Consider the following 72,089-nt stretch of genomic DNA (forward strand, 5'->3'; position numbering starts at 1 on the left):
AAGTTAAAAACGTTCCTTGGAAGGGTATGTGATGTGTGTTGTGTTGGCACGGCTGGCCAAGGGCCAACGAGCGGTCGCTTGAGCGTCGTATCGCGCGGGTGTGGACGGCTTCAGGCGTCTTAGCGGCGCGACGACAGTGTCGTGTTGCGGTCTCTCCAGGAGGAGATTGCTCTGGGACCCGCGGCTTGGATGACGGCTGGAGCCGCGAGCTGGGCCCTTCGCAGTCCACCCAGGGGCGGAGCCAGAGTGATTGCCAGGGGAGAAACATTTACAACCGAAATATTTAGTGCTTTTCTATTTGAGGTTCAAAAACCTCCTGTTACCTATAGCCCTGCAGTAAATTAAGGTGACGTCCATTAATTACGCGAGACGATGCTGGCGATATTTCAAACCCCTTCCCCCCTTGTTGAGATATCGTAAGATTTGGCTCTCTTTCCCTTATCTCACGTGATGTTTTTCATAATGCGTATTTTTTAGTGTAAATACGTTAATCTGTACTTAATTACATTAGTTTAACCATATATATATATATATATAAATTTCCTTCAATTTTTTTTATATAAGACTAGTTAAGACAAGTATTTAATATAGAACGTATAATGGAATCACAGAGAGAAAATATAAAAATAAAATACTTAGATAGAAACTACTAAAATTCGTAAAAGAATATTCATTATAATTCAGTCCACGAGGACTCATGTGTGATATAAAAAGTGACTTTGTGGTGTTCGCATAACAGAGATAAATGTTACTGTGTAGGATTCAGACATATTTTAGTGGAGAAACATGTTTTACTTAATTTGCCCAATTTTTCACTCAATTTTACACAATTTATTCGAGAAAAAAAATGTTATACTTGCCGAGACCCCCTCTACCCCACGTGAGGCTGGGTGAGATTCGGCTCGACCACCCTCCCCCCTCCTCCATCCTCCTAAACACCAAAAGTAATTAAAGGACTCTCCCTAAGATTGGTAAACTATGATAAGGAATCAGGAGAAAATATAAAATTATTCCACAATTGCTATTCCCCCCCTCCCCTACTTACTGGTTCCGCCAGTCAGCCAAACCCTTTGGAAAACACATGCGGACCCGGGCTCTGGGATAGAACATGACGGAATGTTCTTAACCCAAATACTGGCAAACTATATTTTGAAGAGAGATACATGCTTATTAAATTTCTTTGATTTCTGTATTTGTATGAGGCGAGTGAGTGTGTGTCACCAATATTAACTCCCATTTTTTCTAGCCGGTTCTGATTAATATGATCAATATGGATATCTACGAATTGTTTCGAAATCAGTTTTGACTGTTATGTTAATCATTATAATGTATTTATTTTCTATAACAAGAACATAAATTTGCCCATATTATATTAACAAAGAAGATACGCGCCGAATAAAATATTTTAAAAAAATATACGAATTTAAAATAAGTATAGAGGATTCAATATATTTTTGAATGTAAAATATAAATTTTAAATTAAAATAAAATTTTATTGTCGGGTCAATAGATACTTTTAAAATAATGCTCATTAAAAATGTTTTTTTTTTTTTAAATTTAATTGACTTATACCTGCATTTAAATAAGCCATTAATTACTCACAAATTTTATAGTTTATTTTAGTATAAAATTTAAAACAATTGCATCTTATTATAAAAGTTGTTGATTCCAAAATAACAAAAAGTTTTGCAATTTTACAATATTTTCGCTACTTTATTAATGCAGGTTTTTTTTATCTATTTATAATAACCAATTTATATGATTTTTAATTGTAATTTTCTTATTTTTTAAGTGAAATAATGGTTAATAAAATACTATGGATACCAACGATTACTTTTCTATAGGTACCTATCAATTATACTTCAGCTAAATCTCTAAAATATACAATGCTTCAAACTGTATTATTTCCTTCTAGTTTACATGTCACCCACACAATGTTTAACCATTTGTTTGATATATAAACATATCATATAAAAAATTTACAAATTGAAAATAATTAAAATATGTTTAATTATTTATTCGCTAAAAACTTTTAACAATTGTATATTTTGACGTGTAACTTTAAAAATATCATCATCTCCTATCAAAGAAAAAAAGTGAAAGTTATTTACAAAGAAAAATATTATTTTATATTCCATTATAAGATTGTGTAAAGCTTTTAAATATTTTACAACCTATTTTCATAAACTAGGTAAAAATTTTACAAAACACTTCTTAGTGTATAGCATACAGTTTCTATAGAAAAAAATATAATTTTTGTGTATTTTTTAATGGGTCAAGATTAATTATTATTGTTTTACAAACACTTCCACTCTACTTAATTTTAATACTTACTTTTCTAGAGAAACTTAGTTCATATTTGTTTATTCAAATCTTTATTTAAAATTTTTTGGCTATAATGTTCCTCATATTAGTTATTGGTTTCAACTATTTCCAAATAAATTATTTTCTAAATATAATTATACTTGCGCAGCAAAATTCCATTATTATTTAATTTCAAATAAAATATTATTAGTGCCCAAAATTGCGAATTGTAAAAATAGGCTTCCTTTTAATACAAACGAATTTAAGCATTGACAGTTTGATGAAAATTTTATAAACTAGTAACTCATAAAAAAATTACCAAATAATATTCAGTTAATATCAAATAAAAACTTATCCACTCATAAGTGAGAAGAAACGAAATAAAACAAGGCTTACACGAAACATGTAATCTTCCTAAAAAAAGTTTTACTAGTTACAGTAATAACTATTTTATTCTTATAACGCCAGCCATAAAAATATATTTTATTAACATTAAAAAGTAACTTATGTAAATAGAAACATTTTGGCTTAGAAAATTCATATTCAGAAGATTTATTTAATAATTCAAAATAAAAAAATATGTAAATTAAAAACAAATAAGATATAAAAAATTTATAACAATTGTCTCATAATGAATACATGTGAGTTATATTCCCAAAAAGAAGATATAATATCAATGTATAAATTTTAAAAAAAATTTGATTAAATTATTTGACGTATCTAAGAAATTGATTTAATGTATGCGTTTTTATTCAGATGCTGATGTGACCATTGTTTGCAAGAAAAAAACACCATTGTGTGCTCTAAATATGCTGCCGGGGTAAGAAATGTAGTTTCGGGATACGTTGTAGGGGCTAAATACGCTCAGTTCTTAAAATTAGTACCAATGGCCGGCGTATCCTTTTTTCCTGTAGTTCTATAAACCGTGTTTGTAAACGACTCCATAGGGTTGTATATGTTCGTATTAAAATATGATGTGAAATTTAAAGTTATATTTCGAAAATGAAATATCATATCTGAGACAAGTTATAAGACACATGCATGTCTTTAACTCTGGCACGATATGGTCATTTTCAAAAACTTCGAAACCCACTGCTATAATTTCAAGCAACATATAAAGTTACAAAATAAGTTTATTCCAGAAATTTTACACTTGAGCCATAGGCAATAATACACTTTTATTATAAATCACATGAATATAGCTTTACAACATTTTTGAGAGTAAAATAGATACAAAAATATTTTTTTAAATAAAATATTAAATTTGAGTGAATATAGAAGTATCTAAACACTATTTGCAATAATTTCGAGAAGTTTTTATTTTTATTTTATAGCAAAATTCAAACAACGTAACTGAAGTTGATTTCATTTAAGCACATAAATGTGTCGGTACATTCTTTTCCAAAGAAGCCTACAAGAGTTATGCTTACTGTCGTAAACATTATGAGTCATGGGATAAATCTTAAACCATAAATTCAAAACAATATTGGGGAAAGGTTTTATTCTGGCATGACAACGAAATAATCACGAGTAAAAACTCACACGTTTAAAATAATGGCTGGTACAAAACACCCCAGGTGAGATAAGAGCAACAGGTCTTGGTACGGAAAATCTCTCTAATTGAAAACCAAACAGAATTCAAATATGGGAAAGATCAGAGAACTGATGTATAAGAGAATATAACATTGATAATGCCAAGCTGACAATTACATTACCAATCACAACTGTTGCATCAATGCATTATCACTGTTCTCCTTGCACAATCGATTCTAGCATTAACGCTATACGAAAATCTACAACTGGAATAAAAGAGCGAAGAGTTTGGCCCGCCAGAAGGGAATAAAAACACACATGAATGTGAAGCCCATGCAGAACGTAATCAAAACACACCTGAAGTGGAGCGCATGCAGAAGGAAATCAAAGCACACCTGAAGTGGAGCGCATGCAGAAGGAAATCAAAGCACACCTGACTGTGGAGCGCATGCAGAAGGAAATCAAAGCACACCTGACTGTGGAGCGCATGCAGAAGGGAATCAAAGCACACCTGACTGTGGAGCGCATGCAGAAGGAAATCAAAGCACACCTGACTGTGGAGCGCATGCAGAAGGAAATCAAAGCACACCTGACTGTGGAGCGCATGCAGAAGGAAATCAAAGCACACCTGACTGTGGAGCGCATGCAGAAGGAAATCAAAGCACACCTGACTGTGGAGCGCATGCAGAAGGGAATCAAAGCACACCTGAAGTGGAGCGCATGCAGAAGGAAATCAAAGCACACCTGAAGTGGAGCGCATGCAGAAGGAAATCAAAGCACACCTGACTGTGGAGCGCATGCAGAAGGAAATCAAAGCACACCTGACTGTGGAGCGCATGCAGAAGGAAATCAAAGCACACCTGACTGTGGAGCGCATGCAGAAGGAAATCAAAGCACACCTGACTGTGGAGCGCATGCAGAAGGGAATCAAAAAGCACCTGACTGTGGAGCGCATGCAGAAGGGAATTAAAACACACATGAATATGAAGCCCATGCAGAAGGGAATCAAAACACACCTGACTGTGGAGTGCATTGAGAAATGAATCAAAACACACCTGAAGTGGACCGCATGCAAAAGGAAATAAAAACGCACCTGACTGGAGCACATGTAGAAGGGAATCAAAACACACCTGAAGTGGAGCGCATGCAGAAGGAAATCAAAGCACACCTGAAGTGGAGCGCATGCAGAAGAAAATCAAAGCACACCTGACTGTGGAGCGCATGCAGAAGGAAATCAAAGCACACCTGACTGTGGAGCGCATGCAGAAGGAAATCAAAGCACACCTGACTGTGGAGCGCATGCAGAAGGGAATCAAAACGTACCTACTGTAGAGCGCATGCAGAAGGGAATCAAAACAACACCTGACTGTGGAGTACATTGAGAAGGGAATCAAAACACACCTGAATTGGAACGCCTGCAGAAGGGAATCAAAACAAAGCGTGGAAAATCATATAAAAATGAAACCTTTCGCGCCCTATAGAGTGGCGACGATATCTTCAAGACTTGATGCATATTCACTTTTGACTAATTCGCGCAGCTTCTAGATTTTTGCGGAAATCTTTGCGATATTTTATGAAGAAAAAAAATCAGGAATTATAAGGTTAAGCGTAATAAATCAGTTCTCTTCGATTTTTTTTTTAAATAGACTCTTTATAAACAATGCTTTTAAACTTAAAATGTTTAAGTTATTTAATATGTTTTATTCTTCTTATTGGTACTTTAAAAATGTGATATGATAGGTAAATTTTAGAAAAGAAACTATGTGCACAATGTAACTTAAATATCATATTGTAAAAGTAAATCCACTTAATAACAAAATATAACATGTGTAACGTTTATATAAAAATACTAGGCGATAACCTACGACTTTTCTCGCGCAAATTCAGGGCATTGCTAATATTTTAATTTTCCTTTTTAAGGAAGGTACTTGATTTAGTACTAAAATTATTACAAATAAACACACCCAAAAAAATTTTTAAATGAAAATAATATTTTTTTATGGAAAAACCGTTTAAAATTGATATTTTCTACAGTGGTAATTGTTAAATCTGTTAATTTTTTTATAGAATATGTACCTAGGTTTATAGGGAATTCGAGGATATATTTAACCTTGATGAAACCACACCTAACTATTTTACTTTTTATGAGGTAGGTTAAGAATAATTAAACATTTTCACCTGAGTACAAATACGCACATTTTTTAAATATTCTGTAACATTTATAATTTGTGTGACCTATTAATTGATAATTAGTTATACTTAATATTAATGACACAGAATTTCCATAACTTTCGTCTCGTCTCTATTTCCACACGGATTAATATGTGAAAGTTTTGAACTATATATTTAATTAATAAAATGATATCTGTTATATAAATGATATCGTTTTAAGTACCACGGTTGTGAAGTCAAAAAGATTTAAAATTAACTTAAAGTTATATTAAATGTTAATTTATCTTACAACATTTACTATGGAGTGATTTCTTTAATTTTAAAATTATGTTAAACTTTGCTATAACTGAGTTTAAGGTGTGTTTATTAAGTGTTGCCTATATATTAGTACTAGTTAAACCCATCCACGTTTCGCTGTGGCTCAGTCTGAAATAAAATGAATAGGAAAGTAAATCGAAGTATTCTAGCGAACTTAGATTTACCGAGTAAACACATCATTCAATTTAATAAACTGTTTTGCGTTGCTGTGGCTATGCTGTGGAATGAAATGAGAATAAATTTTGTTTTCACATAAAATAAGTTTTTGTTGTAAAGCTAGAGGATAGACTACATTTTCTGTTTTCCCGTTTTATGCATTAACATAAATATCAGATGGTTTACCGACTCTTGAGCATGCGACGTATAATTTCCCATGAGAGAAGCTTTCGTTTTAAAAATTAAATCCGCACACTTGAAAAGATTGCCCTTACTCTTTATGGATAGTCATAGCGAACGCAAGGCGTATTGGATATTGAAGCCGTTTGAACTCGAACGCTATGTCGGCCGGAATGAGTGGTATTCGTGGAAGAAGTAGTACATCTTCACCTTTATGAGATACAATCAGAATTTTTGTTTCAATTAGATTGTTCATCTTTTTTTAACTATCAATCGTATGTCATTGCATAACTTTGGCTGATTGATGTTTCGGAGTAATATAATTGGGACCGCAAATTTTCAAATCCAGAATGTGTAACGTTAATCCGATAACATCGAGTAAATTAGGAAATTCCGTTAGAAAATTGATTACTTCAATTTGGTTTATGACGGAGTCAGTGGATTTGTATATCACTGTTTCACCTGCGATTCTGTTTAGAATATCGTTTACGTCGACATTTTTAACAGCTAGAATGACTCTTCCACTTAACCATGCGTGATTTTGATAATCTGTTACGATGCTATGGAAAACCTTGTCTACTAATTTTTCTTTAAATTCACGATTTTGAAAAAAATAAAATGGAAGAGTGTGTTTTCCTGTTACTGGATTTGTATGTACAGTGCCGTTACCAACTTCAAGCGATTGTCTTGATAAAATGTCAGTTGTTGGATCGGTTTGAAGCTGAACTTTCATATTTGTTGTTAAATGCATTTTTTGACTGTGCTCCAAGTAGTTCAATATTTCAATCTAGCATTCGATTCATCATCTGGTGTTGAGGGAGTTCTAACTGGAAGCGTTTGCCTGAGGGGATAGTAACACCAATGCTCAACCAAATTAAACCTGATTATTTCTCTAGTCTTTTAATGTATCGTCTAATGCTTCCAATGACTTATTGTGAGCCAAATAGTAAAACGCATACTATGGCAAGCGAAAACTAAAGACGGTAGAAAAAATTATTATTTATTCTCCCGTGTATTCAAAAGAGAATATATTAATTCCGTGAAGAGTCTAATATCCTTTCTCTCTATATTTTTCAGAGATCATTAGGTTCTAAACTTCATATTAGTAGAATGTGAATAAAACCTATATAAATTCTACTAAAAATATATTTTCTTTTTTCCAAAAACACTCAGACATTTATATGTTTAAATCTAACCGAACACCATAAAATCAAAATTCATGCATCTTACTTTGAAAATGACTTCCCGGAATATTTCTGAAATTAATATATATTTTTAAAAATTTTACCATAAAAACACTTGCGTATTTAAATGCAACGGTGTGTCAAAATTTCGAGTCAATAGATCGACTACTTTTCGAGTTTTGCGAACACAAACATATGAAGAATGACTATATATATATATATATATAAATATATATATATGTGTGTGTGTGTGTGTGTGTGTGATATCATAACCTCTCTTGTATAATTACATTTGAAAAAATACTTTAACGCAACTTGATAATTAAATTTCAGAGGACTCCCTGCGGCTGGTGCACGCAGTGAGCTGCAGTGAGGGTAACAGTAGCGGCACATACCTCCAACTGCGCATGCGCTTGAATTATGTTGCAACACGTGCGTCCGTTCGAGGTATGTACTGCTATGGTTACGCACTCGCTGCAGCTCACCACGTGCACCAACCATGTTCAAGCATTTTTTTTTTTTCAAATAAAAATATAAATGTGAGGTTCTGTTATACTTTTTTAGACACGTTATGAAAAAAAGAGAGATAATTTTTACGATGCGTGCCCAGCATACAACCAATATTTACAAGATAAAAATTGGCTACTTACAAATAATAGGTACATATGTGAAGTTATGTTATGCTTCGTTAAGCACATTATGGAAAAATTATGAGAGTGAATTTATAAGATGCGTGGGCAGCGAAATATTCATACGATGAAAAATAGGCTACATACCAATATATATATATATATGAATATATATATATATACTATATATATAGTTTTTTGTTTGTGTGTGCTCTTTAAAATCATATACTTTATTGATTGATATTGAATGCACAAATTTTTGAACGCCGGCTGCACGCTCGAAAAAGTGTCCCGTTACACACATTGTACCGTTAGGCTGTGTCCCTTTACACTTATTGTACGCTTGCGCCGCATCTATCTCTCTTCCACTCCATTGAAACAACCATCGATTTGACTTTTTCGAGGCACATTAAACTTGAAACACTCCCATTCGTTTCCAACTTTTCCTATCATCGTCCTATCCTTAACAGAATAACACAGATTGGAAGAAGTTAAATAGCAAACATGTATAAAAGTTATAGTTAAAATAGTCTCTTCGTTAAATTAATAAACATATTTGAATTAATTAGTGCAAATAAAAGTAAATTTATCAATTAAATTGTGGGTTTCATTTCATTCCTTCTTTGTATCCATACAAAATAGTGATAATTCATTAAAAATGATTCAATTTTATTCATAAAAGTATGCAATAATTTCATCAATGTTTTGTTATGACGTTGTCACGTTAAACTATCGTCCGTAAACCGACTTTACAGACAACACATTTTTGACGTGACTACGTTTAATAAATCGATGAACGCCGGCTGCACGCACGAAAAGGTTTTCCGTAACGCACATTGTCCCACTACGATGTGTCCCGTTACTCTCATTGTACGCTTGCGCTGCATCTTTCTTCCACTCGATTGGAACAACCATCGATTTGACTTTTCAATCATGTTTTCGTCGTTTGAATTATTAATATTATGTAATTCAACGATCGTCCACCGATTTTCAGCACAATCGGTACGGTTATGAAAAAGTAATGTTGAATTTTCAAATACGTTTTTGTACGAACAATGGTGTTTTACAGTTACACATAAAAATTCAAATTACACCCGGTATCTTTTGCACAATGTTTTAAAAAATATTGTAACACATTATAAATAAGTTTGGTGTATTTGGGATGCGTATTTGTTATAAAATCGTATTATAAAAACAAAATAATATTATTCTCCTACGTTGCTGCCATCTACGGTGATGGACGCGAACCGAACGAATCGCGCTATCTACCCGCTTCAGCGGCAACCAGGCACTCGTTTATACATATTTTCCTTTGTTTATCGCGAGGGGCGTTATTATTAATGAATTATAAATAAAATTTCGTGCCCGGGACCACAATTGCATATCATTAGTTTATTGTTTCGGTCGATTTACATCCTTGGTTCAAACCTTTGTCGATGCAAAAATGTTATTTTAGCCTAAATATATTTATTCAAATAAATATGGTGAAAATTCATATAATTGCCTTCAATTACTAATCTGTCGTTCTTAAGTAATACGTTGAAGTATTATTGGCAATCATATTTAAATACTGTAATAATTTACCTAAATATTCTGGGAAAATTCCAAATATCCTCAAAAAAAAATTCATTTTTTAATTTACTGATTGATTCAACTCTGTTATTTAGCGAAACGCCATGCATGTTGTCACTCTCATGCGGGCTTCTGTCACGCCCACTCGCACATGTCCAAGTCCCTCCACGCACATTTCTTGTAGCTCATACGTCGCAGGCTTGCAGCTGATAACGCACACATATTCATAACCGCGTGGCTTTACGCAGTCTTAGCAAACATAATTCCCGCAAAATATTGCCCGGCGATTCCGCGCGGCGCGCGGGTCCAACGACAGTTAACGGCCAAGTCCCGTCTCGCACACACACACACACACACACACGCTCACACCAAATCCGCCTTACGCACGGGCGACGTCATCAGCCTGCCCTCCGCACCATCGCACCCTAGCGGTGGCACAGTCAACTACATCTCTGCGGCATTTCATGACGTATACCTATTTTTAATCCGTAAGTTAAAAAATTCCTCCCAAACTGATCAACAGTATGTTACTTAATAAATACGTATATAAAATAAAAAATAAAATTTAATGATTCAAAAAATTATAAAAAATTATAGTCTATTATAAACTAACACCAACTGTAACTAAAACTCTCCAGACTACAACTTAAAGACCGTGCAACTAAATATAATTAAAATAATACAAAACTCGACTTAAAAAACTTATTTAAAATTCACAAACTACAATTTTAAACTTAAGTATAAAGTTTTAAAATAAAAAAAATTACAGTGTATAAACTGTTTACTGTCCATGGCGCAGCATACCAGAGAAAAACGGCATTTTGGTTACAACTACATTGGGTTACATCTGGCTACAACTACATTGGGTTGCATCTGGCTACAATGACATTTGGATACATATGTCTACAGTGGCATTTGCATACAACAGTATTTCGTTACATCTGGCTACAACGGCAAATGATTACATTTGGCTACAATGACATTTGGCTACAAAAGCGTTTGACTACAATGGCATTAGATTACTTTAGGCTACAATGGCATTTGTCTACATCTGGCTACAACAGTATTTGCTGAATCTGGATACAAAAGCATTTAGCCACAACATATTTTCGCTACAATGGCATTTGGCTACATCTGAATACAAAACTACACGACTGCAACAGCCATATGAAAAAAAAAATCATCGTATAAAAAAAAATTTTGCTCGCTTCACGCATGCTATAGGACCAAGAATTCCCGCAAAGAAATATACGCTATTGAACACATATTCAATAAAAAGACACACAGTTGAAAACACTTAAGCCATCTCGACAAAAGGACACAACAGTAAAAAAGGACACAAATTCAATGAAAAAGGGCACACACTCAATTTAAAATAGAACACACATTTAATAAAAAGAGATACATATTTGCACACACAGTCATCTAAATGCACAAACTTGGACATACATTCAATAAAAAATACACACATTGGTCACATCTGATCAACTAACCACACACATTCGACAAAAATTGACACATATTTTTTCAAACTTCCAAATAATAGGATACAATACCATCCATAGAGATGCAATCTCATTAAAGGGATACGATCTCATATGTAGTTTACGACCCTCTCAAAGAAATACGATCCCATTAGTAGGATACTATCTGTAGCAGGATAGATCGAATACAATTGATCGCAGGATACAATAGCATAAGATACAATCAGTTTGATACCATCGGTCACAGGCTATAAATTTTTACGATCCCATCAGTAGTATACTCTCGATAGCAGGATACGAATGGATACGATCGGTTGCAGGATACTATATGATATGATCGATCGCAAAATTCAATAGGACAATTTTTCATCAGAGGGTACGATCCGTAGTATACAGTAAGATACGGAAGCATATAACTATATCCGCTAAAATTGCATTTTGCTTGCCTCGATTGCTGGAAAGGGCGTATTACTACTCTTCTTTTTGAAAGATTCATGGCAGAGTAGTTCTGCTTCTTACGAACAGCTGTCGCATATGTGATGTTTCAGACAGTATATGTGCTTTAAATAAAAAAGAGCGCGTGTAATCCAATACACGTGATAGAAGGGAAACTTCTTTGACAATTAAAACCTCGATATTATAAGTAAAACGGCATAGAGAAAAAAAGAGAGAAATAAGACAACAGTCTAATTAAATATGAATTTAAATATTCAATTTAACTTGAAAATAACTGTTCAGGATATAATAATTATTGATCAATAAATATTGTTTAACAAACAATAAATATAAATAACTTTTTAATACTCACACCATTAAGTAAATTTTTATAGTAACTATCAATGCTAGGTTTGGTTATAATTATTAATTTTAATTTAATTTTATATTATATAATGTTAGATGTGATCGACGTATCTAATAAACTGATTTTGTAGTTCTTCAAATATCACTTTATCATTGACTTATAGTGCAACATATTCCGCCAACAGGCTACATAGACCGAACTGCAATACATTCATAGACATTATTAATGTTCTGTTATCGAATGAATAAACAATGAGTAATATGTCCGCCGCTGCGGGACGCGTAAACTAAAAGGCACGGACCTTCCTCACAGTAATTCTTTACATTATAACCATATTATTACAAAGTGAAAATAAAACCCGTTATTATTCCACGCACGGGATTTGTTTAGACTTAATTTAACTAGCATTTCTTAGTTGGACTAAACATATTCACACGCTCGTTTACTCATATTTATAATACGGTGTGGGATTAAGTCAGTCAAGAAATGATTTGTGACAACTAATTACCCTGTCAAACTAAAGCCTGAAAAGTATTATACAAGAAAAAATTATTTACTTCCATAGCTAATATCATGCTCATATAAAACTTATTAATAATACTTAGTTACACAAGTATTTAGAATAATATATACTAAAAATAACACAATTCTCTTGCAAATATGGCCTGTAGCGCAGTGCACAACAATAAGCTTAATCCCCGTTGTGTTGCCCTCTGCCCAAATACTCCCCTACTAGATGCCAGCAAGTGGGAATGGTGTCAGGCGCAGGCGGGTCCCTACCACCGTGACCCGCCTATCCCTGCAGCATTGCGGGGTTACTCCTGAGCCGCACGCCGCCACGTGGAGCCCGCTCAAGGGAACGAGGTCCGACAAGTTTTCTGCACCATTAATGAGAAAATATTTGACTAAATATTTTAAGCGGTAATTGATCTTAGTATAGAACAAGGATCGAACTATGTGCTGGAATCGTTCAACTCATTAATAAAATGAATACAATATTCAATTTATGATTTTTGTTTTAATACAAGTTTTTAGGTAAATTTATTACAGATATACAAAATTACGGTTAAGATGACCGACAAAATGGCACTTGTGATAATAGTTTGTCTTGTAATAAATACTGCTGCCTTCTAAAGGTTAAATATTAAATAATATGACAGTAGCAATCTCAAGCAGTTGATGATAGCGCTCCTAGTAGCAAGTAATTAAAACCAAGAGGGTGGCTGGCCTCAAACTTAAAAAAAATTAAAAAAAATATAAGTCCAAACATATTGTGTTTTTTTTTTCTTTCATGTTCCCTTATTTTATTCTAAATGTGGTTAGTTTTTCAATGGCTAGGTTGTCAATAGCGTATGTTTTCTATTGAAAGGGCCAATCTCCATGGTTCGAAACACGTAGCCTACAAAGTATTTTGTATAAAATTTAAGTTCAACATATTTATAAGGACCATAACAAATTTGGTACGTAATGGAACACGAACCTTACGTTTTTAAGACATAGCGATGTTTGCGCCTATATGTGCAAACAGCAGAAACAAAAATGGTGCAAATGACGTCTTCCAAGATGGCGACCTCCATCAGGACAAAAAAAGATGGTGGTAGAATTTCATACAAGTTGGTGGCATCTAGTAGACGAAAACAAGATGGAGGACTATTGTCAGAATACAAACTGGTAAAAAATTCTACCCATAACGAAAGGTGCAACATATGTGAGTGGGGAATTCGTTTTCAAGACTGCGGAATTTAAAATTGCAGACTAGGTAATCAAGTATCAAAAGACTAAGAATGAAATGTTAAGGACAATGGTCAAGATTAAAGTTAAAGGTTAAGGGTCATCCATGATGTCCAAAGTGATGTTACAATCCAACATTCAAGACATCGTCACCAAGCACCACAACTAGGAACTAATAGCAGGAGGATCATTTATATACTTCTTATATCATTTCTTACACATGATTTTCTTCGCAAATATTATTAATTATATTTAAAACATATTAGCCCACCTTTCAATCCCTAGGGGATGGATATCTGTAAATATATTAGCCTAAGGAGTAAGTTAGCCAAAGTTTTTACTATTAAAAGAAGTTTCAATTAAACCTATTCCGTAGTGTTTTATTGATGCTGGAAAAGACAAAGAAAAACCAAACGAAGAAACGGATCAAATGACCATAATTTTAATAACTATATTTTTGAGTTCTAGGCAATGTCTATTACAATTTCAAATAATTTGGTTTTATCTTTGTATCCCCTGTACAGAAGTTTTTCCTCCAACACTATTATTGTTAGTGTAGACGACACAAAATGGGACAAATGTATTTGAAGAGAAAATTGTATTGAAAAGTTGTTAGATGAATAAATTACTATACATTTTTCTTTTCAAAGACACAATGTTTTCAGTCACATTAAAAAAGGTTAGAAACTGTGTCTACAACTGTTGTGTTCTTTTGGTGTATATAAAGCAAACAGAGTATATATAAACGAGGATAGTGCTAATTAGCAGAAATCGTGCATTGTAAAGAGAGAGTAAATGACTATTAAAGAGACCACTTCAAAGCTGAATATGAGACACGCTATAGCGTTCAACAATTCGATTAACTTTGCTAGATACGCCTCTACTGATCAGACATTTCCACCACCCGTACGTATTGCTATTCGCTCCACGGGCAAAGAGAACAAACATTCCAAGGATTAAGGAGCCCGCCTAGTCAAGTCAAGTGCATCTGTGTTAGTTAGGCGGGATGCTAAGCGCGACTCGCTTGTGCTTCTAGCACGGTATCGCCTCAAAGCGCAAGGCTCTGGATTGGAGCGCAGTCTTCTCGTCGTACATTTGACAGCAATGAAATTTAAGTGGTGACCGTAACATAACATGGCGTAGAAATGTTTAATGCAAGTCCCTTAATACTTTCAAGAATCTGTACTGGTTGTTTTATGCCTGAAAATTACTCTGAAAACACGTCTTTCAGTCTTTTTAACTCTTCTAAAAATACCGTTTGAAAAATTAATCCGGAAACAAAACTACTTAGCAGTCCTCAGCGAATATCTCAAATTAATTAGTTAACAGATCCCCCTTGGATATCTTGAGTAGTTTTCAAATCACGTTGATTTTCCTGAAGCTCGGCGCAACGTGATTGTACCCAGGAAGACGGGGCCCTTAAAATCTTCAACACGCGACGTATATTGTTTATATTGATGATGAATGGTTCATTTCCATTCAATGTGTGCAAATATACAAATTATATAAAGCTTGTATACATTTTTACAACTGCCAGACGGTGACAAAGCAGCGTAAATTGTGTTCCGTATAAAATATGAGTGTATGCAGCAAGGCCCGAGGAAAGACAGGGCCCGAAGAGAGAGAGAAAGAGCTATATAGCCTTGAGAACATAAAGGGGTGAACACTGGTCAGCCATTTTCTCTGCACCTCGCTAATTAATCTTTGCCCGAGCGCCTCCTGAAATAATGTAATATCCGCCGTTGGAGGACTCATTAGAGAGTATCATCTTTCTCTTCCTTCTCTACTCTTCCTTGTTCTGTTGTTTTTGGTCTCCTTCCAAACTCATCTAGTGCTCTCGAGCTGTTTGTTGCAAGCAGGTTCATTCCTAGAGCTATTAAGTTCCTTGTTTATGCCGGAAAATTTTTGCCACAACTTCCAAACTACGCGTATTAAAGTATTAACAAATATGACATTTAATTTTTATGGCCAGAATTTTCTCAAATATTCAGTTACGAATATTGGGTTGGAATTTTTTTTATTTGTAATAAGCATGTAATAAAATTTCCCTTCAGACTTACCTGATTTTTTTATAAAACTACACACTTCAAATTTTTTTTTAATTCTATTACAAATGACTGGCGCATTGCATACAACTACATACAGGAACTAATTACTATGCTGCATTATTTTAATATTGCCCATTTTCCATAACAATAAGTAATTTATTATATTTTAACAGCTTTGGGATAGTTTTATATTTTATTTTTTTAATTAGTACGCAACCAGTCTCTTACATATTATTCAGAGTTCTGGTGAAACTTTAGCGCACTTTTGATTACACAGCTATGAAATAACATTAATAAGAACGGTTGAAATTCGTACGCAGAAAGAAAAATGTTTGCATGTTGAACCTAGACGCTAGCCGTTCAATTTTTTCTGAGAGCTCTAGAGGAGGGCACATCGTCACTTTTAGAGCTTAATGATTAGCAAGAGTTTATGGATTATTAGTTATATTTTCTGCCTTAGGTTTACAAAGCATCGTATAAGGTCCTGAGGGAGCAGGCAAGAGGTAGTGTCTGTATACGCCATATTCAATTTGTAAAGTCTTGGCCACCATCTTACGACTTTGACCTTCGAAATCGAGTCAAAGGTTTTTAAATAGGATTCTAATATTTTACAAATTTACTAAAAATTTCTCAAAATAACTCATTTTAATAGAAAAATTCTCTATTTGTTTGAAATGTTTCACTATTGTTCCCCAAAATTGTCGATATAGTATTAAGTAAATTAATTAAGTGGTAGCCCATACTGTGTGTGTGCTACTAGAACTGCATCTTTTCAAACCAAAACAATTTATTAAATATTTACATCAAATTGTATTATATCCTGTATAATGCATAGAATTTCCGTTTGAGTAATAGAAGAGACAAAACTATGTATGCATGATCTTATTAAGTTAAACCTTTTATAATTTTTTTGTCTTTTACTTTAAAATTACATGTATTTAAATAAATTGTTAACCACTGTGTTATTTGACGGCTAAATTTTAAATAGTAAACAGAAAGAAGTAAAAAAAATGAATATAAGTTGTATGAGATTTTTGCTTAGTGGAACTGGTATGAACTATGACTTTATGGTAACTTAAACGTGTCTCATTTTATTTCCTTCTTATTTTCAAACACTGTGTACTTTTTAACAGTAATTATAAACATGTTAATTCGATGGACGTACATACTGCACTATTAATCTCTTCTGGGATACGACCGAAATTCAACCCGAAAACGGCGGCATAACTTCAAGTTTCAACAAAGTTTCCTGCATTCGATTATTCCCCGCTGGCAATGTAGCTCGGTTGCTACGTGCGATGAGAACCACCTTCCTATTGTTCATTCCTGCTCGTGTCTAGACTAGACGGAATCCCGCCTTTCTTTTCCCCTGGTGCTACGTCATCCGAAGTCAGGGCACACTCCGTGTAGAGGGCGGTCGCTGATTCCCCTGGAGTACCCTTATCGAAGTCTCAATTCGTTTCCATTGAGCCGTCTTCCGGACACGTCGCCAGTGCCGTCTTCTCCGCCTGCCTCCCTTCACACATCTGCCCAGCGGGCGGAAACCCAAACTGCCCGATATGTACCCAAGTAGTATTCAAAATCTATACAATAGATAGTGCTTCTATAGTATGCCTGTTCTTTTGTAAAATAATAGAAAACTTTAATACTTAAAATTAAAAACATATTGAAATATTTATGATGGAATTAAGTAACAAATATAAGTAAAAACCTATATTGTTAATTTATATTATCGATTTTAAAATGTGGATTTTTTTACTGTTATTTGTAACCACGTGATTTTTTATAATAACTGAAGAAAATTAAATTTATAAGTATAATATAGTTGTATGATTTTAAGAAGAACTGTTTTTATTACATGGAAATATTCATTTCAGCGGTTATAACTTGTATCCAACATTCTGGCAATATATAGTTCTTAAGGCGTTTATTAATAATAATACTCTTCTATGTGAGACAGATTGTTATCTTGGGCCTCCATTGTAGCTTAAAAAACAGTTGACAATAGATTTTTAATATATATTATATCGTCACACAATTTTTATCACGTTACTTCATTTGCAGATTCATAGATGGCAGTGTAGAGGTTGATTGTATGCGGGTAGAGAGAAACAAAGTTGAGTCTCCGGTCTTTCAGACACACGGACGTTGCATCTGACAGAGATCACTGCCCTTTCAACAGCAGAACCTAGAGTAGGGCTCCGCCAGTGTATACAGGCCGCTCTTCTACTCAGGTGTAGTATTATAATGTCAGTTCTGGGGCAGGCAGCGAAGGACAGTTAAGTCACAGACTTTTACCTTGGTGGTTATCACACTTACATTTAACTTAACTGAGTTTAAACCATCAAAATGTTTTTTAAAATAAATTAAAAACATAAAATAAAATATGTTAAAATATATTTTACTTCTTGTAATGTTACTTTAGTGACCAACGTGATGCACGTTTTATAGAAAAACAACTAAAGAAAACCTAAAAATCTGAAAAGCATTTCTAGAACACGAATTTAATAAAAATTTGCTACACAAATACCGGGTTTGCTTGAAATATTAATTTAGATGTTAAAAATGTATGTAAGTAACATAGCTCGAGTTTTAGTTGTGAATCCTTGTGATATTCGCCCTTCCTCAAAAGGGTTTTAATAAATTGTAATCATCATCTGACTTGTGGTGTAGTTTAGTGTCAGTGTCATATGAGCTATTCATGCAGTAAATTAAAAAATAATAATTTGTTTAGTGTAATATTTATATATCCATCAAGGAAAGAAAACGTATAGATAAAATATTTGAGGAGTTAAAAAGGATTAAAAAATTTATATAATTTTTGTTAAGTATGAAATCAAATTTACATTTGTAGCATACATATTACAAAGCGTATGACAATTCTATGTAGCCAAATAAATAAAAACACATTTAATGGAAGACGTTTGCGTTTATACAATAGTATGGAACTTAAAAATTACAAATATAATTTATATAGAATGCTTTATTTTTTTCTGAACTAATTTAGGAGTGATACAATATAGAAATAAAATTTATTATGTAAATATATTTATCATAAACTTTTAGTACATGTGTAAAAAAGTAATAAGATTTTGTTTTCAAGTGGTACACAATTTTCAACCTAAATTTGTTTTACTAAATATGCGCACCATTAAGTGTGCCGCCTACTTTAGATTGCATTTTATTTTTAGCATCGTAAGCGTAGCTCAGTGTTTGTTTGCCTAATTTTTACAATGTTGAACACAGATTGAAAGTCAAACCTAACATTTGATGTCTTAAAGTTAAAGCATCTCTCATTATTTCATGAATATTTTCTTTTCGCACTCTGAATGACAACATAACTAGGAACGATGTGTCAACTTAGGAATATCTGAGCCAAAATAAATAAATAAATATAAACATTTTAACGCAATATGTAAAAATAAAAATTCTTTTAACCATCTTTTCTCTTATCAGTTGGACAGTTTATGTGGACACACTAACGATTTATTATAAAAGAGTTTACTCTATTAGAATTTTGTTTGATAAGTTCGCTAGAGAACTAATATTCATTAGAATAAATTGAGTTACTTAATTTATGTGTTTTAAAAGTTAAAATATTATCGGCATCTATGTTACTACAATTTAGCTTCACAGCGAGTAAACTACTTGGTTTATTTTTGGCAGTTTTTATAAGTAATCATAGTATGAATGTCTATAAATCGGTGAAGAATAACATACAAGAAAACTATTGAAGTGAAACCAATATTTTGCAGCTAAAATATTGTATAAGTTACTATTACTCAAGCCAACTCTAACCAATAAGATGTTTAGGTTCACAACTAGTCTTTAAAATTTTTACTGGGACCACCGTTATCCTCTTTGTGTCTTGAAATGCAGTGAGTCAATGATGAAATTTAAAAATGTTTGTAGAAGAAAAAATATATATATTTTATTATTTAATAGCTAAGATAAACTCAACCAATTACAAACCGTTATTTGCATTTTTAAATGAAATGAAGTTTAAATTATAACACAGATCATATAGAGGAATTTATATAATAATTTTATAGTGCTGTCGTTTACTTTTTTTATTACAAGAAAATACGACTTTTTCCTGAAACTTTTTCAAATATTCATATAAATTCTTTTGTTAAATTTAAACATACAGAGTTAAATGTTTACTAGGAAACAATGTATTAATCACTAGTATATGGTTCTTACATATTGTCTGTGCCATGCTTAGTGCACCATAGTATAATTATTAATACCTTAAATATTTACGTGTGCATTAAAAAGTATTGCTTCGATTACAGTATGTTATTCGTCGGTAAAGGTTTTTTTTTAAATAGGTTGCAATTTTTGATTATTACTTAAAATAAAACTAATTTTTGAACCATAAACTTAATTTTTTCAGGATGAATCCAAACCGATGATTGTTTCTGTTAAGCCCCATCTAGAAGTGACCAGCGTATTTGAGAGCATTGAGCCTTTTTCTACTAAACACTATGTGATTTTTCAAACTCTGGTTAACACATAAAAATGTAGTAAAATTTAAAATTTCACAAGTGTGTATGTTACTTCCCACTTTCTCAATTATACTTGTGGCATGAAACGAGTGGGACTTTCTTGTCCAAATTAAATATAAAAATTGGGTGCGTGTACTTATGTACGCGCGTTAGAAGTTATAGGTACTTACTTGGCGTAATAAAGAACTAACTTTGATTTTGCTTGCAAATAATTAATAGAAATGACATAACAACATAACTGTAGTGATACTATAAAGACGGTTGGTAAATTATAAATTCAATGAAATAAAAATATATTAGTATTCAATATTAATATAACCACGTATATAAAAATTATTATTTATTTTCATAAAGTAATCAAGAAAAAAGTTAATTTATAATAATAGTCTATAAATACGCCAAATATTGATTCTAATTCATTCATATTATTTATTATTTTTAATTTATAATATTAATGAATTATACATACGGAAACATAATCTAACTTAATTAAATACACTTGAAAAAATTTATAAACATAATTTATATCACTAATAATCACAAAAAAGTTTTTAATTATTTGGACCATTATTCAATATTAATCACCAAATTAGATGATTTAAAAACACATAATTATATAATTTTTATTAGTAGCCTATGTAGCTTTTTTCATCCTGTCAGTTTTTGTTGCATGTTGCACGCGCATCGTAAAAATTCATCTTCATAATTTTGATTATAACGCACTAATGAAGTATAACCTAACCTCGCACATATATAGAACACATGAAATACAATTGAACAATTTTATAGACACACTTTCTATTCCTAATATTCACAATAAATAAATGTTTTTAATTATTTGGATTATTATTCAATATCAATCACTAAAGTAAAAGATTTTAAAGAACAAATATAGTTTTTGTTTTATGTAGAATTTTTTCATGGAGTGAAAATTTCTTTACATGGAGTGTACACGTCATAAAATTAACTCTCGTAATTTTTCCGTAACGCGCCGAAAAAAGCGTCACTTCAAAAAGATTGATACTAATTCGTATTCTAACCCTAAAATTCAGTTTTCGTTTTCCTTGCGTTTATATATTGTTTGATGTCCATTCTTGAAGTTTTTTTTATGACGAGTGTAAACCAGCTATGAAGTTTGTCAAAAAATTGTTGCCAATCACTCTTCGCCGTTAAAATAATCATTTTAAAAGAAAGTACTCTAGGGTTTGACGTTTAGTCAACGCCGCAGTAGTTGCGGACAGACGAGTGTAAATAAACGAATGAAGCTCCTACGGCATGCAACAGTCAGCAAACCGGAGCTCTTTGAGAAAACACACCTCGCGGCAGCGTCCCTTCGGCTACACAATTCCCTAAAATCCGGAATTGACTGCATTTGGATTTTACCGCATCGCCTTCGTAATTGTACGTGGCTGTCCCGGTTTTGAGGTTAAGCTAGCATGTCCTGTGAGGTTCCCTTTATAGACACACAAGAGTAATTTTGTAGCCCAATGTGACAGAAGTTTAAACAATTATTCGACATATTTCTTAATGGAAAAACCGTCCAAGCTCACAAACCTAAAATTGTGTTTTGTCTTTCGATAACCCTGTAACCGTCTGCTAGCCGATAATAACCTTTTGATCACCAATATTTATCTGGCGATCTGTGAGATATCTCCCCGATAGCCGAGATCTACGGACGTGTAAGAAATGCCAACCATCCTTTACGCCGGGACTTCTCCCGGTAGGTTTCTCTTGTTTCCATCACACGTACATTTCATCCCCCCCCCCCAAAAAAAAAAAAATTCTTGTTCATCCTCCACGCGCCTGGTGAATTCTTTCTCATTCCTTATTTCTTCTTTTCCGTGCCATTTCCGTGTTACACGCGCGGGTGGAGGCCCCACGTTCCTCTCTCTCTCTCTCACTCTCTCACTCTCTCACTCTCTCTCCCCCCCTCAACAAGACCTGACAATCCCGTCGGGCGTCGCGAGGCCCCGGAGAGGGGATTGTGCGCGGTGGATTGGGGGAGGGCACAGTCACAGCGAGGGCAACCCCGCGCTCAAAGGGGTTTCAAATCAGAACAGAATTCAATAAGGAGGAGCGGAGTGCCCTTTGAAGCAAGGACCTCTGCCCCCGTTCCCTTCCCCGCCAGGGTTTGCCTGGCCTCCGGCAGAAGGGCGTCTCTTTGGCCGCGAGATGCCGCGGTTTCTGAGTGGCCAGACGACTCGTCTCCACAGTTCCGCTTCCGGCAGGGTCAATCCAGGATTGTTCCGCTAGTGGAAATAGTAGATGGAAATTGCTTGGAGGTCTATGGATGGGGTTTCTCTCTAGGTGTACTGCAGTTTTGAAGTGAAGCCTCTTTCTTGAAAAAAAAAAGGGGGGGGGGGGACGCTACAATTTTTGAGCGTTCCGAAAATGCTGGTTGCAGAAGAGAAATAGTTAGGTACGTGGTGGAGGAATCGGTAGAGGAAAAGAGTGCGTCAGCGGCGACGCCACTACAACGCATGCACTAAGCGGTCGAATGAGAGCTATAAAGGGGGGGGGGGGGGGGGAGCGATAGTTACGTAGTATAGCATGCTGTATACTAGTTGTAACGCCTGGAATAGGAGCCAGCAGGGGAGAGGTAGAAATGACGCAGCAGTAATGATACAGAATTCTCGTAAAGCTGCTTGTGTTTGTCTACACCTCTGATTTCGTAATGGCTAACGATTGACGCTACCATATTTATGTTATTTTATTTAAAGAATCTACAATTTACTTATTCGGGTGGAAATGGTTTATTGTTTTGAAAATTAACTTTATAAATATCATTAATTTTTATGTGAATAGTATGATTAAAAATAAAAAAAATGGAGTATCGACTTAAAAAGCTAGCTTTATAAGTGTAATTTGTGTTCGGTACGTTAACACTTCGATTTTAAATGTTAAAGAACTCATACTCTTGTGAGATAGACTTTATAAGTGTAATTTATGTTCGAAGGGAATTTATTTTTGTCCCATCATTTAATTTAGCTACAGATCGTGCTTGAAGATCATGCCGCAAAATAATCAAAAGTCAGAAGCAGATAAGAGGTCTTATCAAAGACAACGTGGGAACAACAAACCACTAAGAGGGGCGCCCAAAAGTGCCAGTAATCGGGTGCGAGAGTAAGGCCGCAGAAAGAGGCTCTTTTTTTTAAATTTGAGATAGTGCCCGCATCCTTAATATTTTCAAATATAATTTCTTTGCCTGGACTGAACACAGGGTGATTTATTGTCCGCGAGTTAAAGCAAAATGAATACCTTATATGACAGTGTGGTGGAAAACACCCAATTGTCGTTTTATGTCTATGACCGATGATTTTCTGTTTTCCCATGGAGATCGGTTGGACAGTTTAGAATTTTATGCTCTGCAGCGCCACCTATTGGAGAGTTATAGCAAAATGGATATCGCGAATGTATTATCGTATCCATTTTGCTTTAACTCGCAGACAATGGACAATATATCACCTTGTGTTCAGTCCAAGCAACGCCGGGTACTGCAGCTAGTCTTATATACATTTGAAAAAGCAAATCTGTCACTCATAATAGCTAACAAACAATACATTCTTACAAAATTATTTATTATTTAAATAATTTATAATGATATATAACATTCAATAATATTTTGAAGAAATCAATAAGAATGCTAAACATATATTTTTTTTATTTATGAAGTCGAGTATATTATTATATATAAATGTGTTTGTACATTTTTTTTTTCAAAATATTTTTTTAACACTATAATTTTTATTTATAAAATTAAAAAGTTTAGATATTTTAATTTTGAAATGAAATTATTCAATCAATTATAAATAAAAACTTGGTACAGTATTGAACATAAATCGACTTCACAAAAAGGAGGAGTTCTCAATTAGTCTTTAAATATTTTTTTATGTATGTTCGGGAATAATATCTTTGTTTGTGCGCCGATTTTAATGATTATTTTTGCGTTGGGTTCAATTTAGCCAAGGTAGGTCCATTTAAATTTCTTTGTATTTGGACTTGGATACACCTTAGAACTCCTCAAAATCAAAAATGAAATTTATAGTGATTGAAGTATTGCTAGGTTTATGACAATGCCAAAACAAGGTGGGTACCTAACTATGGTCGAGGACATGCTGGACTGGACTGAACTGGACTTGGACTACGAATGTTAACGACAAAAAGCACGAATGTGTAGATTGATTTATTATGAAGATAATGCCAATACTATTGGTAGGTAACTTACTACAGAACTAAGCAGAAACACATCGGATATCATTAGCAAAAAATAACAGCATAAACACGTGAATTGATTTATTGTGTGTTAATTATGGAATTTTTAATATATGTTAAAAGTAAAAACGAAAATAGTTTAGTACATAGTGTAAGTTAAAGGACGAAGTTAGACTTCGCAATCGCATCATTTCTGACAATGCTCTTTCGTCAACTGGCTTGCTCAATAATTTATTTTATTATAAATCAGATAATGCAATTTCTTCCAAGGTTTTCACTCAACTGAGAGCTACATACACCTGGCCTTTAGTTATTTTTTTTTCCTAGGTCTATAACAGCTTCATCAAGTGTAATGCCCTGTAACATGTGCACAGTGACTCACCAGCTTAAAATAAAATGTAACATTTAGCGCTAGACGTCTTCGTATCCTTTAGTTGCCTGGAATGTTGCAACAAGAGTTATCGCAACCAAGCCATCTTTATATTTCTTTCTGCTTCCAATCGTATTATCATAAACTTTATTAATACACATTCAGGTAGTTCGCCTTCTTCGATTCTTTCTTTCCGAAGAGCAGAACAGATTAATTTTTGACAATACCTATTGCTCCATTTATAAGCTTGTCTGGGACCAATATATTTCGCCTTCGCATAACCGGGAATTCTCCAGCCATCTTCAATGTTGATAATAAACCTCCGCAGTTATCGACATATTTTGGAACGACTCTGTTTGTTGCCGTCATTCTATAAGTAGCTATTTCACTAGACTCATCTGCAGCGTTTATGTTATTAACTCTACGTGTTTTCGCATTGGATGCTGTCATGGTATCGTTGTGAGCATCCACTTGGTTCACAGTGGGATTAATTCGAACTGCAACTCCGTTAGAAAACTACCTTGTTAAAGATATTCTGCGCCGTTCACATAGCAATGACATCTGATTGTTCGTTAATCAACCAACTCGCAAATTTATTAAAGATTCGATGAATTCACTATCAATTTGTTGGCGCATATTTATTATCAGTTTGTAAAATGAAAACTAATGCCACAAATTAATTTCTGTTGTAAAGCAATATGGTTGTAAAAAAACACCAGTGACGTTTGACAGGAGGCAGTTGCATAATATCACCAAAGAATAAGATATTAATTCCACCAAATAATTTCTATATGTTTTCAAATTTATGTATACTAAATGAATAATTCTAAAATTCTCGTAAGAGACCATTGGAATTTCTTCAATGACTAGCCAATTTATATGGTGAAACTTGCGTGTCTCTTATTGAACCTTCTATCCAGTTAAACGTTTAAATGTCATGGTGTTGTCTTGTTCAATAAGAAATAAAAATACGGAATGATAAGTTTTATAATATGTATGTCGGGCAGCAACTCCAGTTAAAAATGTAACTTCCTAAAATTTTAGTTTGAGTAATACGAATTGCTGATTCATGTGTATACATTAGCAAATCTCATCTTATTCAAATAAGAGGGAAGCTGGCTACATACAATAATGGCTTGTTTTACTTGTATTTGTATAATGTTGAGAAATAAATTAAATATTGAAAGTAAAAATTTAATGTTTCATTTCTTGTATTATGATTACTAACTAAGCCTGTGTGTTTCCGCTACTGTGTGTGTTCATTCTGTTTCCTGTGTGTACCATGTGTGCATTCCGTTTCCTGTGTGTACATTCCATTTTGGTGTGTGTACTGTGTGTACATTCCGTTTTCTTGTGTGTACTGTACGTTCTTTCCGTTTCCTGTGTGTACTGTGTGATCATTCCGTTTCCTGTGTGTACTGTGTGTTCATGGTCTATATGTCTGACATTGTTCATGATCCCGGTCTGCGGTCCGAAGACGCTTGGTGTATATGTATGGATGGCTTTGTACATGAACATTTTAAAGGTTATTCTAAGTATCAAAAACTAGACTTTCATGTTAGGCTTATCGATAACATATTTAATTCGTTGGTCAGGTATATTGTCTTGAGTTGTTTTTGTATAGTTAATGATTAATAAACTCTGCGAAAGGTAATGGAAACCAAAATATAAAGTTTATTTAATATTTAGTTACACTAGTCACTGTTCAAGTATCGAACCAAGGATAGGAACTGATCGAATCAATTTGTAAATTGATTCTAATTTTTTTGGTGAATTTTGGAATTGTTTCCGCATTTCTAGTTAAATAACTACACGATTCCAAGATGGCGCTTAAATTTCAAGATGGCGGGCATCTCAGTAATAATAAATGATTACTGCACTCTAGCGTGTTATAATAAGACTAGCATGATGGTAATGATGGTAATGATGGTAATACGAGTACACACACAAGATGGTGTCCTCCAGCAGACGAAAACAAGATGGTGGCAATGTCCTATAGCAGATGGTAGCTCCTGGTAGCATGTACTGAACATAAAATGTCGGATCTAAGATGGTTGTCAAGGTCAAAGTCAAATTTCAAAGTCAAATTTCAAGGTCAAGGTAAAGTTCAAGGTCAATGTCAAATTTCAAGGTAAAGGTCAAAGTTCAATATCAACAGTCGAGGTTAAAGGTACGGTGAACAGAAAATTATACTAACATGTCGCCAGCACACTAGCAGACGAAAATAAGATGGTGACTTCCAGCAGACGAAGACAAGGTGTCGGACATGACGTCGTACCAGTTGAGGATATATACCTTGTTATTGGTGGTGGTAGGTCAGTCTGTAGGTGGCTTCTGTGGAGGAAGGATCTGTCGTTTTTTATTTTTTGCTCTTACCGGTTTCGAACCAAGGACGGGAATCGATCTAATCAATCAGTATTCTAATAAGTTAATGTTTTGGTGAATTTTGAACTTTTTTCATTAAAATCAGATACTAAATAAAGATTTTCAAGATGACGGCCGTAACGATAATTGATACAGTGGTGACATAATTCAAAATGTTGGGTGTGGTGTAAAATGTTTTTATTACTTTTTATTGAGAATTTTTAAAAACCATTAACAAAATACTAGTTTACTCTCGCCGTAAATCGAACCTAGGATTGAAATCGTTTTAAAAACTAAACATTTGAAGTAGGCAATTTTAAATATTTTTTTGGAAATTTTTCGGAATTTCTAGCATTGATATTGCGGATTTTCAAGATGGCGGCCGTAACGAAACATGCATCATTAATAGGATCCAATATGGCAGTCGTAACGTAAATTGTAACGATGACAATGTACTCATCCAAGATGGCAGGCATAACAAAACATGCAACATTAATATAATTCAAGATGGCGTCCGTAATGATAAAATCAACAGTGGTTTTTAAGTAATATTTTATTAAATTTTTATTATTCAATTTAATTGATTAATTTTTTTAATGATTTTTAAAATATGTCCCGATTTTCTAACATAAAAATTACGGATTTACAAGATGGCGTACATGATGTCATACTAACGGATGATATATGCTATGAAAAAAGTGGTGGGGGTCAGTCTGCCAGCAGCCACCAAAAGGGAAGGATCAGTCGCCATTTTTATTGTTTTGTTTTGCCGTCACCGGGTTCGTACCGAGGACTCCGAGTTCCATGTCGTAAATGTATGTTTTTAAAATATTTTTTATTAACATTTTATTAATTGTAATATTTATGAATTTAAAATTTTTTTTCTTAAAAATTGGATAGTAAATAAAGATTATAAAGGTGGCGGCCGTAACAGAAATTATTGCAACTCCTAGATGACTTCTGCGGCTTAGAGCGACTAGCTCTTAGGACTTTTAAGCCGCTTTTAGTAATTTGTGTTCTTTCTAAGGCAAAAGTATTTTGAGGTTTTTCGAAATCCAAATTTTTGAATTTTTTAAGAAGAAAACGAGAAAGTTTTCCTAGAAAAGAGAAATTTTTAATTTTTCATAATTTTTCTATTTTTTTGTTGGAAATTTAAAAAAATTGAAATTTTTGGCGTATTTTAAGGAATTTTGGACAAATTTTGGAAAATTTTGGCAAATTTTGAAGGTCAAAGTTCAAGGTCATGGTCATCCAAGATGGCCGCCGTGACGTCAGAGCAATCGGTCATTGACCCGGTACCCGGCACCAGCGCCTGATGCCTGTGCCAGGACATACTATTATATACTACTGTTGTGCCTACAAAGGGAGTTACGATTTTTTTTTTGTCCTCCAAACCTTGTTTCTTCGACCTCTTGCAGTTATGTTTGGTCGTATCAAAAACGTATTCAGACAACAATTTTAACACGTTCCAGTGGATGTGATATTTTCCATACTATGGGAGTTACAGCGATTATTCTGTTTTTCAAATAACCTTCCCAGTTTCTAACCCTTTGGTCGGTTAGTGCCCATTCCCGAACTAGAACGAGATTTTCCACAATTTATTAGATTTTATGTTATCAGTTTAGAAGTGATTTGTGAAAAATTTCTTTAGTTATCGTGTCCATACATTTGTAATATATATATATATATATGCACACATACATATAAACCTTTTATTTGACGAAGGTATCGCGGTATATGGACCATGGAAAAAAAATAGTTTTCGGAGTCGCACCATGGTAAAAGCAACAAAAGGTAGTATTTATTTGAAATCTCCCTAATAATGTGGGACTTACCCAAAACTTACAAACATATACTCTAGATAGTTGTGGTAAAACAACTATAATATTTTTTTAAAGTTTTATTATAACTTTTAAAGTCCAAAAAAATTATAAAAAAATTATTTACTACTGGATGAGCGAAGTAAAAAGTTGTAAACTCAAGCACGCTCGTTAAAAGCGTTTATTTCACTTATTTTGAGTTGTGTTTTAGTAGTTCCCTCGGTGACTTGTAGTAATAAAAATTTCAGAGTCTTACGAACTTAGTACCGACAGACTTCTCACTCAGGGCGCGTAAGGGCATTTAAGTCGCCACTACTGCCAGCTGACGTAAATGCCAATTTACCATAACTATCAGAAAGTTAATTTCTGAACCAGTAGTTTCTAAAACAGTAGATGATGAAAACCTGTAACATTTTAAAGCGTTCCTCAAAATTTCTTAACTTTTGGTAATAAATAAAAAAAGAGCGTGCATAACTCAGTACACTTGATAGAAGTGAAACTTCTTTGTCAATGTAACCCTCGACTCGTAAGTATATCGTAAGGGGTAATACTGCAGAGAGAGAGAGAGAGAGCGAGTGAGAGAGAGAGAGGGAGTGAGAGAGAGAGAGAGAAGGAGAGGAATAAGACAATTTTATACATAAATATGACTCACTGTTGAAATACGCCATAAAAACCGTGCGTGTTACTGTTTATTCGAATAATTCTTCCATTTGGAACACGCGAAATCTCTGAACGAAATATGAAATTCATAACAGGTAGCGCTTTCTATGCGGTAAACGCAGTGACTGTCTCAACAGGGCTCTCTACGCTGCTAGTTGAACAAGGAGCGTACTGGTAGCAAATATAAAACTCACGGCTTTCACAGCTGACTGTGTAGGATACCTATGTCAATTTTCTGAAACAAACGCATGCGCACACACTCTGCTTATTCTTTTTTTCGTCTCTCTCTCTCTCGGTTCTATTTTTTTTTTTTTGTCGGGGAACTAATCATTGCACAAAGAGGAGAACGAAAATGAGCTCAGAAACAGATACATTATAGTGCTCTCTTTATATGTTCTTGGCCAAGTACCTATTCTCTGTCCTTTTCGTGACAGAAACGTTTCACAACAATGTTTCGCGGAAACGCTACATCGAAATGTGGCGTTAAAATTTTACTCTCAGTTGGTTCAGCCTCACTTTGGGCCGCAGCAGCAGGTCTCGTTGGTTCGCCCGATCCACGGGCGTGGCGCTGGCGCTGGTCAGTCTCTCGAGACACGCCTCTCAAGGTCATGGCCGAGCAAGCCCGGCCAACTCGCGGCGCGCGCGGTGGCATGCATCCGCCACTTCTCAGTCCTCCGAGCCAGTCGCTGGCTGCGTCTGCCCCTTTGCCCGCGACACAAGTGCAGACCTCGGACCATCGTTCTGATCACAGTTTTCCAAAGCACTCCCACCTCCTACCTAGCCGCAGATTTACTATCTCTAAGCTTGCAAATTTTTTTCACATTAAAAATAATTTACTTTTTCAAACTTGCTACGAAATTTCATTCCTAAACTCTTTGACATGGCAGAACTTTCAAACAAAACATACAGTACTCTACTACAAAGAACAAATAGCTCTACAGACTCAACCACTATAATTTTCCTTAAAATAACTGAGGTAGAATTTAATTTTAATTACTACTGTGACCAGGAGATCACATAGTTCTTAGTTAAGTTCATGTCTCGATATCTGTGTGGTCAAAGGCGTCTTTTTTCTATGCTACATTCAGACTTTTCATGGTTTAAATCACCTCAATTATTTTATATTTGATTTAAATTAAATAATACATTATACCTTTAAAGTTAATATAAACAATGAAAGGTTATAGAAGAAAGACATTACGTGCTAATGGTAGAGCGAAACCCGTCCTCTATGAAAAATATATCATGAAACACAAAGAAAGCATTTCCGATAAATTTAAATGGAATTTTATCGAATACGAAATGACATTACTTTATAAAATCCATATTAGTGACTATGTTTAAGGTAAACTGTGGCTAAGTTCATCAGCCTTTAATGTCATGAAAATTCAAGATGAAAAGTCAAGATCATCTATGATGTCAATTTCATTCAAGATAGTAACCGGAGTGAAGCATCATAAAGAGCAGCCGGTGTCAAGGAAACATTTTATCCTATATGGCGGCCATGACTTCACAAATACTAGATTATGGTCGGAAATCATTATTCAAATATTTTACTTAAAATTTGTAAATTTCCAATTTATATTCATGCGTTTAATCTGCTTATTAGTAAAATTTTACGAAATTTGGGACGAGTCAGTTGCTGATTCACCTAATATCATGCTTTTTTTACGCCCTTGCTCTGGCCTTGCAGTACATGATACTTTTTCTTTGACTGTGAGCAACAAATTTTTAATTTGTCCTTTGAATGGTTCTCGCAATGGGAAGATTGATTGAAAACATAGCTGCGGACATACGCCAGTACTTTAATTCTTTATCAGTAGAGACTGCGAGTTGCTAGTGAGTGAAAATGTCGCAAGAAGGTCGCAAAGTGTGGCTGCTGCCAAACAAGCGGGCGAGTGTTTGACATCGCCCTCGAGAAGGAAGAGAGGAAGAAAAGACGAAAAGCAAGGCGTCATGATGTGGGAAAGTTAAGGGCACTAATCCATGATGGGGCCTCCATTATGAAATTGCTGGGGAGCGGGAGGCAAGGGAATGGCGCCTTCCATCTCGCAGATAAAGGAGTAATTAGCGAATGACTTTAAGTGTCTTCTTCACGAGCTTCGTTAATCATATATTACGCGACTCCGACAAAGTTAAAAACTTTTAAGGGAATTGTGCACGTAGCACGTCATACAAACCTCGTAAACATGACCCCATGTCATGTCAGACGCTGGTAGAAGTTTTTTTTAATAACAAAGAAAATACTTTAGCCTCGTTTCGCTTTCAAACAATTAGATATGGAATTTAATTCAGCCTGTAAAAGTCGTTCAAACAACTCTATACAATTACCACAATAATAATGATGGAGTTTTCAGACGTAACATAAGATTAGTGTTTTGAAGTTTACAAATGAACATTAAAAAATGAATTTGTTTAACTTAATGTAAGATTTATTTGTGATAAAATAAATCTTAGGAACAAACTTAAATTTTTTATTTTCTAATAAAAATTCAATATAAATTTATTCTATTAAAATATTTACTGCCTAGTATACCTACTATTAGGAGAAGTAGGATATATATATATATATATATATATATTGTAACCCTTCTTCCTCCTTAACCCTTATCCGGAGACGTGGGGTCTCCGTGACCCCAGCAAAACTTTAACTTGCTGCCATCTATGTGCAGTTCAAGGCACTTGCTTGTGGTGCCATCTACCTTAAGCTTGAATATCACATAGTCTCCTCTTGCAGTGTCAGATTTGTTTACGCTGTCTGGCACTAGATATCAGGTCGCAAAGTTAACTTGGGGTCGTAGTGGCACCACGTCACCAGATATGTTTCTATCTCAGTAGTGATAAAATGGCTTCTAAACGAACATGTGTGCGTGTGGGCGATCCAGACTATGACGAAACTATTTATAAGTGGTTGAAAGATATTTTTAGTGACTTAAGTGATGAAAGTGTGTGTGGAAAAGCAATGTTTGATGATTGCAGAGCAAACATGTGCAAATACTGAACTACAGTGACTATTCGTACAAATTTATTTTTTTTAAAAATATTCGACTAATATATTTTATGTAAAAATGCCATTTTCAAAATATATAAGTATGCATGTGCTTTCTAGTTAGCTAGATTATATATTTTGTTGTGGTTTAACTATTGGTTATGCAAGGAAAATATTTGGGGGGAAAAAAGTAATTTCTTTTTGTTGGGAAAATTTATCTGTTGTAGATTTTATGACAAAGTCTTATTATTCGTTGAAGTTTTCTAGATTTTGTTTTGTCACTATATCGATATTGAATAACAAATAAAACTTTTAGGCTACCATCTGCTTATTTTTTTTTTAAAAGCAATTATTACAAATAGGCATTTTAGATTTATTTCAGCAAGCACCAATAGAAAAAATTGTATTTTACAATTGTTAAATAATTATTTACTAATTTATTTTTAAATTTAATTAATAAGTATAAAAAATGCATGAAATAATTTTACTTGGAACAAAAATAATTTCTAATCGGTTAATTTCTACAAAACATTTTGGGGTCTGAGGGGCACCACGTCACCAGATATGTCAAATATTTTCACGTCTCCGGCTAAGGGTTAATTGGAAGAGGGGTTGCGTCCCCGACTCACTCTGGGCGCGAAGGGAAAAAATAAATATTAAAACCAGGCATAAAAAGCTAAACAATATAAATTCCCCACACCACTGCCCAGGGGTCAGGCCAAAAACTTCAAAGGATATAATAGCAGAGTAACCATTAAACAAACAAGAGGCAAGACTTTGGACGTATGTTATAAAAAAATAGAAATTTGCAAAAATAGTATTTACTATACATAACCATACAAGCTTAGTTACAAAAGCTGACGTTAATAATGGCAGCATCTTATCCCCATTTGCGATACTAACAATAACCTTTAAAAAATCGTAAAAATATAAATACTGATAACAACAAGTATAAAAAAATATGTATATTAATATATATATAAAATATTAACAACGCCTTTAATAAGTAATCAACTATTATCACCAACAGGGCGTGAGGCGTGGCCACTATAAAATACCAAATTTAACTGACTGCCCTAATACCAAAAATCAAACAAGACAATCAATACAAATATATAAAATATTCTACAATAATAAAACTGAAGTACAAAAAATTTATTTAAATAAAGTTCTTAAACTCTCAATCAACGGTTTAGTCTTTCTTCAGATGTTCGTTGCTAAAGACTTGCCAAAAAAACAAAGTTAATATCCTAGGCGTGCGCTGGCTTCCTGACCTTCCTCACCAACTCCAGAGTCTAATGCCACGCCGGGCCATAGGTACGAATTCACAAAGGCGTGAACGATGATCAAAAAAAAATTATCTTATTTTTAAGGGAAATGTAGCAAAAACTCTTCACGTAACATAACTATGTCACCACAGAAGTATTTATCATATACTTCAAACAAAGTCTTACTTCTTTATTAACTTGCCAATGATTTCATAAAAACGTAGAATGGCTTCACCAACCAACATCAGGCTGCGCATGTAGTCCAATACCGATCGCATACATTTAATAATACTGCCAAGCTGATTATATTAGCTAAATGCAACTCTAAGTATGCAAATTCCGAAGACAAAGTCTCAAAAACAAATTGCAAAATGTTCGTTTCTTCCAAACTTATACTTTTATTACATCTACAGGCAAACGGGCGACCTTTTTTTAAAAAAATCCCACACTGGAACAACGTGTGAAACAAATGGGCCTCTTCACCAAACAGGCTAATAAAAGTTCCGTGCAAATAAAATTTAGTATGGGAAAATACACAGTTCACTAGGTTTGCCAAAAACCAGTGCAGCACCACGAGGGTAAAAATCAAAATCGCGGCCTCTCTTTACCTTGATTTCTTCTGTATCACAGGGCAATCCATTGCCCTGTCACCCAGCGTGGAGCCTCCATCCCAATACTCTTCGTCGCCCGTTGCCGTCCGGCACACCAGTCCGCACCGTCACATAGCTCTGTCTTCGACGGTCGCTGGCCACACACTCCTCGCGGCCCCAGCTGATTTTCACTCCCGGCAAGCCGAATGTCTGACGTCATCAGCCAACCCGCCGGGCGCTCGCCAAGTGGTATTTACGTGAAACACAATCGATGTTCTTAAACTCATAATCGATAGCTACCAAACGGCGTATAACTAATTAACAGAAACAAATATAATTAAAAAAAATTTACAGATAAATTAACATTAATTAAAAAAAGCGTAAAAATACGTGAAATAAAAAACCATATAAAACTAGAGACCAGCAACAAAAATTAATTACAAGTAAAAATGTGGCCCTGCCGGCCACAACCTCCGCCTTGAACAAAAAAACAAATTTAAACAGCAAAGAAAATCTTAAAAATACTAAAACGTCAAAAAAAAACCCTTGGACTTGGAGAAAAAGTATTCACAAAAACTTCTTATCCAACAAACCAGCCCAAACTCAAACAAACAAACCAGCAACAAGGAAAACTTGCCTCCAAAGTCCCAGCCAAAAATTTCAACGCTCAAAAAAAAAAAAAACAAGAGAAGGATTTTCCGACAAGAAACGGAAAAGACAAGCTAAACATCACAAACCCAACAAACGGGATCTAAGAATGCCAAAACAAACAAACAAGCTCCAAAGTCAAATCCGAAACGTATTAGACAAAACCTCTTTCAAAAATTAACAAAAACTAAAGATCAAAAAAAAAAAAAAAAAACAAAGTCTGACAACCCGGAGGTTGTAAACTAAAGCAAAAAACTATAAAAACTATAACCTCACAGGAAAAAAATCAAAACCATCACTGGTAATCTAAATGACCACTAAAATTCCTGGTGCTGATCCTGCTCCCGCTTCTTGCAAATTAGCGTAAACCTGTTCTTTGGGAAGTTTATAAATCCAAGAAACTGCCATTATTAAAAAAATCAAAAAGGTCAGCCAAATCGCAAAAGTCCAAAGTCTCTGCCGAGCAGAGTTGCGCAGGTTGTAACCCTTCTTCCTCCTTAATTGGAAGAGGGGTTGCGTCCCCGACTCACTCTGGGCGCGAAGGGAAAAAATAAATATTAAAACCAGGCATAAAAAGCTAAACAATATAAATTCCCCACACCACTGCCCAGGGGTCAGGCCAAAAACTTCAAAGGATATAATAGCAGAGTAACCATTAAACAAACAAGAGGCAAGACTTTGGACGTATGTTATAAAAAAATAGAAATTTGCAAAAATAGTATTTACTATACATAACCATACAAGCTTAGTTACAAAAGCTGACGTTAATAATGGCAGCATCTTATCCCCATTTGCGATACTAACAATAACCTTTAAAAAATCGTAAAAATATAAATACTGATAACAACAAGTATTAAAAAAATATGTATATTAATATATATATATAAAATATTAACAACGCCTTTAATAAGTAATCAACTATTATCACCAACAGGGCGTGAGGCGTGGCCACTATAAAATACCAAATTTAACTGACTGCCCTAATACCAAAAATCAAACAAGACAATCAATACAAATATATAAAATATTCTACAATAATAAAACTGAAGTACAAAAAATTTATTTAAATAAAGTTCTTAAACTCTCAATCAACGGTTTAGTCTTTCTTCAGATGTTCGTTGCTAAAGACTTGCCAAAAAAACAAAGTTAATATCCTAGGCGTGCGCTGGCTTCCTGACCTTCCTCACCAACTCCAGAGTCTAATGCCACGCCGGGCCATAGGTACGAATTCACAAAGGCGTGAACGATGATCAAAAAAAAATTATCTTATTTTTAAGGGAAATGTAGCAAAAACTCTTCACGTAACATAACTATGTCACCACAGAAGTATTTATCATATACTTCAAACAAAGTCTTACTTCTTTATTAACTTGCCAATGATTTCATAAAAACGTAGAATGGCTTCACCAACCAACATCAGGCTGCGCATGTAGTCCAATACCGATCGCATACATTTAATAATACTGCACAAGCTGATTATATTAGCTAAATGCAACTCTAAGTATGCAAATTCCGAAGACAAAGTCTCAAAAACAAATTGCAAAATGTTCGTTTCTTCCAAACTTATACTTTTATTACAACTACAGGCAAACGGGCGACCTTTTTTTTAAAAAAATCCCACACTGGAACAACGTGTGAAACAAATGGGCCTCTTCACCAAACAGGCTAATAAAAGTTCCTTGCAAATAAAATTTAGTATGGGAAAATACACAGTTCACTAGGTTTGCCAAAAACCAGTGCAGCACCACGAGGGTAAAAATCAAAATCGCGGCCTCTCTTTACCTTGATTTCTTCTGAATCACAGGGCAATCCATTGCCCTGTCACCCAGCGTGGAGCCTCCATCCCAATACTCTTCGTCGCCCGTTGCCGTCCGGCACACCAGTCCGCACCGTCACATAGCTCTGTCTTCGACGGTCGCTGGCCACACACTCCTCGCGGCCCCAGCTGATTTTCACTCCCGGCAAGCCGAATGTCTGACGTCATCAGCCAACCGCCGGGCGCTCGCCAAGTGGTATTTACGTGAAACACAATCGATGTTCTTAAACTCATAATCGATAGCTACCAAACGGCATATAACTAATTAACAGAAACAAATATAATTAAAAAAAATTTACAGATAAATTAACATTAATTAAAAAAAGCGTAAAAATACGTGAAATAAAAAACCATATAAAACTAGAGACCAGCAACAAAAATAAATTACAAGTAAAAATGTGGCCCTGCCGGCCACAATATATATGTGTAACGCAGTATCCAGGGTGTGTATGTAGATGGGGTCAAAAAGTGACACAAGTTCGTCATCTGGGACCCACAAACTAAGAAAAATCATTCATTTGTCATTAAGGCAACACATTTAGACACACAATCAACAAAAGTACACATACTTGTACGAACATTCGTCATCTATAACATACATTCATACACACATTCAACAAAGAAATCACATATTTGTCATCTAGGACACATATTTATACACAAATTGGTCATCTAGGACAAATCTGATCGCACATTTTATATCATGGTCGCATATTTCGACGAGATTTATTAATCTAGGATGCTGATGTGGACGCACATTGTCATCACGGACAAACGTAATTTTTATTAATTCAAGTAAGAATGTGGCTTTTGTAAAATAATGTGGAATTGGCTAACACGAGATAGCTGTGGCAAAACGCTATCGTGATTTAAACCTTTGCTTAAAATTAAAGTCTGTTAGTCAATTCATTCGTTGTCAGTATATTTTATATATATATATATATATATTGCTTTCATTTGAGTTTGTTAAAAAAAAATCTTCGAAATGAGTGCAAGCCCAATTTTTGGGAGGTAATTAAAGTGTAAAAAAATTAGATTTTGACCAACTACCTTGGTATTATAAATAAACTTTTATAAAATACTAGCTAATACTAGCTAATGCCCGGCATGCGTTTGAATACCTCTTTGTATTTCTTTGTAAATTTTTTTATAGTATTTACACACAAACAAAGCATCTCTCTATCTATTTCTCTCTTAATCTTACTATAATTTTATATATCACCTAATATCTAAATTTCACTATATATATCCATATATGCCTATAGGTATGTATATATATATGTTTTTTCATATATATACATCAGTCTATCTCTTAATAAATATAGTTGTATAATTCTCTACATATTTAACCATATATTTTTATCTCTTTATATATCTATCTCCTCTCTGTATATGTATTTATATTTCTTTTAATCTCTATATATATATCACTCTCTGTATATCTCTCTAGCTCTATACCTCTCTGTATATCTATATCTACATCCATCACTCTGTATATCCTTATATCTCTCCACCACTCTGTATATCTATAAATTTATATCTCTCTCCATCACTCTTTATATCTATGAATATATATCTCTATCACTTCAAATTTCTCTATCACTCTCTCTATCTCTAATCACTCTCTGTCTCACACTGTCACTCTCTGCCTTTATTTCTCTCACTTTCTCCGTAACTGTCTCTCTTTATCACTTTATATCTCTCTCGACTGGCACGCCACCATTATTATTCCAACCATATAAAAGAGGAACTGACAATGTAATTACTGGTAACTATCCTATACTACTCTCGCGCAACCTTAATTATTGTTTAAGGGTTGGTATCATCGGAATCTCACCTGAAAAATGACTTACCCCGTGTTTTAAACATAGAGGTAAGAAGTAAGGATGTTTCTGTATACAATCTTTGCCGTTTTAATACTTGAAGTCAAAATGAAAACGCTCTTTAACACTTTTTTTTTGCTTCTGCGTAGCAAAACAATTTTTGGTTATAATGAAGTCAAACCCTAATTTCTTGCAGATGTGTTGGTATTTATGTTTCTTTAGCAATATTCACTACATGATGGCATATTTACCATTCTTCCTAATGAGTTCTTTTCAAGCTATAAAAATATTTATAGGATACCCGCTACAGTACCCGGCGTTGCCCGGGCTGAACACAGGGTGGAGGGGACCTTTTTAGAAATTAGATGTAGTTAGTAATTGTCTTCTTAATTTGAATGTCAAGTGTGCAAAATAATTTATATTATCACTTTCAGATCCCGACAGACGTTGTTCTGCCAGTGTATAGTTATTTACCTCTTATATTACTAAAAATTGGTGGACTGTTTGTAATCTAGACTCTATAAAGCACTATAGAAAAAATCAGAAAAATAAGAGATTACTAATATTGAAAATATTCCATTATCTAGCTAATGCTCGGCATGCATTGCAATGTAATATGTTTGAAGAAGTTACACATATACAAATCATCTATCCAGTTCTCTAAATATATATATTTATCTCTAACTACATCTATATATATCAATGTATCTCTCTATCTCTATTTATATCTTTATATCTACATATATACATAAATACCTCTTACTATCTATATCTCTTATATATATTAATCTCTATAAAGCTCTATACATCTATATATCTTTTTATCTAACCCATTTCATTATATTGAAGGATGCTTCAACCTGCTAATCAATATAGGATGGGGGGGTTCTTCTAGTAGAACCTGTTGCAGCTAGTTTATAGGTGTACATAAAAGATTATACAAATAGACGGGATCATAAGGAACATGAGACTAGTGTATTAAGTATCCTTATACACACAAATGTATATACATTCTTTGGAATAATAAGTACATTTTAAAGTGCACAAGTACAAAAAAAAAAAACAAGTTACTGATTATGAAAGTACATCGTGCGCCACAAGCGGTAGCACTGAGCGAGTTAAACGCGAGCATAAATGAACCAAGTTAAAGTGAGCATCTACGCTCGGACCAATTCCTCCTCTAGAACGTTGGAATCGGCATGGCATGGCCCAACGTAAATTGAGACCGTCGGGGAAGGAAACGTACCCAGAAATTAAGCACGCTGCACGAAAACAAGAAAACCCGGGCTTTAAGACGTGCACACAGACGTCTCGTACACGTGCAACAGAACCAGCAGAGCCTGCGATCGAAACCCCATACCGGGTATTCAAATAGGGGAAGGGGTGGCCAGCCAGGAGGCTTATGAAAACCACACTTTACAAAGGGCACGGAAATAAAAGACAGAAAGAATGGCAATGCAAAACCATCTTGCAGCACCCAGGTCGGCAAGCGACGTGTGTTTCCATGAAAGGGTCGAAAGACAATTTCAGAAGGTGACAGCCAAAAGAACGTTACAGTTGATTATGTCAACACACGATTTACTTTACGCTAGTTCCACGGTCACCTCGCGGACAATCAAAGCATCCAAATACATTACCGACCAGATGAGAGAGTGGACCACCACCATCGAACGCACAACCGACCCCAACGAAAGCTAGAGGTGAAAAAGGCCCAGAGGCGATGAGCCTCGGTCGCACCTCGACTTGCCACTGGAGGCGCCACCATCGCAACGCGGGGAGAAGGGGAAAATAAACGCTGCGTCACAGACCCAGGAGTGGAAAGGAGTGGGTGAGGGGAAGTGGTGCAGGGGGGGGGGGGGGGAGGCGCGAGGCGTGACGTTTAGGCCTAATAAACGAAGAGGTTCTCTGGGCCTCTTCACTGTATACCTCGCTCTATCTCCACTTATCTCTCTGTCTCTCTCTATCTCACACAATATATATCACTCTTTCTGCTTATCTCTTTTATATTTAAATAAATTGTGTCATGCGTGCGAACTTATACAACAAAACATACGAATTGTCGCTATATAATATGAAAAAAACACTTTTTTGAAACAATTCGTGCTCCAACTATTGCAAAATAGTTATACCGTCTCAGAAACCTTCACGGGCATGCGCATAACAACTCACCAAAATTTCATCGCAATCGGATGAATGGTATAGGAACGCATACGGCACAAACGAAATTGAAAGACATGTCAAACGCATCAAACGATAGTCCGTTTAAAATTCAAGGCAGCTCTATCTATTGACTAAGTTAAGAACAAAACTGTTATTAGCGCCTTTTATTGCTAGCCCTGCGAACTCCACTAAGCGCACTGGTCTCACCAAGGAGAAAAATATTAATTTGCCAGACCTTATATGATCGTGTGTCAGACATAGAGAAATGACACTCACTCACTATTTGTATATCTATGACCGATGATTTTTTTCTGTTATAAAATGAAATTATCTCTTTTTCATTCCCTTAGGGATAGAATTTCATATTAAATTGGGGTATATCTGTTAATCCATGTTATGAGCTCGCTGTAGGCCAAATTTCATCTAGATCCGTTCAGCTGTTCTGGCGTGATGAGTACCTAACATTCATCCATCCAAACTTTCACATTTATAATATTGGTGGGATAAGCCTTTTTACAGCTACTAAATAGGTACTATCGAACAGACAACTATTCCACTGACTAATACATCCAAGGTTTCAAAGGTCAAGTATTTGCAAAATTTTATAGAGATCGGATGAACGATGAGTTATCATTTAAATTACGAAATTTATTCAAGAATAAATAAATTCTGCTTCAAGGATTGGTTTTATCAGATTCTCACCTAGACAGTACGCTAATTACCATTACCATTTCCCGCCCATTACGGTCACATGTTTCGTTCCCGCCAATAATATGATATACTTGTTTTTTTACTTTTATTTATTTTTTGACGTGACAACGTCTAATAAATCGATGAACGCCGGCTGCACGCACGAAAAAAAGTCCCATTATGCACATTGTTCCGTTACGCTATGTCCCGTTACGCTCATAGTACGCTTGCGCCGCATCTATCTATTACTCTTCCACTCGATTGGCCTATGCGTCCGAGGAGAAGAAAGACAGCGGCAGCACACAACTTACATCTACACGTGAACTGTTTCGTCGACTGTTTATAAAGTGAAGTGAAAAGTTAATGTGGTTTTCATTGCTTATTACAACAGCAATTTCGGCAATAAAGGTTAATTATTCTTGCATTTTAAAAATATGATTATTTGTATAGTTTCAAGTATTTTTTCTTTTATTATTAAAAAAAGTACCATCTGTCGGCGAGTGCAGTAATAATAGTTTATGTTTGATATTTGATTACAATTTATTTATGTGAAAACTTGTTCATAATTATATTTAAACGAAAAGTTAATGGGGTTTTCATTGCTTATTACAACAACAATTTCGGCAATAAAGGTTAATTATTTTTGCATATTAAAAATCTGATTACTAGTAGACTAAAGTTCCAAGTATTTGTTCTTTTATTATTAAAAAAAGTAGCATCTGTCGGCGAGTGCAGTAATAATAGGTTATGTTACAATTGACTAAAAAATTATGGTGATTCATATAATTGATGATAGATATTTGATTACATTTTATTTATATGAAAACTTGTTCATAATTATATTTAAATTTTATAGCTAAACACCCGTTTTTTAAAATTAATTACAAGTCATCTACACGTGAACTGTTTCGTCGACTGTTTATAAAGTGAAGTGAAAAGTTAATGTGGTTTTAATTGCTTATTACAACAATAATTTCAGCAATAAAGGTTAATTATTCGTTCATTTTAGAAATCTGATTTCTAGTATAATTTCAAGTACTTATTTATTCTTTTATTATTAAAATAAAAATGATTCAACTTTAATCATAAAATTATGCAATCATTTCATCAATGTTTTGTTATGACGTTGTCACGTTAAACTATCGTCCGTAAACCGACTTTACAGATAACCAATTTTTTCAGTTTTAGATGTTGCCCATTAACTTCTTTTCCTATATAAAACGACGTATTTTAATGTTGCAAACCCTTATTTGTATGGATATTACCGGTTGCTTATTTAATTAACAGAAATACGAAGTTTGTCATGTGTATAGAGTCTTTCAAAGACGTTTACATTATTGTAGTAATTATCTGCAGCGCATTCATATTTGGTTAACTTGATTACTGTAAAGAGTTCGCTCGCATAGTCAAATATCAATTTAGATAGCTGCCGACTGCATACAACGTGCACGCTCTGTCTCGTGCCAAGTGAACACCATTTAATAGCCCGCATTCTTTCGTGGTTAGTCTGTACTATGACGATGGAATGGCGAGATTTCACCAAGAACAATTAAATTATGCTTTAAGGTTTTGTTTTATTGATATCTCACCTAGACAGTGATATTACTCTTGTTTCGAAGTTCAAGTGTGCAAAGATTCAACTCAATCGGATGAACGATGCGTGAACATAAAGAAGACGAACACATAAACATTCATTTATATATATAAACATTTAACTATATATATAAACATTCATTCATTTATATAAATATTTATTTATATATAAGATAAGCTACGAAACAATCACTATTTAATGTGCATATTATATATTATTTCCAGAATAGGAAACTTGTTTAGCACACTTGTTACTCCATTAGGTATTGCTACCTTACATTATTCATTTATGAAATTATGTTAAAGGATAATATTTATCAATACTAGAATATTATTTTTTTATTTGCTTCCAATAGAATGATAGCATCGATTAAGTTCAGTATGATGGTACTCTCTCTAAGCGTTACGTTACTAATAAATGGCATGTTGAAAATAAGGAGACAGTTTTCTTTATATAATTAATTTTGAATGATCATGGAAGCTCCTGAATTCTCACGCTTGAGGCTTAATTATTTTCATAGCTTCATCGATTTTTTTTCTCCCATAAAAAGAGCCAAACAATAACTCTATTATTGTATTACATTAAAGATTTTTTAGTAAAAGTTTTTTGAATTCAGGTGTGTTTTAAAACACATACACTTTGACTACAATATTGAAAACACCGCAAAACTTTTAAATTATGTGGTGATGAATATAAATATATATACACATATATAACCACGTTGTAATTTATTTATTTTTAAAGTTATCACGACACAGCAAATGGCGTGGACTTGCGTCATATAATAGGCGAAGATATATTAAATGAAAACGCATGAGTTAATCTCGTAGTAATTCCGACTGGTACAATGTCACGCTATACCGTGACTATCAATTTTTTTATAAAAGACATTTCATTTTTTTCTATAAATGTTTTTTATTGTGTAATACGTTTGATGGAATGCGTTTTTTACAATTTTTGATAAAAATTTGTCTTTGTAAGCTTAAATAAATGTAAGTAGGTATGTTAGCAAAACACATTTTATTGTGAATAGTTTTAATGATGCCGACGTAACATTTTTAATAAAATCTGTTTTTTAAAAGCGATAAAATATTTTTTTTTTGAAAAATTAAAAAGAAATAACTTATGTCAATGGTTTTAGTGAGAAACTTCTTTTGTTTTTTAAAGCCATTGGCAGACTGAACTCCCATAACTAATATCAAGGCATGTAATACGTCATCCAGTGTAATTGCATGATGGCTAAATGTTTTCGTCTGCTAGATTTTGTTTACGCCATATAAGATTTAAATTTTAACCACCACAATGCAGTAGTATTTATTACCTGGACATCCACCATCTTATCTTCTTGTTGGCTTGGCCATCATCTGGAAAATTTGTAATATTGGCCTAGAAATTCGTAAAAAATTTCTAAAGGTTTTAAAAATCACTCATTAGAAATTATTGATTCTATCTATTTAAATCTTGGGTTATATACTTGGCTTATGTAAATAGACAAAATAATTAAAATTACCAAAAAAAGTGACAGTTTTGACAAATAAAAAAATACAAAATTACAATTAAAAATATATTAAATATTTTATACTCTACTGCAAGAATATAAACAAGGAAATTACTAATGTTTCTCGATTTATGCAGTCTTCCTAATGTATGAGGCAGGTCCTTTGCATACTTTAGCATGTAATTTCAGGGCATCTCCACATTACAGTTGATTACCAAATTTTCTACACCTTACACAGTTCTTGGTTTCATTAAAAGGACAGCGATATATTTCATGATGCCTCGCACTGGACATTGCACAAACGTCTTGCCACAGAAGATACATTTTGGCCCCGATGAATCCACAACCAGTCCGTCACAATTTCTGATGTGTCTTTTTAATCATCCATAGATTATAAACATGGTGCAACACCTGTTGCACTGATATTTAATGCGTTCAGAGTGATTATTACAATTGTGTATTACATAATAACGAATTTTCAAGTTTTTTGATTCTGTCAAAGTCGTAAAGTCAGTTGCTGCCTCTATGGTTATTGATTTCACTGCTGCTGAAGAAATAACACACATTTAAGTATCCTCCAGTGCTGTCGGTGACAATGATACACATTCCTTTGCGATCTGAGGTGCCGTCGATGTTGCTGCAGTTAGGGTCCATGACAAAGATAATACAGCTTCCATCGAGTTCGATTTTGAAGATCGTAATGACGCCATCGAGGTCTTCAGCTTCAGTGAGGATTAAAACTGTTGAGTAACTGTCAAAAGGGGGTAATACTCAATGTTCCACAAACAAAAATTAACTGAAAGTCTCAGCCAAAGTAAGCTAGTTTTATGTTCGTACGCAACATACATGTGACATTGTGGAAACGATAAAATTACCATTTTCGGTGTGCTTTGCAATGTCTCTGCTCAGGTTTTCTTCTCCTAGGGGTGTGAGAAGAATTGGAAGGGCTTCTGGTACAGGCACTTTGGTGAAGAGCGCTACCACATAAAAAAATAGTGCGTGGAGTCCCTCCGCGCGGAAGAAATGAAACTTCGTAATGTGGAAATGAAAATAGGAAGGGGTAGAAATAGATTTTTAGTGAAACCATATTGTATCAAATCAAACTAAAAACTAAATTAAATAAATTTGTAACGATTCATAGATTGATTTTCAGAGAGAGAGAGACCTATTTAATGTCTATAAAACTAACTTTTTTATGAGAGCATATTTTCATGAAATAAATCATGAAATCATTCAACGTTAAAAGCTGTTTATTTAATCAAGCGTACGGGTTCGCCCCAAGGAGAAAATTGACGCGGCGAGACCTCGTGGACATAGAGAAATGACACACACTCACTATTTATGTGTATGAAACATGTTTTTTCTGCAATTTAAATTGTAATATACAAAAAGGGTATTGAAAATTGAAACAAATATGGTGACACTACAAACTGTCAATATCTTTATTTTTTGAAGTTATACTTCTAATGCGACGTCCAACAAGGTTGCGTTAAACATTTAACGCTACCATGGAGGGGGTATTAAAGTACTGTCTGTTTGTACACGGTGTTCTACAAAACTACTATACGAATTTTAATGGGGTTTTCAAGTTAACTTGAGCGTAGCAGAGAAAAAATATAAGCTTTATTTCGTAAAAATTGGCTCAAGGAAAGAAAAGAAATCTTAATTTAATGACATACAATATAATCATTATAAGAAGCCATTAAGTTTTTCTATTGTAAGGAACTAAGTAGAGAGTGAGAAAAAAAATAAAGATCCTGATAGTTTGTAGTGTCGCCATATTTGTTTCAATTTTCAATACCCTTTTTGTATATTACAAATTAAATTGCAGAAAAAAATCATGTTTCATAGACACATAAATAGTTAAGGTGTGTCATTTCTCTATGTCCACAAGGTCTCGCCGCGTCAATTTTCTCCTTGGGCGAACCTGTCCGCTTAATTAAATAAACAGCTTTTATCGTTGAATGATTTCATGATTTATTTCATGAAAATCTGCTCTCATAATAACATTGGTTGTCTGTAAAGTCGGTTTACGGACGATAGTTTAACGTGACAACGTCATAACAAAACATTGATGAAATTATTGCATAGTTTTATGAATAAAATTGAATAATTTTTATTGCTTTATCACTATTTTGTATGGATACAAAGAAGGAGTGAAATTAAATCTACAATTTAATAGATAAATTTACTTTTATTTGCACTCATTAATTCAAATATGTTTATTACTTTAACGAACAGATTATTTAAACTATAACTTTTATACATTTTTGCTATTTAACTTCTTCCAATCTGTGTTAATCTGTTAAGGATAGGACGATGATAGGAAAAGTAGGAAACGAATGGGAGTGTTTCAAGGATGATGTGAAGGAAAATGGCTTATCCAACAACAAAATGCAGTCAAAAATAATATATTTTCGCCACGTACTTTGCTGCAATGCTAGGAGGAACGGGTTTGCAAATGCAATGAAAATGTTACATTGAAATGCATAAAAACAGAAATACGCCATGGTCTCGGTCGAAATGCTAGGAGGTCAGGTCAGCAAAGAGCAATATAAAATGAGTGTAACGGGAAACAGCGAAACGGGAAAATTTGCGTAACGGGACAATTTTTCGTGCTTGCAGCCGGCGTTCATAGATTTATTAGCCGTTGCACGTCAAAAAGTTAGTTTTATAGACATTCAATAGGTGTCTCTCTCTTTTGATCTGAAAATCAATCTATGAATCGTTACAAATTTATTTTCTTTATTATTTTTAGTTTGATTTGATACAATATTATTTCACTAAAAATCAATTTCTACCCCTTTTCTATTTTCATTTCCACATTACGAAGTTTCACTTCTTCCGCGCGGAGGGACTCCACGCACTATTTTTGCATGCAATAAAAAACTATTTTTTAATGATGCCAAATAAGTATACTTTCTCGCGCGCGTACCTAAGTACACGCACCCATTTTTTTTTCTTTTTCTCTATTTAGTTCCTTACAATAGCAATACTTGCGTTCGAGTGCCACAAATTCACTCTCGCTCTGTCTCTTTCTATTCCCCCTCCCCAAGAGCGTTAAACGTTTAACGCAACCTTGTTGGAAGTCGCATTAGAAGTTTCACTTCAAAAACTCCCCAGGGAATCTATTTGTTGGAGGTAAAGTTGCTTAATAATCGTAATGAAACGTGTGAAACTTTTTGCATAAGAGGCTGGAGTGGATATTAATAGTTGGATTATTCTATTCAAGTACATATCAAACAAGTGCACTGGTAAGAGAGCCGATTGCAATATAGGACGAAGAGAAATGTATTGCTTATGAATCATTGGAAGCCCATAGAATGTCAGGGTTCAGCATCTTTGACTATTAGATGATTTAGAGTTTCTTCCTGTTGGGCTGACCCGGTAACCAATATCATTGTGGCTGATTCTATTTGTTCAATAATTTTTATTGAATTTTGCATATGTGGGTTTGGCAAGATGATTGGAGATCTTGGTTTCATATACTGAGGTGATCATTGCACCTGTCAAATATATTTTTTTCTGCTTTCAGAATCACAAAAATTGTATCACTGAGGCATATTTAAGGGCCTTTCTTTTTCCCCTGCAAATTTTATGTAAGGGAAGCTTCGCTTCCCGAAGGACTCTTGTTATCTTCTAGTTTTATCTCGTCTGTTGTGGTCAGAGGTAGGCGGCTGATGGCATACTCTACTTCACAAACAATATCTTCTGTGAGATTTTTTTGGTGTAATTGCGAAGTTCATGATTTAAGCTAAAAAAGAAACCCAAGCTTTATCGATTTTGTTTAACTAGCACTACATGGGAAGTTCTACATGGATTTAAATTAATATTTGACCGGAAATTTCCATCATTGTCACTTTTATGATTTGAATCCACTGGAAGAATCAATAAATTGTGTTAACGTTCACTCAAATAGTATGGATCAAATGATATAACCACGAACCAACATAAAGTGGAAAAATTACCCTTATTGTGTCTTAGACTCATTCTATTTCTAACATTGATTTATTTAGTTCAGACTAATCTGTCATTTGACAGCAAAACCACTTCAATTAAAAGGAAACTATAATATGCAGCAAAGATTCACAGATTGGAATATGCATAAACAAGTAAGGGAAGCTGCTTCAAAATAAGCAAATACAAGAAAAGATTTTCCTAGAGAGGTGGTAAGAAGATAGTAGTATACAATAGGGGCTCCGGAAACTGGCTTCTGGCTGTGGAACCGGGAGCCGAACCACATCTCTGATTCTGACGCCACGACGGCCATCTTGGATGAGCGTAACGGGACATAGCGTAACGGGACAGGCAGATCTCGGTTGCCATCATGAATGACCGTGACCTTGACCTTTGACCTTGACCTTTTAACTGGTCCTTGACCCCGGCAGTCATATTGAATCCGACATATTGGATCAGACATCTTGGATAGCGTCGACTTTGTTTCTGTTGTTTTTTCGTAGATAGCGCCAGCGTCGCTCTTGATTTTTTTTCTGTTCCGCTGGAAGCCGCCATCTTGGATACCGTCGACTTTGTTTCTGATGTTTGTTCCTAGATAGCACCAGCGGCGCTCTTGATTTTTTTTCTGTTCCACTGGAGGCCGCCATTTTGGATACCGTCGACTTTGTTTCTGTTGTTTGTTCCTAGATAGCGCCAGCGGCGCTCTTGATTTTTTTTTCTGTTCCGCTGGAAGCCGCCATCTTGGATACCGTCGACTTTGTTTCTGTTGTTTGTTCCTAGATAGCGACAGCGTCGCTCTTGATTTTTTATGTTCCACTGGAGGCCACCATCTTGGATACCGTCGTATTTTTTTCTGCTGTTTGTTCCTAGAGAGCACCAACGTCGCTCTGTCTCATCACATAAGGTCGATGTTCAATTACCTACCATAGCTATTATGATCCTTATCGACATATTAATTTTAATTTTTTATGCAAAATACATTGGAAGCTCTGTGATTCGAACCAGCGCAGCTCTGATCGCTAGGTTGGAAAACATACGCCTTTAACCACTATTAAAGCCAATGACTATTGGAGCCAATGACTATAGGAGCCAAAAGACTGTTGGAGTCAAATGACTGATGGAGCCTTTTGGAGCCTGTTGGATCATCTGGAGCAATTGGAGCCAATTGATATTGTAGCCCATGAATAATGGAGGCAATGAATATTGGAGTCAATGAATATTGGAGCCAATGAATATTGGAGTCAATGACAAATGTGCTGCCTTTTCGATGATGGTGCTGCCTTTTCGTTGTCGATGCTTCCAAATGTGTCGCCATTTCGATGGCGGTGCTTCCAAATATGCTGCCTTTTCGTTGGCGGTGCTGCCTTTACGTTGTCGGTGCTTCCAAATGAGCTGCCTTTTTGTTGGCGGTGCTGCCTTTTCGTTGTCGGTGCTTCCAAATGTGCTGCCTTTTCGTTGGCGGTGCTGCCTTTTCGTTGTCGACGCTTCCTAATGAGCAGCCTTTTCGTTGGCGGTGCTGCCTTTACGTTGTTGGTGCTTCCAAATGAGCTGTCTTTTCGTTGTCGGTGCTTCCAAATGTGCTGCCTTTTCGTTGGTGGTGCTGCCTTTTCGTTATTGGTGCTTCCTTTTTGTTGATTGCGCGTAGTACAAAATGTAGTGATTGAATATTTACTAGTTTAAAACCTCTTGGTGTTACTAAAATATTTTTAAAGGTCTCTTGGTCCTTTAGAATGTATAAAAATGTTACGATGGATTAATTAAATATAATTAGATAACGACGAAGGTCATGCGGTCCTGAAATGACTAGCCTATACGTCTGATAATGACATGACTCGGTCTCATGGACTGAAGACAATTGTTCTATATGTGTGGCTTTGTACATGAATGGCTTATAGGTTATTCAGATTATTGAAAAATTAGACTTTCTTGTAAGGCATAGCAGCGCTGTATTTAATTAGTTGGTCAGGTATATTGTCTTGAGCTGATTTTCGTAGAGTGAATGATTAATAAAATCCGCGAAAGGTAATGGAAAACAGAATCTTAAATTTATTTAATATTAAGTTACAACTGTCACTGGTCAAGAATCGAACCGTGGACAGGAATCCATCGATTCGATTTGTAAATTAATAATTTATTTTTTCGGTGACTTTTGGATTTTTTCCCCTCATTTCTAGCTAAATAATTACATGTATTCAAGATGGCGGCCAAATTTCAAGATGGCGGGTGTCACAGCAATAATAATAAATGATTACTGCACTGTAGCAGGTTATAATTAAACTAGCATGATGGTAAGACGAGTACACACAAGATGGTGTCCTCCAGCAGACGAAAACATGATGGTGGCAATGACCACTAGCATGTGGTAGCTCCTGGAAGCATGTACTGAATGCAAAATGTCAAATCCATGATGGACGTCAAGTACAAAGTCGTAGATCAAGATCAAGGACAAATTTCAAGGTCAAGGTCAAATTTCAAGGTCAAGGTCAAAGTTCAATGTCAAGGTCAAAGTTCAATGTCAAGGTCTAAGTTCAAGGTCAAGGTCAAAGTTTAAGGTCAATGACAAAGTTTAATGCCAACAGTCGAGGTTAAAGGTATGGTGAACAGAAAATTATATTAACATGTTGCCAGCACACTCTAGCAGACTACAACAAGATGACGGTCTTCTGCGGACGAAGACAAGGTGGCGGAATTGACGTCATACCAGATGACGATGTATACCTTGGTATTGGTGGTGTGAGGTCGGTCTAGGTAGCTTCCGTGGAGGAAGGATCAGTTGTTTGCTCCGGTTTCGAACCAAGGACGGGAATCGATCTGATCAATCAGTATTCTATTAAGTTAGTTTTTTGATGAATTTTGGAATTTTTCCCGATTTTCTAACATAAAAATTATGGATTTACAAGATGGCGTCTAAATTTCAAGATGGCGACCATAACAGTAATTTCAACATTAATAGGATCCAATGTGACGGTCATAACATAAAGTGTAACGATGACATAGTACTCAACCAAGATAGTGGGTGTAACGAAATATGCAACATTTATATAATCCAAGATGGCGACCGTAACGATAAGTCCAACAGTGGTTTTAAAATTTTTATTATTTAATTCGATTATTTAATTTTTATAATGACTTTTAAAAATTTTCCCGATTTTCTAACATAAATATTACAGACTTTCAAGATGGCGGGCGTAACGGAAATTGCAACTTTGACGTCATTAACCAAGATGGCGGTTCTGTTTAGAACAGGTAGTGCTATTATTACTTAAAATTAAAACAATATTTCAAGTCCGAATATGCATGTTATTTTTTTATTTACCTTATTTAATTCTCATTCTGGTAAATGTCTCGATAGCCGAGCGGTTAAAGGCGTATGTTTTCCAACCTAGAGATCAGAGCTGCGCTGGTTCGAATCACAGCGCTTCCATTGTATTTTGCATAAAAAATTAAAATTAATATGTCGATAAGGATCATAATAGCTATGGTAGGTAATTGAACATCGACCTTATGTGATGAGACAGAGCGACGTTGGTGCTCTCTAGGAACAAACAGCAGAAAAAAAGTCGACGGTATCCAAGATGGTGGCCTCCAGTGGAACATAAAAAATCAAGAGCGACGCTGTCGCTATCTAGGAACAAACAACAGAAACAAAGTCGACGGTATCCAAGATGGCGGCTTCCAGCGGAACAGAAAATAAAACCAAGAGCGCCGCTGGCGCTATCTAGGAACAAACAACAGAAACAAAGTCGACGGTATCCAAGATGGCGGCTTCCAGCGGAACAGAAAAAAAATCAAGAGCGCCGCTGGCGCTATCTAGGAACAAACAACAGAAACAAAGTCGACGGTATCCAAGATGTCTGATCTAATATGTCGGATCCAATATGACTGCCGGGGTCAAGGACCAGTTAAAAGGTCAATGTCACGGTCATTCAAGATGGCCGCTATGATCTACCTGTCCTGTTACGCTATGTCCCGTTATGCTGTGTCCCGTTACGCTCATCCAAGATGGCCGTCGTGGCGTCAGAATCAGAGATGTGGTTCGGCTCCCGGCTCCACAGCCAGAAGCCAGTTTCCGGAGCCCCTATTATATACTACTGAAGATATAATAAAATGAATCCTGAAGTGAATAATGAGGCTGTTATAAATTATTTTTCGAAAACCCCACGTTTATCAAGCAGCTACAGCTAAATACAATAAAAAATCTCTAATTAGATAACTATAATGTTTTTGAGCGTTTATCTAATTTTGAATATTAATCCCATATTGATTATTAAAAACTACAAAATTACATATATTTTACCTCAGTTTCATGCATCTGGTGCCGTGCTTTGAAATGGCAGGATGAAACTCAACAAATGTTCTGGAGTGGTAGTAAATTCCAGCTCCTTACCTTTGCACCTTACACAGTTTCCTTCTTCATCAGCTTGCAACAACAGAGTAATTTATTTCTGCTTTCCGAAAGCACAACGGATGCTTTCATAATTTGTCTTTCGGTGACAAAAAAAGGGGATTGGGGCCATTTTATGACAAAATTCTGAGTGTAGGGGAAGGTATGCCACAGAATTAGCTTAACTTCATCAGCAACATTATTTATATATCACATAATGCACATAATTAACTCTGAATCTGACTACGAGGCGAATATATTAAGTCTATTAACCCTTTGAACTCCTTTGTTGAGCCAGGTTCGTCATATTTTATTTCCTAATCCAAGCCTAGTGTAATACAAATTCTCTCTCTTCCTCTTAATATATGTAGACAACAGGTTTTTACCACATCGGTTAGAACAACGATAAGTGACGGATTGATAACAACGTTGAATAACTGTGAATTGATGTTTTTCACAACGCCAAAATTCCATAACGCCGAATTACGTGGATATTTACAAAGAATTTTACAACAACGAGCGTTAATTGATTTTAAAATTTGAAATTTCTTTGCCAGCATTCCTGCATGGACGGAAAAATCCGTCTTGTCAAAATTATCTCATTTTCAAAGATGATACCAGGTTTTCGAACCATAAATTTCGTCGTTTTGTGAGTATATTGTTTAAATTCATATGGTCTTAAATCAATTGTACCTTTAAGTCAAGCGTTTGCTAGGATGTACTGCACACCGCTTAGCATAATGTTAGTTATATTCTGAAGGTATTTCGGGTTTTCATTTTCTCCCAACTCTGCTTATGTTAAACAGCACACATGGACTCAAATCAAAATTCAGTCAGCTCTAGTAGGCACCTTCCCTAACGTCCAACCAAAAATGCGCCTCGTATGGCATTTATTAATACTGCGTCCCTGAAGGTATCAACTTCACCTGCAAAAGCATCAGAACAAACAAACCTCGAACAATGCAACATGAGCGCGCGTGTTTAGCTGCTGGTGTGTGCACACGCTGAACCCGCTGATTCACGTCAGGCGGGTGATATTGACATTGTCTAAACCACGCCCAGTTGTTTTCACAGTCAACCTCGCACACACGCCGATGCGAGTCGCCATTGACTGCAGGTGATGACGCGCTTATTTATTTGCGCGCAGTTGGTAACTACGCACAGCACGACGCAGATAGCAAAAACCAACGTGTGATTTTCCCCGATGCTCGCGCAAACTTCTATCGCATTGCAGTTTTTGTTTCTGTCAATATTATTCATAATCTATCATCGTCAAACTACGACTGGGGCGCTCTGGGAGTCACTCCAACCTGTCGCACTGTCGCACTGTCGCAATGTCGCACAGCGCAATATCTACCTCTTATTCCCATATTAGCACTGTACTCTATAGTTTCAAAAGGAAAAAAAAAAATAATGTATTCAAATTCAAGGTACTTTACCAAATAATAGTCATAAGTTTACCAAGAAAATTAAGGAAAATTTCTTAAGAAGTCCGCCTCCCTAGGGGTGTATGTGTGTTAGTGAGGCGGGATGATAAGCACCACGCTCGCTGGTATTTCCACTGCGGGTATCGCCTCTAAGCGCAAGGCTCTGAACTGGCGCGCAGTCTTCTCGTCGTCACAGGATAACTGTGAAATTTGAGCGGTGACCGTAACATTATATGGCGGAGAAATGAAGATGAGGGTGTAATGCAAGACCCTACAGTACTTTCAAGAATCTGTACCGGTCGTTTTAAGCCAAAAAATTACTCTGAAAATACGCGGTTTAGCTATTTTAACTCTTCTAAAAATACAGTTTAAAAACTTAATCCAAAATCAAAAGTACTTTATGGCCCTCAGCTAACTTTTAAATGCTTTTCGTAAGCACACCCCACTCGGATATCTTGAAATCACTTTATGTTTCCTGAAGCTCTGCACAGCGTATTTGTGCCCGGGTAGGCGGAGTCCTTAATACATTAGTTAATTTTAAATATTATTTATGGCAGTCAATTGGTAGATAAGATCAATCTTGTGGTCAGCTTAAAATGTCTAGTGCTTCAGTCCAATTTTGGTCTTAGGTGTTAAAATAATTGAAGTTGTAAGCTTTAAACCAAATACATTCTATGCAAACATGAAAACTTGTAGGTTTTGGAAGGCGGTTACTCACTCACATCATAACTACTTATTTGTTAAAAAAAAATATTGTTAAAATGTGGATTAGATACTCGATTTACACATAAACTTTAAATCATTAAGTAACTTGGCTTATGGGTTGTAGCCGCATCCATTTCGGGCGACATTGCAGTCGTCATTATCAGGGTAGAGTTACCTACCAGTAGATAACTTCCAGGAGGTAACTCTACCCTGATGATGGCGACTGCAATGTCGACCGAAATGTCGGGGATATATTCACCTTGGACGCGGCTATAATTCAGGAGCCAAGCTACTCCAGACAATGGCCGCGAAAGCCTGCGATTTTTGTTATACATCATTGCATTGCTTCACCCCCAAATAATGTGAAAATGGGTTAAATTTAGTTTTATAAATAATATATAAATATACCTCTTAATCGAAGCGAGACATAAGATATTGTGTATGAATAAGACACATGTAAATCCGCTTACTCATTTTATTATTCCTTAAATTCCTCTTTTATAGGACTAAAAAGAGTTGAACATGGTTTATAGGAAGAAAAAAATTATCCAAAACTTTGCAAATAATAGTTAAGATATTTGTTACCAATTACACATACAAAACTATCACTTATCTCCATCATCACACAACATTTATGTAACCAAATTTACTTCAAAAAGAAGTTATAAAAATTACCACTAATAATTTGTATTACTGTTGTGAAGTGACTGTTTTCTATTTTCAGCAATTTTACAGCAAAGGGAATAAAATGTTTGTATGTTTATTTTATAGGAAAAGATTATAAACCCACATCTGATCATGTAAAGATATAGTAAATTAATAATAAACAAAAACAATCAAATTATTTTTATAACTTTTTATTGTGCCACCTTTTATATGGTAAAAATGTTTTTGCTTTGATGTTTAAAATTAAATTCACGTCACCAAATATAATGATTATTTTCTATTTTTATTGCAACATTCCATACTTATGCAAGTGAAAAAAGGTTAAAATTTTCTAAACAATAAATACAGAATTTTTCAAGAATATAAATTGGTATGAAATAAGTCACTTAAATTGACTACTTTAACCTACATATTTTCCATTTTCGAGGGTACAATGTACCTTTTTGAAGAAAACATTTCCCGTTTTGTTTGATACATTTAAATGGCTTAAAAAGTTTTCAAAGCGTCTTTATATTCCCCCTACCAGTCACGAATAGGCCGCCAAAGCCCTCTTGGCTCACACCTTGAATTTAAAAACAAAAAAATTAATAATAAATTTTAAAGAATATTTATATAACAAATGCTTAACGTAGGTGCGTTTAATTTTTTTAATATTTAAAAAATGTACTGTTATTTATATTTTTTTAAATTATTACTTATAAATATTTTTTATTATGTAACTCGTTTGGATTAGTATTGGGAACTCTAAACAAGATATTCTATATGCGTTATTATTAATTTATTATAAAATAAGCTTAGTTAATTTTGTAGGTTTATTTAAATTTCATTAATGTATTTTTTAAACTATTTTTAATATCAACATTTCGTAAGGTGGTATATTGGTGGCTAGCAGGGAGTATTTAAAGCCCCTTTGATGACGTTTAATGTCAACAACTATTTAAGGGGAAAAAATAGTAATTTTCCATTAAACGAGGATGGTGTTCGAAAAAGAAAAATTTTGATGACATTTCGGAAATTTTGACTAATTTTTGGGACAGTTTCGTTAATTTTTGTGACCTTAGAAGGTCAAGGTTATTAAAGATGGCGGAATCTAAACTGGCCTTACCCTGAACGGCCTGAACCCTGCGCTCGAAACTACATAATCATACATTGGCTGGCGTATAATAGATTTTTCAATTTGTTTCTTTTTCGTGGTAGTAATAGAAGCAACTTGGTAAAATTTAATAACTGTATTTTTGGCAGCTACTAATATGTTTGTGTGTGTGTATATATATATATATATATATATATATATATATATATATATATATACGCTACACTTGTTATGCATTAATAATGATTACATATTTTTTAATATACAAAATAATTCACACATGTATTAATCTTTACTTTAATACTTTTAAATTAAAAATTATTTTTTCTACAAAAATGATTTTGGTAGCCTGTGTATATACCAAAATAGTTTTTGTTAAAAAAATTTGTTTTGATTAAAAATTATTAAATAAACGATTAATACATTTGTGAATTATTTTAAATATTAAAAACAATTTTTTTATTAATGCATAATAAGTGCAGCGTATTTTTAAAGAAATAGAAAATTAAATGGTGGTTAAAATATATTTTAACTCGATATCTTATTAAAGACATATGATATATTTAAGTCATACCAAGCATTACTGAAACCCATTTGCTGTACAGATTTTAATTTATATTCTAGTATTCACGAACAATACAATTTATATACTTTTAGGAGCACTTTAAATTTTTGGCTCAAAGATTTTTTACTTTTATTTATTGTTTTTCTTAGTTATATTATTGCAACATAAACAACAATTTCTGATCTACGCCATTGAAAAGTAATTCAGTTCCCATTCACTTAACAAAACTGAAGCGAATATTTTTAATGTTTTAATGTCATAAAATATTCTTAGTAAATTTGTGTTTTATAGACCACATATGTTTCAATAAACATTTACTTGGTATATATAAGATGTAATTTACTCTATTCATAACGTTTGTTTCTTATCTTTGCAGGTATGAACATCTTCAGTTTTCTTCTCAAAACGCTATAAAACTCGTGGTAGTCTACAGATACAATGTAAGTATTTTTATTGAAAGTACGTAATTTTATTAGAACTTTTTTTTAGTATAAGGCTAAACATACCTAAGCAATTTAATTTCAAATCGCTATTACTTTATTATAATCTCTGGTAACTAATAACCGGGAGAGCTGATATATTATTGATATTATTTATGAACGGAATTGAGATAATTTTGGAACTATTCAAGATTTGTGCTAGTCTGTTTTTTAACTCATTTTTAGTTGAAGCCAGCAAGAATAACTGAAGAACAACTGAAAACTGTTATTTAACTGGGTCCAAATTAAATGAGTAATAAATCTCCCAGTTATAAATTTACAAAAGTCATGAAAATAAAAAGGAAACATTTAATTGTAAACTATTAAAATACTAAAATTTTAATTTAAAATCCCTAATTAATTCACTACTTAGCAATCAGTATTATTTTGCCCAAACTAGCATGTATAAGAAACACAGAACGCAGAATTCTGACGTTGATTGAAGTAGTACAATGAAAAATATAAATACACTAATCACTGACGGGCTGACTTTCTAACGCTGTGTAAATTCTGTTTTCAAGCGTTTAAAATGTAACATTTTCGTTGCTCTTTGAAAAAGTGTTCACCTAGCATTGCTGCCGAGTCCATAACGCAAAGATAATACGTATGGGGGCATAGCGTCATATTTTGACATGGCCGATAGTTTCAGCATCTATTAAGTGATAAAGTAGCGAACCGTGGCATAGTTTGTCACATTTTGGTCGCTGACGAGTCTCAGTGTTAAATGTAGAACATTGGTTAAATCAAAAGACATATAATTAAACCAATACAGAAGTGTAACTTCGATGCTTATCTTAGTTATAGGTAAGAAATTTTCCTGCATATCATCGGCGAGTTAAGTATAAAATATAAATTACTTATTCTGTGTGAAAGGTGATTTGTATAATTCTGTGCGTGAATGGTTCTGTGTTTGATAAATAGATTTCTTAATTCTTCTTTTGTCCTTTCTAAGTTGAGGTGCTCTTGATATTCTCTTATGTATGCCCATTATCTTCCCATTTTCATGCTCATTATCTTTCCAAATGTATGCATATTATCTCCCCTTATGTATATTGAATCGAATCCACACCAAGGAAGATTATTAAATGACCAAAAACAAATAACACGAAATCTAATTTTTCAAAAGGTTCTTCATTAAAACCAATTTTTGGTGATTTATATCAAAATAATTTTCATTTGCACAATATTAAAATAAATACAATTAAAAAATATATTCCATTTTTTAAATTTTTTTGCTATATTCATCATTTTTCAAAGAGTGCCTTAGGTGCCTTACAACTAACTACTTAGAATACAGGATATCTATAAAATAATATCCCAAATTTAACGGTAAATTATAACAGTTTAATTTAGTCTATTTACAACAAATCATACCTCAAAATGAAGGTAAACTAACTAAGATTTTCTTACTAATATTCAAAATGTGCATCTTTAGTTATAAGGCACAAATCTAACCTAAAGGCCAATTCTTCTCACAATTAACACATCCGGAGAAATGTAAGCACTAGCCTCTTCGATTCTGTGTCTCAACATTGGCAGATCAATAGGTAGCGGCGGAACGTGGAAACGCTCTTTTATAAAGCCCCAAAGGAAAAAAAAATATTTATCGCATGGCCTTATGTCAAGCGAACGCGGAGGCCAACGAAAAGGACCTCTGTCTTCTCTACAATTACGGCCAATACAACGGTCAGGGACTTGGACAGTTGAAACTGTAGAAAAAAAAAAAAACGCACGTTGACCTGAAATTACGGATTCGCCCTCAGCACAATGCAGAACACAAGACGCTTTACGCTCAGGAGTCGCCGTTTTTGCGTAGGTGGCGCTGCAAGCGAGAAAACAATGAAGCGTTACTCGCGCATGCGCCTGTTTGAAACTGTTTGAGTTACTCTTTGGTACCTTGAACGTACACTCTACAACGCTTATAGTTTATACTTTTAAAATGTGTAACTGGGACATTGTTTTATTGACACGGACTGTGTGTTTGTTAAGGTGTCGCGCCAGCCACAGCCACGCAGCGAACACACTGACTGTGTTGCGCGTGCAGTGAGGACATTAGGCGGCGCGAGCGGTCGCGTCGAGTCGGAATGGGAAGTGTCATTTAGCAGGAGGGGGGAGGGGGTTGCGCGCGTGGGCGGGCCACGCTGATGGCGGCCAGGGCAAACAGCGGCCTAGCAACCGCACCGGTTATTGACTCGGCCCAGGTATCGCCCGTCGGCCGGCCAGCACTCGCGCTTCTTACATCCAGCAGCGACAACTCCTCTTTACGTGGCGCACAGCGTCGTTCCAGGCTGAGCCTCAATAGTCAGTTGGTACACAGGCTTTAAATTTGTTATGCATTTTCCTCATCTGTATCATTCCTCTCCTCAGTTAGACATTGCCGCATCAAATGTGACACAATAATTATTATTTTTAGGAATAAAAAATAAAATATGTTACTATCGTACTTCATGTCATAATATATGCTCCTAGTAGGTTGGAAAAGTAATAAAAAAAACTCTTCAAGTAGTCGTCAGTTAAAAACAAAAAAAAATCTGTAACATCCAGATATCTATTAAAAATAGTTACGCTTGTAATCATTAAATAAAATAATCCTTATGTGATTAAAAAAAGGCCATTATATATTTTTTTAAATAACTACTGTGATTGGGTTTTTGCTTTGTTATATTTACTACAGAACGGATATGATATGCGAGGGAGTTTATGTGCCACAACACAAATTAAACATTTATTCACATAGTTCAATAAATGACACGCGGTACTTAATACAAATTATAAAATTTCATTTAACATAGGTGAATACTCGTGCGTTGTGGATCTGGCGCATTAACCGATAACTTCAAAATGCCGTCCACTTGACCAAAAATAATTATGGCACTATCAATATGCATTAAAATAACTTTTGCACCCACACAATATAATCATATTTATAAAACATGTGAGCGTGGAGCTTCATATTGCAACTTGAGGTTTACTGCAGTACATGCGATAGTAAAAATTATGTCTTATCATTCTGTTGCCTTACAAAGATGAAATTTTAATGGCAAGCACGGTATAACTCTTCATTCATATCTATGTATGGGACTGGAAATTTACAAGTGTGTTATGTTTTGATTGTTAGTCTAACTTGTATTAAAAATTATTGACCAGCGTCTCTATACTTTGTCTTGTATGCGACGGTAAACACCACCGAGTATTGTCCCGTGATCACTCGCCGGCTCTATGGTCGCGAAGTGTCGCCTCGCCGCCGCTCCGGTGGAGTCGCCGTCTTCCACGTCCCGTCAGCTCCAACACGACAAGCCGTCTCTCTCCCAACTGAGCGGCACCGGGACTCGATGATGCCGTCAAGTCTCGTCACCTCGGTGTCGCCGACGCCTGCCACGCGGTCCGATCACGTGGCGGGCGAGTGTCGCTCGCTCATGGGCGCCCTGCGACACCTCGTCCGCTTGACCCTACCTGTTGGCTCACTCGCACTCGAACCAGTCGACGGGTGTTCGCCCTCGGGAGGTACAGCTCGTACGACTACGGGCACTCGCCGAGCGAGTGTTTCCCGCTCGTTCGGGGACTCGAACAAGCCACCTATTCCTCCAAGCCACCAACTTACTCAAAATCGGTTTACAATCGTTTCATTGACGCTCCTTTGTTCGTTACTCACCGAGCGAGGATTCACTCGTCGACTCGGGACGTGAAACCCTGGGTACCGGCGATGTCAAGCCAACACACCTCGGGCGTGGTTCTTCACAACTAGGCTCACTGCGGCGAATACGTGGTCCTTTGGTAGACGCTGCGGTCAGGCAGGGCTTCGTTGGGCCTCTCGTAGTGGCGGTGTCGTGTCTTGACGCGTCGGAGCCCGCCTCTTTCGTCACTGTGAAAACTGGGGTTTACAACGGTCAGGTATTAACCAGAATATTCTTTACTCCGCTCACGCAAGCTGTGCAGAATGGAAGAGAGCAGCTTGCGAAACTTGTGGTGCCACGTAACAATCAACTGAACGTTAACGTTCTCATTTAGCCTCGCTCAATCTTCGCGGGTTGTCTAACCCACAGGCGAGAGCTTAGTTGCCCTCGCGCTGGGAGTGTAGCGGGTTGCGTTCTGTCAGGGATGCTACGAAACACATCTCGTACGTCGCGGTGCAAAAGGGTGAAGGGTTGGTAAAAGATCCCGTTACATAAAAAAATTATATAAAAATAGAACACAAATGAATCTGCTGGCATGCGTAGTATATGATATTCAGTGGTACCTAAAGTTATAAAAAAAATATGTGAGCGTGTCTTTCCGCACATGAGAATTATTTGTAAACATCTTACATCAGCAACGAGCAAATTAATTTGTTCTCGTGTTGCTAATAAACTTATAGAAAAAAATCGGACACCAAATTTAGCGTAGAATTTTTTAAAATAATGCCATGCGTGATAAATATCCCAGCAGTAAATATTTGAGAAACAATTTGTACAAATTTTCCCTCTTTGAAAACTAAGTATAAATATGTATAACAAGATGGCACTATTGATTTCTCAGAGCCAGTCGAAAAACCGGAGTATTGAACGCGTAGCATGTAAAGGCCTCAACGCTAAGCATGTGGCTTTCCCTCTAGACCGGAATTATTTTTGCCTGTTTTTTTTAAGTTATACTTCTTAAGGCGCGTTTAAGGTGAAATGTTAGTATGCACCAGAAATGCAATGAAATGAGCGCGCATTAAACAGTGGAAAATAGTCAGGTTTAAAGTTCAATTGGCTTGCATGCAGAAACTGCTGTAGCCACGAGCCGAAGTCATCAAGATGGTGGACTCACGTGTGGCAACATGCGCCCGAGCGTGTTTCGCGAACAACGGGGGATGTACTAAGTATTTAAGTAAACATAAATTTCATGAAAAAATAAAACCAATAATTTAAAGTTGAGTAAGCGTCAGCCACTTCCACCCTGTCGGAGCCGTCAACTTATCGCACTTTCCCTGCCAATCAATGATGCGGCTATGCCACGTACTTTCATAACTTGCGGTTGCCTCCCTCTCAGGGGTAATTCATGCTTCAATGCCGACCGGTGGAAACAACTACGGGAGTCGAGGGGTTTTCAGAGGGAGAAAAAAGTTGGCCGCTCCATTATTTATACATCAGCCGCTAAGTTGCAGGTTAATCTATCCCAGGGGAACCGGGAGGAGCGTTCTTTGTTTATTTACGGCACCGCTGGAGGGGAGGAACAAGGAAAGAGGAACGAATGAAATAATCATTAATGGAGGGGCCGGCTTTAATCACCTTTTCCTTATACTCCACGCGCAATCGCCAGCAGTTTTTTCTACAACCTTCCCTTTGTTTTCGTATTAGACAAAGTGGTTTTTCTCGGAAACGAGAGGTTTAAAAATCTAGTGTAGTCCTCTTCTCCGAATGGGCCTAGCCGTATTTAAATGTACGTATATTTTGCTGCTCTTACCTTTTGTGTCTTAATGTATTTTATTTTAATTGGACTTAACTCCTTTGGAAGTTGTGTTTGGAATCAAAATTTATATGAACATCACAAATGTTACATAATACGACAATTAAATTAAAATAAGTATCATAAAAATGTTTATATAGTAATCGGCACCTGCTGACTTAAATATTTAACTTTAATAACAGTTAAGTTAAAGAAAAACTTTATTTTTTAAGAACAATTTTTTTTATAACAAACCAAGATGTTGGCCGTCACATCTAAATTCAAGATGGTGGAAAACAAGATAGCGGCTGAGATCAAAGACAAATGTCAGGGTCAATGTAAATTTTAATGTTAAAGTTTATGTCAAAGTTCAGGGTCAAGGTCAAGGTTGAAGTTCAAGGACAAATTTCAGATCCAATGTCAAGATATCAATCGTAACGAATAGTGTAATGGTGTCATCGTCCAAGATGGCCGCCTTGTCGTCAGATTTCCAGGTGTGGGATATCGGCTCCAGCTCCCCCCTCCGACTCCTAGGCTTGGAGGAACATCTATATATGTAATACTTCAGGTGCATAAAATATTTTATTCATAATAAAACAGAAAAAAAAATATTTTTAAAGTGTTTATGCATAGGACTTTTTTAATTTTCAGTAAAGATGAATAATCTGATTTTATTAATTCTGTTTTAATGTGTTCTAGTGGTACATTTTAAATTGGTGGCATAAAACTTACCTCTTATTCAAGTAATGAGATAATCAAATTAATCAAAATGTTCAACACACACCTTTTCATTTTAATAAAGATTGTGTAATCGTTTACACTAACACATTCATTTATGTATTCTCTCAGTTAACGCTAAGCTAAGAATAATGAAATTATTTCACCTGATTACAAATACTTCTATTTTTTTAAATATTTGATACAATCACATCTTCATTGGAAATAAAGAGTACATATAACAAATTACTTATCAAATGTATTAGTTATTCCTTAGTTTTTGTTAATAGGAGTTAAACAATTCCTAGAATTTTTACACCTTTACTCTTTTCACATAGATAGCCTATGAAAAAATTTCGAACTAAGGAAATACGGTAATACATGTTAACCAAATAAAACCAACATCATCCCTTTTTTTACCCAGATGTAAACTCCAGAATAATTATAGTAAACTTACATTATTAATTAATTAAAATTTTTCTTGCCAATACTAATTTCCATTTCTGTTTATTTTATTTTAACCCCTGTTACAATTTAAGTTATGGCATCTCGGAGAAAATGTGAATTAATAGAAAATATCTTCATTTGTGTTTTTAAATAATTTACACTATTGACGTGACGTCTAATAAATCGATTAGCGCCGGCTGTACGCACGAAAAAGTGTCCCATTACGCACATGGTCCCGTTTCGCTGTGTCCCGTTACGCTCATTTTATATTGCTCTTTGCTAACCTGAACCTCCTAGGATTACGACCGAGTCCGTGGCGTAATTCTGTTTTCATTTATTTCAATGTAACATTTCCATTGTTCTTTGCTTACCCGTTCCTCCTAGTATTGCTGCAGAGTCTGTGGCGCAAATATGTTATTTCTGACTGCATATTGGTGTTAGGTAAGCCATTTTCCTTCACATCATCCTTGGAACACTCCCATTCGTTTCCTACTTTTCCTATCATCGTCCTATCCTTAACAGAATAACACAAATTGGATGAAGTTAAATAGCAAACACGTACAAAAGGTATATTTAAAATAATTTCTTCGTTAAAGTAATAAATATATTTGAATTAATGAGTGAAAATAAAAGTAAATTCATCAAATAAATTGTAGATTTCATTCCACTCATTCTTTGTATCCCTACAAAATAGTGATAATTCGATAAAAATGATTCAATTTGATTCATAAAAGTATGCAAACATTTCATCAATGTTTTCTTATGACGTTGTCACGTTAAACTATCATCCGTAAACCTACTTAACAGACAACCAATTTTTTTAAAATTAAATTTGATTTTATCAGAGGTTATTATTGTTTTAATGTTAAAACCATATTTACAATATTTCACACCTTAAGAAGTATAACTTCACTATGTAGTAAAAAAATTGGTTGTCTGTAATGTCGGTTTTTGGACGATAGTTTAACGTGACAACGTCATAACAAAACATTCATGAAATGATTGCATACTTTTATGAATAAATTTGAATCATTTTTATTGAATTATCACTATTTTTATGGATACAAAGAAGGAGTGAATGTAAATCTACAATTTAATAGAAATATTTTCTTTTATTTGCACTCATTATTTCAAATATGTTTATTACTTTAACGAACATATTTTTTTAACTATAATTTTATACATGTTTGCTATTTAACTTCTTCCAATCTGTGATATACTGTTAAGGATAGGACGATGATAGGAACAGTAGGAAACGAATGGGAGTGTTTCAAGTTTAATGTGCCTAGATAAAGTCAAATCTATGGTTGTTCCAATTGAGTGGAAGAGAGATAGATGCGGCGCAAGCCTACAATGACGTAACGGAACACATCGTAACGGGACAATGTACGTAACGGGACACTTTTTCGTGCATGCAGCCGGCGTTCATCTATTTATTAGACGTTGTCACGTCAAAAGAGTTCATAGACTGTAAATTTTAACAAGTTATACGACTTTACGTACATCCTGCTTATTTTTATTCAGAGATATTTTTTTAATAAAAAATTGATCACCATTTCCCCCCTTTTGCAGTCAAGAATAGAACAAATTTTAAAGATTTACTTCCTAAAACAAAATCATGTACGCTATTATTGCTGAGTCTAACCTCTACCTTAATATTCTTTGATATATGATTTATTTTTCTAAAACCTAAGGGCCCACGTTTCACTGCCTTTCATGTCAAATATTGAAAAATAGTTAAGTCCCCTACCTTAAAATTTGTGTAGTTATTCATTCTATGTTTCTTACATCTAGCTCTATTTGCTGTGGAGATATCCTTTATTTATAAAACAAACATTTCACCCTTTTCACACCGTTTAAATTCAAAATATAGAAAATAGAAAAATAAACCAATTTCGTTTCTCTATAGAGTTTTTAGTTCTTAATTTCTTGCCCTTCGATAATGTATTTTCTAAAAAATTCATGTTTTAAACAAAACGTAACCATATTACATCTCTTAGTGGTCGGATCTTGTAATGTACTAAAAAATATTTTTTTTTAATTTATAATAACATTTATTAAATAATGTAAATCTTACGAAATAGGTTTTGGAGATAAGACATTAAAAATAAAAATTTACCCCCTCTTCGAATCTTTAAAAGACGATTTTAATAAAAAGAAGAAAATATGCAATACATAACTATAGATTCAAGTTGTTTGCTTAGTTTATAAATTCTACATCTAATTGAATAGGAAGTGTTTATTTCTCCTTTTAAAAACATACCTACCCCCAGCTAAGGCTTCAATATCGCAACATTTTTAATTTTTGTTGACAGTTTTCGTATGTATATTAATGTTCCAAATATAAATTAATATTCTGTTAAGTTTTGGCGTTTAAATTATTAATCTTGCAGAGCGCCGGGTTCCAATACCAAATGAGACTCAACCCAGCAAGATCCAAGCGGCGTTTGCAAAGAAATAATGAAGAGATAGTTAGCGCAGTGATTTAGAATAAATGCCCCTTTTGCAGTACGGGGAAGGAAGCAGTTAGGTGTTTGAAGTTGAAACAAATAAATGAACTGTGAGACGTAACGTACAATAAGTTAAATAAAACAAAAAAAAAATAGCCAGTCATGGGGACTGTCAAACAGAAGTGAAAACATAAAACTTTGTTTTTAAATGTGTAATATGACATCATTTCTACGTCAAATGTATGTAAGAAAATTATTTTGGTTTTATATCAGTACGATGTCAGTATGATAACATTTATCCTTACATCAATTTTTAGTCACAACAGATGTCAGTGGTATGTAAAAATTACGTACATATTCATTACCTAGCAATGACTTACCAGTGATGTCATACCTAGGTCATGTATTCACGCGGTCAAATTAACTTCTCTTACTGCTACTACAGCGTGTCGGTGACGCGAACTCACAAGATTTTACCCGTCCAAAAAGAGTCCAACACGCACATGATACAGTCGAGTATATTAAATATATATTAGTGTATATATATGCGTGTACATGTACACAGGCCGCTGCGCGTCGCCAGTCTGGCGCAACACGTCCCTAGCATGTCGGTGACGCGAAACCATAAGTTTTGCCCCTACCAAAAACCGCTCAACGCGGCTAAAGAAGTTTTCAATTCAAAAATGGATACACATGATTACAAAAGAAACAATAACGATCAGAGTAGCAGACAATTGTATAGTAACAATCATATGTAAAAAAAATTAATATAACCTCGTTTGAAGAGTTGAAATAAATATACAAAACTTATCAACTTGGTTTACGCGTGATTATCACAACTAAGCACGACATTCTCTCTAGACGTCAGTACCCTTTAGTAATCATCAACCCCACAAGAATTTGTCAAACCCTCATACAGGATATAACGTGAGCGATTACAAACTAACACCTTCAAATACCTTATTATAAGGTGCACGAACTGAACGTCACGAAAATTTATACAGTTAACCATACTTATATTGCGCACATAGTTTTAAATCTGCTTAAGACAGTGCAGGAATAATTATTCGTGTTAAAATCTCGTACACAAAAGTAATAATGTCAAAATAATGAGCATTACATAAAGGCAACATATATAAATATCACGCTTCAGAAAAAGCTTAACAAGAACGGGTATAAGTACTCTTATTCAAAGTTCGTACTATAGCAAACGTAATACTAAACACCAATTCAATTTTCCACACAAATAAATATTACATACTGATATTGAACACGCCAGAAAAAAATATATAAGGACGCTGTAGGCCTGTCGTCCCAGGAATATCGTGCATGAACGCTACTTGAGTTGCAAGGTAGAAATCCGCTAACAAGAGAAAAACCAGAAAAAAAACTTGACACAAGATGGCGGAACATCACACACATGGTAATGTCGCACAAACAATTCGGCACGAAACACAATACAACCAGAACAAGCATTTACAGTGGCTGACCAAACCCCAATTTTTTATTTTCAAATAGGACTATAATTTAGAGCCACAACTTTTACGAGGCAACAAACCATAACAATTATTATTTACCATGCATGTCTCACCGTTAGTTCGCTTTGCACCATTAATCAGAAAAAAAAATTGAAAGTTGAATTTATAGAAACTACAAGTCTGTCTGACCAGCGCAAATGAAGTTAAAAGTAGAATTGACGAAGAAAAGTTATGTTACATGTCATGTCCTATCTCATGATCAAAAATTAAATTAGTAAGGGTGAACTCGGCCACTGTAAGACTATTCAAGCACAGAAAAACAAAAGCCTAGCGCTCATGAGCCGAGGTGGAGAAGGCGGGTTAACCAAGCGACACAGGAGTGGGAAGACAATACTCTAAAGTGGAATTCGAGGAGTGGTAGGGAACGAAGGTGGGGGAGAGATGTTCACGCCGCGCAACACTTGAAGCAACGGCGGTCGAACCTGTTCAATCTTTAAACCATAGTTACCTCTTTAACACCCGTTAAAAGTTTATTAATTTTGCAAAATGGCAAAATTTTGGTTGGTATTTTTTGTAGGTTTATTATTGGTCCCCGTTTAATTTATTATGTTTTATTAGATTCGGCGTTATAATTATTTACCTTTAAAACATAATTACCTTTTATTCTCATTTAGGAATTGAATCGCACAAAATGGTACAATTGTAGTTGATAGTTTTCGTATGTTTATTATTAGTACCCAATTCATTTTTTTATACTTTTTTAGATTTGTAGTAATAACTATTTATCTTAAAACCATATTTACCCTTTCACCACTTACAGGTTCAATTTCGCAAAACAGTAAAATTGTGGTTAGTACATTTTTGTATGTTTATTATAAAACCCTAATATATTTTGTCATATTAAAATAAATTCTAAATATAATATTCTTATCGTAGAACTGTATTCACTCCTTTTTCACCACTGAAGGTTTAATTTCGCAAAACTGTAAAATAGTGATTGTTAGTTTTTGTATGTTTATTATTGGTAGCAAATATATTTTATTGTGTTTTTTATATCCGTAATTTTGATTATTTATCTAAAAACTATAATAAACACTTCAATACCCTTAGGAAATGAATTTCGTAAAATGGTAAAATTACCGTTACTAGTTTTCGTACGTTTATTATTGCTACCCAGTATCATTTCTTATGTTTTATTAGAGTTGGAGTATTACATATATTTTTCTCAAAATCAAATTCTTCCCTTTCAACCCTTAGGAGCGGAATTTCGCAAAACAGTAAAATTGTGGTTGGTAGTTTTTGTATGTTTATTATAAAACCCAAAAATCTTTTACTATGCTATATTAAAAATAAGCTATTTTCTTATCATACAACTAAATTGAACTATTTTCCACCCCTTACGGTTTGTAGTTAGCAAAACGTTCAAATAGTGGTTGTAGTTTTTATATATGTTTTAATGATAACCTATATATTTATAATTATATTTTATTAGATTGAGAGCTATAATTATTTATTTTAAAACCATAAACCTCTTTATCATCCCTTAGGGGTTGAATTTCGCAAAATGGTAACATAGTGGTTGGTAATTTTGTATGTTTGTTATTGGTCTCCAATATATTTTATTATGTTCTATTAGATTGAGGGTTATAATTATTTATTTTTAAACCGTATTTACCCAGCTCTAACCCCTTAGGGATTGAATTTTGCAAAATGTTAACATTGTGGTTGACAATATTCGTGTGTTTATTATTGATAACCAATATTTTATTTATTATTATTGATTAGTCTCTGATTTATAATCAATTATATTTACCTTATTTCACCCCTTTAGGGGTGGAATAACGTATTTATATAAAGTCTAGTTTTTAAGTTAGCCTGAAACGTTGTAAATAAAATCATCAAAATCAATCGAGTAGATTTCCATTGAGCCCGAAACAAACAGACAAAAAAAACGAAAAAATTAAAACATATATTTTTGAGTTATCACCAACGTAAATTGCGATTCCCCATATTTTTTCTTCACTTCATCTCATTTTCAGGGATTTTTTTACCTCCTACAGTTTTATTATTAGTAGGTATAGATTTTAACTAACTACAAAATAATTTTTTTAAAAAAATATGTATGATTTATTAAAAAAATTTAATCAACTTTTATAGCACATAAAAAATTTTGTATTAACAACAATTTTAATTATTTATATTAAATTTATTTTTTGTATAAATTTCCTAAGAATATTTTTTTTCCCTGAACTTCGTTTAAATTCAATATTGTCTGTCGTTAAAAAAACACATTACATAATCAACTCTTGTTTAAACAATCAATTATTGTTAAGCAATAAGACATTTATTTTAGTGCTTTATTACAAGTAAAGAGTTTTTACAGAAAGGCGTATTAAAAATTGTCAAAAACTCCTTAAAATTAACGATTTCTTTTTCTTAAAAATATTTGGGTTTTATTTAAATTAATCCTTACTTAATATTATAAATGCGAAAGTAACTCTGTCTGTCTGTCTGTTTGTTACCGTATCCCGGCTGAACGGCTGAACGGATCGTAATGAAATTTGGCAAGGAGATAGATTATATCCTGGGGATAGACATAGGCTATTTTTGTCTAAAAAAATAAATTTTAAACGGGTTAAAAAAATATATCTTAATTTTATGTCATGTGTGTCATATATATACAAACTGTTAGTGTCATTCCTCTATGTCCGCCGAGCAATAGCTTTCAAGCCATTACGTTACGTTTTGCTATTGTAAGGAATTGATTGGAGAGTAAGAAAAATTAAAGCTCTGCATCGTAGTACCTCAATACACCCATGATGTAAAGAAGAGGAGGTGAAACCGTGCGCAGGTTTTCCCCCTCCACGCGCTCCCTCGCTACGTCACCTTGGTTGTGCCAGCGCTCTTCTTCCAGGCGCTTCCCATCCATTTCATCTGCGTCTCGTGCGAACATAGTTTTATGTAGTTGAAATGTCAAATTGTGCAGTGTTCGGATGTCACAATCATTTCAAAAAGACTCGAGATTCTGGCATTAAATATTTTTCTTTTCCAAAAAATGAAGATCTTTGCAATAAGTGGGTGAACGTATGGAAAAGGGACACATTCTGTGTTAGCAGAGGTAAGTTTAAACAAACATGATTTTAAGTAGAAATGTCACTTGTTTTATAATACGAGTATTTATTTTTAAATTTT

The sequence above is a fragment of the Bacillus rossius genome, chromosome 3 (genome assembly GCF_032445375.1).
Source record: "Bacillus rossius redtenbacheri isolate Brsri chromosome 3, Brsri_v3, whole genome shotgun sequence".
In the NCBI taxonomy this organism is placed as follows: domain Eukaryota; kingdom Metazoa; phylum Arthropoda; class Insecta; order Phasmatodea; family Bacillidae; genus Bacillus; species Bacillus rossius.